Raw genomic sequence first — 63,583 nt, 5'->3', positions numbered from 1 at the left:
CTGCAGCCACTGGGAGTGCGTGTAAAACCCTCTTGTTGCCACTGACATATGGAAGCTGTGGTATAACGAGTTAAAGTGTATGTCAACCCAAAATCTATTTTTCAGAATGTTTGGCATGCCTCATTGTATCCAGTTTATCAAAACAAATCATTTTATTATGAATATGTTGCAAAGTTTCTTGCCTGAAGATCCTGCCAGAAACAGCACTTCCTGTTTCAGGATGACAATGCCAAGTCATTGCCTCACAATTTAGTAGCAGAGTTGTCAGTATTCTGTCCGCTCTCCTTTAGTTGACCATTGGCCGATCATCAGGTCTGTGCATGGTTCTTGCAGTGTGCACATACATTGGAAAGTGTTAAATAAACCTTCCTTAAAAAACAAAATGACGACTTGCAGGTATGATTTCCTGTAGTGTGCATTCTGATTAGCTTTTCATCTTAAGAAGAATATCTGACATAGCTTGTTTTTTTTTTGTTTTTTGTTTGTGGTCGTGCATGACACCTGGTTTGGTAATCTGAAAGCTACCTCAGTGTTTCTCAACCTTTTTTCAGTCAAGACACCTTTTAAGATTATAGACAGTCCTGAGGCACCCTTTTAAATAGTGGACAGTCTTGAGGCACCCCATTCTAAAATGGGGTGCCTCAAGACTGTCCATAATTTTAACAGCGTGCCCCATTCTAAAGCGTGAAAAACTATTCTAATAATTTTGTATAATGCAGCAACATCCACACATGTAGGACACCCAACATTAGAGGTGATTTATTCTTCCAAAGCAAACACACTTTTGCACACTGGTACTGACTAGTATTCCAATGTTTCTCTTCTCCCTCAGTTTTTCTCCATCACCGAGCTAATGTGACCCCAGCACTGATGGAGAGGGGCAGGGGAGGGTCAAAATAGGATGCTGTGTAGGCCACTGACATCCTCCTTATCAACTGATGATGTCATTGCTTGTCAGGATGCCAGCGGCTAGAAGGTCATAATGGTGCACAATGAAAACCTGTGACTTTATGGAACTGTTCCACCTGCTGGCTTGTATACAAAGTTTGGGCAATTTTTAGACATTTTGCCAAGGCACCCCTGAAGGAACTTCAAGGCACCCCAGGGTGCCTGGGCATCCTGGTTGAGAAAGGCTGTGCTACCTGATCTGTTTTCACTTTGACCCTTAACTGCAACTCTGTTCCACATTTAGGCATTCTAGATTTATTGGCTACAACCCCAGGTAACTCCCAGCCCTGGCTTTACATTTGACACCATCTATACCTGGCCAAATTTGACCCTGGCTTATGACTACACTATGGGGTTGGTTACTAAAGGTAAATAGACTGTTTACTCTTCAAGAGAAGTTGCATTTTGTCATAAAATTATCCCCAGAGCTTGGAGAATGAGGTTAAGCTCCGATGATTTCTATCATCCATGCAAGCAAAAATAAATCCTTTTTTTTTTCTTTCTTGTGATTACAAAGTGAAATCTCACCACATTCACCATGGTCAGGGACAAAGTACAATTTCCCTTGCAAAGTGAACAGCCTGTTTACCTTTAGTAAATAAAACCCCCAATGTGTGGTTTCCTTGACATTGCTTGACCATTTCTCAGCCTCACACAAAATCTTATGTTGGGTAATGACCACTCTTGCCAGGTTCTGTAAGGCCCCTTTCATGCAGGCGGACCTATTGGGTCCGCCTGTCCATTTTTCAGCAGACCTGATCCATTGCTCTCTATAAAGTGACAGATATAAGTGGAAATGTGCCTGTTTACACCTGCCTGCATCCAATCCGCTTAAAAAAAACAGACGGATGGGGATGCGTTCACCACCCATCTGTCGGATCAGATGACAGTCCGATGTAATCGGACAGGTGATCTATTTACATCCGACTGCCCATAGAGGAAAGTGGGCTGTGCCCATGTCTGCTCTGCATAAGTGGAATAGGCATGGCCCTGTCATTCACCTCCTCACCGGGGGTATATATATATGCCAGATGGCTTGTAATGCAGAAAGCTGATATCAGTCTACAGTCATTGAATTGACAGCAAAGCCAGTGGGAATTCCCGGCAGCACAGAGACCTGGTAATCTGCTAAAATAAAATAGTCTCTGGCTGAAATCCACAGAGTTCCACCTGTGGAGATGACATTGCTGACTTATTTTTTGGAGTGCTTGTTCCAGGGTTGGGATTCTGATCTTTGTTTCCTTACTACCGGTATTGGTGTCTGAAGGACACCTCTTTAGAAATGGGTCAGTGAAAGCAACACGCCTATTTCTGTCTTAACATCACTGAGGATCAGAGACGCCACTACTTAATTCAAAGAAATGGCTGAAAGCCTTATTTTTTCATAAATCATTATTTTATATCACAAACTGTTACTGATTCCCACCTCACGGTCCAATTTACAGCTTTCCTCTATATACAGCTGTTGAGTCTTACAGTTTTCACCAGCCTGGAGATAAATTAATTTAACCATTTCCCATCCATGAATGTTCTCCAGCAGTTATCGGCATAGTTCCCGATCAGCTAATCACTTTCAGTGAATGCATTCAAGCTGGAGGCTTCATTAAAAACAATTAATGCCTTCAGGTGACAGATGAACAATGCTATAGCCTTCATTATCACACCTGAAAATGTTTTGTTTAAACAGTGTACTAAAGATAAGGTCTATGTACTTAAAAAAAAAAAAATTAATTATGGTTTGCCAATTATCTACAAAGTAATTGTCACATTTGATACACAAGCTGGGTTTTTAAAGGTTTGGGATCCCTGGATCACATATAATGCCCAAGAGAACATTGGTTGAACCCTGCTTTCCATATGATACCCTTCTGTAGCAATTGTACGCTACAGCTAGACCGGTCCATCAAGGATCCCCCTTCCATTTCTTCTCTTCCTTTGCTCCCAGGCTAGTCCCCTCAGTCTTCTCTTACCTCTCCACTCTTCTCATGCACCCGTTTTTCCTTTCCTCTCCCTCCTTTTCTCCTTTCGTGCTGCGATGCTCCTGGCAAGGCCCATAGAATCCTTTTTTTCTTTTTTTTCTTTTGCCTAGAAGGGCAGACAGGACTTCCTGATACTCCAGCAATGCATAGTGCACTGGCCTGTAGGAATTAAGTCATTCTTACCTGTTGCGTATAGTTTGGTTACCATTGGGTGATATTGGAATTGCTGTCTCCACTGATGTGCCAAGCCATCTGCTTTAGCTTTCCACCCTTACATGTCTCAGTTCAATGTAATCATTTCACTTTGTTATTGTGCCTCACTTTTTGTATACTGCTCTTTGCACTGTTTTTATTTTTGGAAAACCTAATAAAAAACCTTTTCTAAAACATTAACCTACTCATGCGGACAGTATGGTATCTGGGCCGTGACACCAAGCAGGCGCATATTTGCGTAACAAAAGTAAACAAACATGTGCCAAGAGCATGCATCCTGCACATTTATCGGTGCCTCGCAAGTAGTGATCGGGACCTTTAAACAAACGTGCCAAGAGCGTATGCCCTGCATGCTCACAGCACATTTACCGGCAAGGTCCCAATTATTACTTGTGATCAGGACCTTTCCAATCATTTGATCTCCAATCATGGCAGTCACATGACCCTAAACCCCTCCCACGCCGGCACCAAGGGGTAAATGACAATGACCCCTCCCTGTCCTAGGGCCCATTCTCGTGGCTGTCCGCCAGAAACAATCAGTGATTGTTGCTGATTTGAACCCTGTACAAATTAATATACTTGTAACGTTACTGAAGATTTTACCTTAATTTATTATACCAACAATTAAAATTACATCTGCAATGTTCCAGTAGCGCTAGTGTCAGGAAAGGCCTGCCCATAGTGCAGGTGAAGTTCCACAGCGCACAAATATGCGCATGCGCAGAGTTCTTGCAAGCTGAACAGATGTGCAGGCACTGGGACATAGGCGCGCGCATGCGCACTCGCACATACGGGCCTGCACCTGTCACTAATGCTGGCGCCAAAAGGGCTATTTAAACTGACTGCAGTAGTTGTCCCATTGCCGTATGGTCTTTTCCCTGCTCGTGTTCCCTGATTCCTATGATTGACTCCTAATACCAAACCAGCCTTTTCCTGATCTCTGCTTGATTGCTTCCTGCCCTGACCTCTGGCTTGTCTTTGGATTGTTCTTCTGTCTCCTCTTCTGTCTGATTGATCTTCCGTTGCTGACCTGGCCTGTGACCTGACTACTCTTCCTCCTGCCGCTGTAAGCCTGATCTGCCTGACTGATTCCGAACCCGGCTTGTCTGACCCTGCAACCTCAGCACGCTGCGCTCGAGTATCCATCCTTCCTGCACGGCTACATCAGAACCCTGCTCCCTGCCTAAAACTCATCAGCTATTACTGGACTGATCACAGGCACTCATACCCCACCGTGCCCCTGTGACCGTTGTCTCACCATCAGCAGTCCTTGAGCCGGAGTTGTTCGGGAAGCCTGCCTCTTCACGTCAGGCTCACTATCTAGGTACGTGACAGTACCATACGGCCATGTCTGAGCCTGGAAGAGGACCTTCACCTCTAGATGAAATATGTCAACACCTGGCAGCACTAACTCAAGCAGTTAAGACTCTGCAGGAAGGATATGTGCACCTGGAGTAAGGCATGCAAACCCTGGCTACACCTGCTCCTGTGTCTGCGACTCCCGCTGCCCCAGCCGCAGCCGGGGCTCCCACAGAATCTCTCGCTAATGCAGTTAGCATGATGCCACCTCCTGAACCCTGTGTACCCACTCCGCAGCAGTTCAATGGAGACCGAAGTAAGTTTAGAGCGTTCCGCAACGCATGTTAACTTTACTTCAACCTCCAGCCAAGAACCTTCTCCACAGAAACTGTTAAAGTGGGGTTCATTATTTCTCTGCTTCAAGGTGAACCGCAAGCTTGGGTCCATCGTCTGCTAGAAAGTCGTCACACACATCTATATACTATGTCCACTTTCTTTGACTCAATGGCCCAGCTATTTGATGATACACAACGGACCGCCACAGCAGAAACAGCATTACATGCACTTCAACAGGGTCGCCGAGTGGCCGAGGACTAAGTTACGGACTTGAGAGGTTGGAGTGTAAACACTAATTGGAACAACGCTGCCCTGCGTCACCAGTTCCGCTTGGGTCTGGCTTAGGGCCTCAAAGACTAACTTGCCAGAGTTGGCATACCAAATTCTCTGGAGGATTTGATCACTCTATCTATTCAGATTGATCGTCGCCTATGTGAACGCAGGTTAGAAAGGTCCAACCAAGTTCCTAGGCCTACATGGATGCAACCCAAGATTCCGGCCAAGCCTAGTCTACTTTCTAGAAATTTTGATCCTGAGACATCAGACGCACCCGAGCCCATGCAGCTTGGTCTGATTCATCCATCATTAACGCCTGAGGAACGCCAACACCGCCGAGTAAACAATCTCTGCCTGTACTGTGGAGACTCTGGCCATTATGTGCGTTCCTGCCCAGCCAAGCTGCGTAAGTGCATCTCCTTCTCTTCAGCTACTCATTCACTATTACCTACCAGCTCAACTCACATGGCTGTCCCTATTTCCTTCCAGCTTCCTGGAAGAATTGTATTGGTGACCGCAATTATTGATTCTGGGGCTTGCAGCTGCTTCATTGATCTATCCTTTGCAGCCCGGCAACACATCCCTCTGCAGCTAAAGGAACAAGGGCTTAACTTAACAAGACGGGTCTTGTATCAAATCCGGACTGGTAAATAAAGAGACCCCCCCCCACTTCTGACTACCATAACTACTCACCATCAGGAACTATTAAGCCTAGACAGATACCCTTCCTCCTCATCGACCTTATGATTGCCCGATCAATCTACTTCCAGGATCCGAAATTTCCTTTGGGTGCATCTTTCCCTTATCTGAACGGAAATTAGGAGTATAGAAGGGATATATTGAGAACCTTCAAAAAGGATTCATTCGCCCCTCTACATCCCCGGCAGGGGCGGGAATATTCTTTGTGGAAAAGGACCAATCCTTGCGGCCTTGTGGATTATCGAGAACTAAACAAAATTATGGTAAAGAACCGTTACCCCCTTCCCTTGGTTCCCGAACTCTTTCAACGACTCAAAACTGCAGTCATCTTTACGAAATTAGACTTAAGAGGAGCCTATAACTTGGTTCATATCCGGGAAGGGGATGAATGGAAAACTGCTTTTCGTACCCGATTTGGCCACTTTGAGTATTTGGTCATGCCATTCGGATTGTGCAACGTACCTGCCACCTTACAGCATTTCATTAATGATATTTTCAGAGATTACCTTGACATCTTTGTCATAGTCTATCTAGATGACATCCTAATATTTTCCACATCCTTGGAGATCCATCGAGGACATGTTAACAGTGTCTTGGGACGACTTTGTCAGCACGGACTGTATGCCAAGGCCGAGAAAGGCCTTGGCATACAGACTGATCATTTCCACTGATCATTTCCACAGCTGGAATTGAAATGGATCCACAAAAAGTCTCAGCAATCCTGGACTGGCCAGTCCCCTCAGATAAAAAGGGAATCCAACGGTTCATAGGCTTCGCCAACTTTTAATGAAAATTCTTTAAAAACGTCTCAGCCCTCATCTCACCCATTACCCAGCTCACCAAACTGGGGGTCCGTTTCCACTGGACCCCTGAAGCACAGACCGCCTTCGAAACCCTGAAGGAACTATTCACAGCTGTTCCTATTCTGAGCCATCCAGACTCCACATTGCCTTATATCCTAGAGGTAGATACATCAGAAAACGCAGTTGGGGCAGTTCTTTCCCAACGGAAAGGACTCAAAGAATTGATGCACCCAGTAGCATTTTTTTCACGGAAGCTCTCTTCGGCTGAAAGGAACTACGACATAGGGGACCGTGAGCTTCTGGCAATTAAAGTAGCCCTGGAAGAATGGAGATACCTGCTAGAAGGGGCCACACATCCGATCTTAATATATACTGATCACAAAAATCTTGAGTACTTAACGAATGCTAATGCCTTAGACCACGTCAGGCCCGGTGGACACTTTTTTTTTTTCAAGATTTACTTTCCACATTACTTATAGGCCTGGGTCCAAGAACACCAAACACGATGCACTTTCACGCATGTTTGAGGATCCAAAAGATACCCCAATACCAGACACCATTTTGCCAGCAGGGAACTTTCTGTTACTACAGACCAGCCTTTTATCCCAACTACAGAAGGCATCGGCAGGAGCATCCAGCCCACCCGGAGTTGCAGTACAAAGTAAGGATGGGCTTCTATGGAGAGGAGAACAAATTTTGGTACCCGATGAAATGCGTTGAGTTAGCGCAATGCACATTCTGGTGTCCAGATATGGTAAAAGACTGTAAAGCTTATGTAAACGCATGCACCATCTGTACCCGAAATAAAAGCACCCGAAATAAAGCCTGGGGATTGCTCAGACCTCTGCCTGTAACTGATAGACCTTGGAAGATGATATCAATGCATTTTATAGTTGAACTCCCAACTTCAGAGCGATGTACCGCCATTTTCATGGTAGTAGACCGACTATCAAAGATGGCCCATTTTTTGCCCCTGAAAAATACACAATCGCATCAAGATTCTGGAGGGCACTATGTGAAACCTTGAAGATCGAACTGTCTTTTTCTTCGGCCTATCACCCACAAACCGATGGACAGACTGAACGTACTAATCAGACCCTGGAGCAGTACATCCGGTGTTATATGTCTTTTGTCCAAGATGACTGGGTATCGCTCTTGCCCCTGGCAGAGTTCGCATACAACAACTCCAGTCATTCTGCCACCAAACAATCCCCATTTTTTGCTAATTATGGGGTTCACCCTACCTTTCTACCTGACCTTGTGCCAGAAACTTCTGCCCCTGCTGCTCAAGATACACTAAGATTTTTTTGTTATTAACAATAAATTATTACAGGAGACTGCCACAAAAGCCCAGGAGGACAACAAAAGGGTCTTCGATAGGAGAAGGGGAGAACTGATTCTGCACCCAGGAGACAAGGTCTGGCTTGCCACAACCAACCTGAAAATGGGATGTCCTTCAAGGAAGCTGGCACCTAAGTATGTGGGACCATTTCCGGTAAGACGCAAAATTAACAATGTTTCTTATGAATTAGCATTACCGGAATCCCTTATGGTGCATCCAGTTTTCTTTGTGTCATTACTAAAACCTGCAGTACCAGATCCCTCTTCTGATCGAAAGTCAAGGCCGCCTGAGCCTATAATTATTGACGGAGAGGAGGAATTTGAGGTTGAGGCTGTTGTGGACTGTAGACAAAGGAAGGGCCAGACGCAATACCTAATCAAATGGAAGGGGTATGGGCCATAGGAAAATTCATGGGAACCTGCACAGAATGTGCATGCTATGAACTTAATTCGTGAGTTTTTTCTCAGTCACTCACAGAAAAGGAGCCAATTGGGCATCTGGAGGCTGCCCATAGGGAGGGGGCAATGTCAGGAAAGGCCTGCCCATAGTGCAGGTGAAGTTCCACAGAGCACAAATATGCGCATGCGTAGAGTCCTTGCGAGCCGAACAGATGTGAAGGCAATGAGACATAGGTGCGCGCATGCGCACTCGCACAAACAGGCGTGCTCCTGTCACTAATGCTGGCACCAAAAGGGCTATTTAAACTGACTGCAGTAGTTGTCCCATTGCCGTATGGTCTTTTCCCTGCTTGTGTTCCCTGATTCCTGTGATTGACTCCTGATACCAAACCAGCCTGTTCCTGATCTCTGCTTGATTGCTTCCTGCCCTGACCTCCAGCTTGTCTTTGGATTATTTTTCTGTCTCCTCTTCTGTCTGATTGATCTTCCATTGCTGACCTGGCCTGTGACCTGACTACTCTTCCTCCTGCCGCTGTAAGCCTGATCTGCCTGATTGATTCTGAACCCGGCTTGTCTGACCCTGCATCCTCAGCACGCTACGCTCGAGTATCCATCCATCCTGCATGTCTGCATCAGAACCCTGCTCCCTGCCTACAACTCATCAGCTATTACTGGACTGATCACAGGCACTCATACCCCGCCGTGCCCCTGCGACCGTTGTCTCACCATCAGCAGTCTTTGAGCCGGAGTTGTACGGGAAGCCTGCCTCTTCACGTCAGGCTCACTATCTAGGTACATGACATCTAGTGGTGGTAACATAGCACTATGTACAAAGCAGGCAAAAAAAACCATTCCTTGCCCCTTTTGTGAATTGAGATTCAAGAGATATCACCTAGATAAGGGGAGGTATAAAGAAAAAGTTGGACAAACAGCTTTGTGTTTTGAGCCTGTTATCATATAGGCTTTTCTACATCTTTGTTTCTTCTTCAAAAACCTGCAGACATTTTTTTTTTATAATTATATTGAAAACTAGTTTTTTTTTAATTGCAAAATTATGAATTATAAACCATTCAGTAATTATAATCTAATGGATTGTGTATTAGCCTGCTATTCTCCAAGATATTTTCCTGTGTGATTAACTGAAATACATCTTCCCAGCATCAGTGTCCCCAAAAACATGTTTAAATTATTAGTTTACGTTTTACTTGACTTTTGCCAAAAGCAATCCCATACATTACAGTGCAATACTCTATTGCATCGCCTTCCACTCTCTGCCCTACAGATGGCATGGCGTACTAAATGCTGGATGCGCCACTCCAGAAGCTCATGAATGAGCACTCCGCTTCGTTCCCTACCCAAGCATGCACCGTCTGCTCTCTTTGACTCCTGCAGAACCGTGAACTGCAAGAAAGAGAGCAGAATGTGCATGTGTGGGTAGAGCATGAAGCCAAGTGCTCAAATGCAGGTTTCCAGTGTAGCGCATCCAATGCTCGGTACACCATGCCATCTGCAAGACGGAGGAGAAAAATAATGAGATGACCCACTGAGAAAATAAGCATTTTTTTTACTAAATGGAACACTGCATATGTACTGAGGATGCTGTAATGCATTGGGATTTGTTTTGGCAAAGATCAATACAGGAGAAATAACCCTTTAAAGTGTAACTAAACCCCCCCCCCAAAAAAATTGTAATCTAATACAGATTGTGTGATATGCATTCAGATGTACTGTACATAACCTAAGGTACAAAGTAAGGAACCAAGTCTTTCCTCCATCCTCCACAATTGCAAGGACCAGCATGTCGAATATGATAACTCCATACACATGATATACAGTAATATGACATTATATATAATATAGGTATTTATGCAATGGATATACGTTTTTGTTTGTTTTTAGTTGAGACACATAGCACAGATGTATCTAAGGTGATTTTTCTTTTTTTCGTTTTTGGGGCTTTTCTTACGTGCTGACCAGCTTTGAAAGTTTTTACTTGGGTTCATTTTTGTATTTTTCTGTTTTGTTTTCTGTGATGTAAAACTTTATAGTACATTAAGACTTTCTAAACCTTTCAGGAAAATTCTGTATTTTTGGAAAGGATGGAAAAAAAATCAGTTTCACCCAGGGGCGGACTGACAACTCATGGGGCCCCCGGGCAATAAGGGATCATGGGGCCCGTGTCCTTGCCCAAACTCAAAAAAGCCTATGAAAAAGGTACCAGGGGCATCTCATGGGGCCCCCTACGGACCCCAGGCCCTCGGGCAGTGCCTGGGTTTCCAAATGGCCAGTCCGCCCCTAGTTTCACCTCCTCATGGCTCTGTGCTGGTGGAGGTTATCAGAGCAGGTACATGTGAGTCTGCAGTTTATCAATAGAATAGCACAAACCAAGCCTCTTTTCCCTTTCTCTCATTGCTTTTCTTCTTTCTCTCCCTCCAACCCCACCCCTCACTCCCCACTCATGCTTCTTTAAATATAGAAATTTGTGAGATACTTGCTCTCCATCTCAGTGATTGACCCACTGTCAAGGGACACTTATCATCTATCCATCACCTTCGCATTGACCTCATTATGTTATGTATAATATTTTTGTGCTGACATCTATTGGCACCCAGAGGAACTACAATTTTGTTATTGTATTTCTGAAGTTGTACAATCCAGTTGATCTGTGGGTTTAGGTTAGTTTCCAGACCTTATATTGGGTACTAGGAGTAGAAGATCATTAACCCTTTACAATTTTTGATTTGACCAGTGAACATTTACCTATTGCATTTTAACTAGCATAACTACGTTGGATTAAACTGCTGTGTTAATTCTGTTGGAGAGTTGAGCTGTCTGTGGAGGCTGCTTATTCAGCAGGTGACCATAGTGGCTGGATGGATCGAAGTGTAAAGGAGGTTTGTCAATGCGTAAAGTAGTGCTTGAAACAGAACACCTGTGTCATCAAACGTGTTGCAGAGAAGCAGCAGGGCCTGGCAAGGAGGCACTTGATGTATGTGCCTTTTCATTACAAATAAAAATAAGGTTTAATGGTCTATTCCCAACCCCATTTTCAAAAACTCTTCCTTTTTTTGTTTTTGTTTTTTACTTCCCATCATCTCTACAGTTCCCCTATTTGGAGTCCACTCATACAAAAGCATTCTACTGGTTTCTTTATGCTTTGCTTGTTTTGCCATATCATTACCTGTTACAGGGTTTGTTCATTATCCTCCTATTGAGTGTTCTGTAATGCATTTTAATTGTTTGTTCCACTGAACGTTTTGCAGGGGCACGAGAGCCTGTTAATTTGAATGGACTCCCGTACCCCGTGACACGCAGAGAAGTACCTGCACTTCTGAAAATGCAGCCCGCACGTGAACCTCGGTTCTAGTACGGTTGTGTTTTCCAGTGTGGGCGGCGTGCCATTAGAAATAATGGCACCCGCCTGCGGTCTGCATTTCTCTGTGCAGGTGGTGCTGCGGATACGCAGCGGCACCACCCGCATAGATGTGAACGTAGCCTAAGAGTTGATATGCAATCTCATTGTACATGTCTGTACTCTTGGCTTGTTTTACTGAATAAAATCCTTGAAATATAAAGTAAGGTTTAATTATAAAACAGGTGAAAGGCAAAAATCTGACAATCTGTGCTGACTTGTGTTTTCTACTGTATAAATTCACAATTAAAGTCTAATAAATTGCTGTACTAGATATTTGTGCAATAAATACATGTCATTCTCTGGATGAGCTGGGGCAGTAATATCATGAGCTCCACCTTGTCCAATAAGAGAACACTTTTGCATTCATTGAAAATATACAAGGCTTTCTCTGAATGGCGGCAGTGCCGGGCATGTAAACCCCCCGTGGTTACTATACAGAATTACAGCCATTCATCCATGAACCTGGAAGAATGCTGCTATCATTGTAGTAGTGGCGACTACTATAGTTATTTGCAGCTTACACAAGGATAGGTCCGATATGAGGTATGCACACTTACAGTACGTTGGGCAAAGCTGGACCAGTGTAACTATGCAATAAATCTGAAGCTTGGGCATGAATTTTAACTGTTTGTCAGGAGTTTAGCTTTAAAGTACCTATTCCTTCTGTGTTCATAAAAAGCAGACCCCCAATCCTGACCCAGGGTGATGTACTCTGTACTCTGTTTGGCTTGCCGGAGCATTTGTGCTTTCTGTTTGAAGAAAGGCATAGATACTTGGATTAAAACTCTGTCCTTCCTTTCATCAGACATCCTTCTTGCCAATCATTGGGTTGGTCAATGAAGAAAAACTGAAGCGTGGAGATTTGATGGTAGGTGTTTTTACATAGATGTTTTGTACTATGTCTAGGGTGAAGCCAAGCTTATTCTAACTTTTGAGTCATCTTCTTGCCCTTTTTTACCAATTAGAATTTTCCTTACCATCTCTTTGAGTATTAAAAGGAGAATCTGAATTTTGCAGGACACATGTTTTCTTTACAGACACATTAATATTAGGCTCTCAATTGTTTTTAATTTTGTATGTGTTAACATTCAGTTGATCTTGGGACCTGTTTGAGATTTGTACATTGTAACCAGTACCCTGGACTTTCATGGGTATTAGATGCCTGTAATTAAGCAGACAGTACCAGCTGTTTCAAGTAAGCCAGCAGCAATGACATAGAAGATTCTGATTTCATTTTAGTTTCATGAAGAAATACAAAAATTTAAATTTTTTTTTTAATCTGTATTTTAATTTTTTTAAATCCACTTTCTTGAATTAAATATTGTGTTAAGCTGCAATTCAATGAGATCATTTACAAAGTATTATTGTAAAACCGTACTTGCATACAGTAAGCATAAAAAATACTTGTACAAAAGAGAATCATCAGTGGGCCAGAACCTAAGGATTGAGAAGGATGTAATAGGAGTGGATAGAGCCCTTGTTGTATTGGGGTGTTATGGCAAACATATTTTAGCCCAAAAGCCTGTGCCTAATCAGGTCTGTTTTACAAAATTTGTTGAGGAGTCTTGGTGCAAATATGTATTATTTTCAAACTTAAGATTTACATTCATTTGGTTGATCCTTTGCTTGTGCGTCAGAGAAGAGAGGTCTTTCCAGTTAATCAGAATACATTCGTGAGCTTGGACTAAAGTGCTAGTAGTAAATATTTATTATTATTATTATTACTACTACTATTATACAGGATTTATATAGCACCAACAGTTTATGCAGCGCTTTACAGAAGGGCAGACTGTACAATTACAATACAAATTAATACAGGAGGATTCAGAGGGCCTTGCTCGTTTGAGCTTACAATCTAAGAGATAGTAATGTCAATCTTTAAGTTTTTCCAAGAAAATCCTCCTCCTGGGTACTTTTGGATACCATTCATAGGAGATAGTGGCATGGAATATATGTTCTGAGATTTTACAGAACTCCAGTAGCTTACAAGTGTTGAGCAATGCCACAGCATGTGCAGGAGGTCACAATGGTTCCTTTCAAATCTGTGACAGATGGGAGTGGAAATGCTTCCCATTGTATATAGCTAACCTGGTGTTAAATGGGTAATGGTTCTTGCCAGTTTAAGCATCACTGTGGATATTGCTGTTGACATTATATATCCACTGTTCATTGTCAAGGGTGACTATATCCTGTTCCCAAAGACGTCTGTGCATGTATTTGTTTTTTTTAAATGTTCTGGTACAAATATAGAGCAGTATTTAGAAGTAAAACGTTTCAAACTATAGTTTTGCTCAGTAGATCAAAAATAAGAGAAGGGTCTAGATGTCATTTTATGGTCTCCCCTTGGGAATGGATGTATGGCACAACTGTAGAAAGCAACAAAACATATTGCATAGTAAATGGCATTGTTGCTGTAGCTGTGCATAGGACCTAAGGGTATTGTCAATCAGGTGGGACATCTTGGTAATGCCATACTATATCCACACTGTGGCGCTATCCAGCTTAGGCCAATCTAGTAAGGTGTTTGTTGTTTTTCCAAAGTGGCTGTGTGTGCTGGGGGCACGGGGGGGGAGGGGCACGCGCATGTCAGGACAGGTCTGGTCATTGGAAGAGAGCAGGCTGAGTTCCCAGCACAGCTAGAAAACTGACCACGGAGTGTTCTCCTGCTTTGTGTGGTCAGTTTTTAATAGTAAAGCAAATAGATTTGCAGGAACACCAGGGATTTCACACAAAAGAAAACAATACAGAGATAACGAGATACTTTTTCATACAAGTACATGGTATAGCAGGCATATATCAGGAATATGAAATGTTGGGTTTACATATTCTTTAAGTGGCAAAGGTTGGACTCATGTACAACTAAATATATAAAGAGGTTACTGTGAGAAAGCAGTGAGGGATTATGTTGTCTAGTCCAGCAATAGCATTGTGGATTTTCCCCAACTGTTCATAAGACCTGGAAAGCTTCCAAAGTGAATCATAATTTGCTATGGAGTCACTAGTAGCTCCCAGAAACGGCAACATGTCATCGGCAAACATGATTTCCACATCATAAGGACCATAGTAGTACCAAGCAATACTTGCATAATTGGAATAATGGAGCCTATGTGTTCAAGGGCTATTGTGTAGACTGAAACTGCTAGAAGCCAGGCCATTACCCCATAATTATGGCAATGGGGTTTGTATATAGTAAATTGACCCACTGTTTAAATTTAGGACCAAGGTAAAATGTGTCACCAGTACGAATACACTCAATTCAATTAAACTCCTTAGTGGTGCTGAGGGATCTCTGCCACAGCATTGTCAACTGGTGCCATCCCATTTTTAAGAAAGCCTCCTGATATTCATGGAGTTGAAACGGGTAGGCACCAGGCCCACCTGATCCTAATAAATAAGAGTGGTGATAACTTTGAGTCATGCTGCCAGTATTTTAGCAAGTATTTTATGTCTCTTGTTAACAAAGACACAGACCTAATATGAGTCTGGGTTCCAGTGGGTGTTGGGAATAACCACTCTAATGGTCTCAGACATAGAGGATGGTAGTGTTTGTTGCTGGAACACATCAGATTACAATTCCAGCAGCCCAACATTAAAGCAGATTCCTTCATATATATTAAATGTGGTCATATATCCTTCTCCAAAAGTTTCTAATTGTTTTACCCACATAAACGGCACCACATCTACATAACATTATATATCACACCTTTTTGGTTTGGCAATCCACAAATTGTTCTGTGTGTTCTCCCATTAGGTAACATTATAGATGCCCCCTCCAAAATCCACGCACAGTAGTCACATGATCCAAAGTACCCTTTTTCCCCCAATGTTGGATGGCCTGTCCTGAAAATGACTCCAGACAAGGCAGTCCTTGAGTGATTTAGACCTTTTTTAAATGTAATTTGGGAATATTCCCTAATATACTTGTTTATAATAGGGTCATCAGTTAATAGATGCCAATGCTTCTGTATGGCATCTCTAATTTTCTGGTATTGATTAGAAAAAGTGGCAACAATCCTGACCAGATCCTGTTGAATACCTTCACATTTTCCAAACAGCAAAGTATGCCTTGTCTGTAGTTTAGCCCTATTATAGGCCTTTTTATAGACCGTCTTTGAGTATCTCCTCCTTAATAATCTCACCCTCACAACTGCTGCTTCCTTCTCAAAAAGTTCCTCTGTGGAACAGTTGCGCCTAATCCGTAGGTTTTGAGAATACGGTATACTCCTAATTAGTGGTTGTAGATGAGCACTCCCTGCATGGAGAATGGTATTCCCTGCTGTAGGCTTTCTGTACAGTGTAGGACCCATAATCCCATCCTCCTGAATAAATAACGATATATCCAATAATTAGATATTAGGGTCATGTTGTACAGTGAATTTGAGATTATAGCTATTCTGATCTAACAATTTCATAAATGCCTCCAGGGAATCTACATCAGAGTCCCAAATCAAAAAAAATCTATATACCTGTACCAGCAAAGAATGTTGGACAGATATAATGCATAGGCCTTATCAGAGAAAAGATTGTATTCCCACTTCCCCAGGTACAGGTTCGCATAAGCTGGGGCACAACATGTCCCCATCGCCACCTCCTGTACATGGGGGTAGTGGGAACCATCAAAGGTAAACATGTTTTTGCTTAAAATGTGTTTAAGTAGACACAAAATGAAGCAATTGAAGGGAAAAGCTGCCATTTCCTTTTGATTCAGAAACCGCCCCACTGCAGATACCCCCAATGAATGAGGAATAATGCAATATAAGGCCTCCATGTCAGTGGAGACCAATAGGCAGCTAGGTGGAACTACTATGTTATCCAATTTCTAAAGCAAATCTGGAGTGTCCTGTATATATGACGGAATGGTTTGTACATAAATGTGCAAATAAGCATCCACTAACTGACTTCCCTTTTCAGTCTTCGCTCCTATTCCAGAAATAATATGCCTACCAGGCGGCTTCTCAATATTCTTACGTGTCTTAGGAAGAACATAAAAGGACGGGATCCTCAGAAAAGGCACTAACAGCTCATAGAGTACCTTTATCGATTATGGTGTTAATATATGCATCCTTCAATATCTCATCAAACTCTTTATTAAAGATCAATATAGTCTCCTCAGGGATTGGCCTATACCACTTACCACTTCTTATTAGATAGAATATTGAGACACATCTGTTCATAGTTATTATCCATCACAACCACATTACCTCCTTTTTATCTGCCATTTTTATTGTAGGAGTATTATTCTGCTGCAATCCCTCAAGTGCCTGTCATTGGGCAAAGGTTAAATTTATGGTTGGAATTACAAGTCAGATCAAGCTTTTCCATTTCTCTAGTGGTTGGGTAAGAAATGTCCAGATATTGGGGTTGGTTTGTAAAGAGGGAAATTTTAGAGGATTTTTTTTCTTCAATTTACCAGTCCTATTTTCCTTTACACATTGTGTGGAAGGGATCCCAGGATTAGACTTCATATTTTCACAATCAACTGGGGTGATTTGAGAATCAACCCCCTTATCCAATAACCATGAGCAGCCCTCATTTTCCCTTAAAAGATCCATAAGATTTTTCAGAGCCAAAAAGTCCTTAACTGTATATCCCTTCCACTTTTCCTTTTCTTGCATCTCACATTCTTTCCCTTTTCTATCTTCATTAAATAAGTATTTATATGTTGACCTACAGGCAAACAAATTAAGGTCCTTGACACATTCAAATGTGTTTGACCTAGTTGTAGGGCAAAAATTCAACCAAGCTCCAGGACCTATTTACAGGGCCTAATGTCATTGGGCACAAGGGGAAGTGGCCATGTGTACAGATGTTCATATGTGACCATTTTGACCACTGTGTGGATGCTGCTGCCCTAGATTACTGCTCATGTTGACATGTGAGTCTGTGGAGAAGGTTTCTCTTCGTAAGATTTTTGTAATAATCATAATTGTATGACTAATGTTGTGTATATGTATCTTCCAGCTAGGGCATTGGACTTCTTTGCCTCCAATTCTTTTGGGGTCCTGAGGAAGCTAATAAGCGAAACGCGTCAACCTCTGGAGGACTTAGTTGTCATAATACATAATGCTGTGATTTATTGGGCTGACTAGCCAAATACTGTTTTTTTATGGTAAATGGAAGATATGTTTCAATAAACATGTTTTATACAGTAATATGAGGTTGTCCGTTTTCTGTACTAGTAAAGTCCCATTAGTTTTTTGGGGTTTTTTTGTGGTTTTTCATATAATTTGGGACCAGACATTCTGTATGGAATTCACAAGGTCTGTCATAGCTTAATTTCATAAGAGACTTTCCGGACCTTTTGGACCTCAAGCACGTGTATCTGCATGGCTCCATTTGTTGTCATGGGACAAGTCAGACCAATTCATCTGGCACCAAAGACCAGGTTGTTCTTGGCTTGCCCATTGATATATCCCAAGAAAAGGATTTTACAGTGAGTGCAACATCCCTTTTTTGAAACATTAAGGGCTTTTTCACACCAGGGACGGACTGACCATTTGGAAACTCGGGCACTGCCCGAAGGCCCAGGGTCAGTAGGGGGCCCCATGAGATGCCCCTGGTACCTTTTTTCATTGGCTTTTTTGAGTTTGGGCAAGGACACAGGGGCCCCATGATCCCCTATTGCCTGGGGACCCCATGAGTTGTCAGTCCGCCCCTGGTTCACACAGGCGTCTGAGGGGTGATAAATGCAAGCAGGTATACCTTTACACTTAAATAGGCAATGTTTGGCCATGGTACACCCTATCAAATCCAAATGGCTGCAACAAAAATTAAGTCGCATTGGAAAGGAAGTACCACCACCAAGCCATTTAGGTATATGGGGCCATGCTGCAACCATGTGCATTGATGTGGTGGTTCATGTAAGCATGGGCTTTGTCCCACATCCAACCTATGCAGCCCGCACTGGGTACCGCCATTAGCAGGCAGATTTCTTAAGTCAGCAGCACCTGGATCTGAGTTAATGGTCTCTATACCAGGAGTTATTTGAGGACCTGTGTCACAGTGGGAGGTCTGCATGTGGACCACCTGGCTTCCAAGTTTAGCAACAAACTGGACAGCTTTTATAGGTGCAGGTATCCTTTTATGGAAACAGTGCATGCTCTGGTGGCTCCATGGAATCAGTACACATTTCTTCCCTTAAAACGTCTTCCTTGTATGCTTCATGGGATTGAGAGGGCATTCTGGTAATCAATATAGCTCCAGCGTGGCCAAGGTGGATGTATGTGACCAGATATGACTACTGGCAGACACTGCATGAACTTTTTTAGATCATGAGGATCTTGTGTCTCAAGGAGACAATACTAAAAACTAGGACTCTACTTCTCTGCAAGGTTTACTACTGTGTGTTTAATGTGTACGTTTTACTTTGAGCGATGCAAGAGGCTTTCACCCCAGGAAGTTTTAAGTGGATTAATCCTCTCCTTACAGATGGGTCTGGACCAGCATTTGGCCCGTAACACCATCAAGGGTCAGGTTGCTGTGCTTGTGAGACCAGCGAAGACTCTCCAATGTGACTTGATCAGATTTAAATTTGTTTCCTGCCTCATCATTTCTTGGTGGCTCAGACAGTCCACCATTCAGGCTTACAGTCTTACGAATAGTGTGCCATCACTTTCTGTCAAGGCACGCGCCACTGTTAATGCCTATCAGGTGGAAAGTTTAGGCCTCATCTGATAAGCTTTAGGAGGTGTTTCAGACAGCATTCAAACTGTAGACATTCTTCAGTTCTGTCAGGTTTTTTTTTTTTTTTTTTCTTTTGTGGACAAGTGTTTTGTTTGTTGCCCACCCTTCATTTTTGTACATCCTGACTGTATTGTGGTCACCATACACATTACAATCTGAACGTACAATCCTTGTACAACCAATTTTAGATGTACCAAAACTATGTAATATAAGAAACTAGCTAAGCTATCCAATCCTTCTGTATCCAATCAGCAGGCCCCTGCATTACATAGTTGTTAGATCTGAAGGAATTTGTACATTGTACTGCCTATGTCCGTCAATGTACTCCAAGCAAAGAATTTTACAGTGAGTACAACCTTCCTATTTTGAAACACTAGGGGGGTTGTTCACACAGGCCTCTGGGGGTTGGAAATTGGAGGCAGGCTTTACCACTCTCAACCACCCACCTAAAAAAGGGCATGCAGCTGTTCAGGGTTATATACATTTACACTTAAATGGGTTTGGTGGTTGCACTGCCCATCAAATGTTTGTTGGCTGCAGCAAAAATTAAGCATGTCACATTCGACAGGCAGTACCACTGCCAAACGAGACCCATTTAAGTATATGGGTGGTTCAGCCTTTTTTTGGGTTAAAACAGGCAATACGAAGGGGACATATCCCCATCCCCACTGCCTGTCTAACGAATTCCCTAATGGGTACACAGACGAAAAAAAAAATCTAGCAGAGTTTTGGAACTTTGTCTGGATTTTGTTCCTGCCTGTGTGTCCATGAGTGAGATTTCTGCTTACTTCAGGTGTTGGGTGTCAGACAGAACAGGAAGTAACTGAGCCTCACTATGAAACATAGACAGAATTTTTACAGTTTTTAGAAAAGTATGGTGATTCTATTGCAGTCCTCCTACTGAAAATGGTAGATGCCTGGCTGTGTCTGACTTCAGCATGTTTTAGTCACAGTCCCAGAACTAGCACGCAGTAAATGAGTGTCAGTAACTAGGGCAGCATTAAAGTCAAAGCATCAAAATGGCAGCCAGGGCATTTGCATTCTCAAAGGCGTGTTCAGTAATTGCACCCTCCATTAATCTCTTATGACCGTGTCCCTTTAACACCGACCAAGGGTCTAACCCTTCCAAAGCAAACAAAAATCTGCCCGTAGTTGGCCTTTAACAAAGGAAAAGGTTATTCCACTTAATGTTTCTTTGGGCCTCACATAGACATGTAATCATTACTATATCCTGCCAAATATATTCCCATCAGATGAGCAGTTTTCTCTTAGTGCGAGGTGCTGAAATTTGGACCATTGCATACTTCTCAACAGTCCTGGATTGTGTGGGACTGTCCTGCATTTTCAGCCTAGTCCCACAATTCTCTGTACAGAGGCTTTGTACCTCATCCAGCACATGCAGCCCGCACTGGGTACCGCCATTCAGCAGGTGCCCGCATGGTCAGAATTTTTATTTTTGTTTTTCTGGTGGCTCTATGCACATCCACCACCTGGGGAGCACTCAGCAATGGTGGTGATAGATGGACTTCCAGGTAGACACTGACTGATAGCAGTGCTGCTGGCTCTCCAGTGCTTCCTTCAACAACCCCCCATCCCCCTTAGTTGCTGGGATGTTGGCGGACTAAATTTCCTAGCCATACAAGTGAATGACCATATGCAGCCATACTCTTGTAAACACCAATTCATTTACTTGTGCATGCATGTACAGCCCAGTTTCCAAATAAGAAACTTCTGCATTCAGGAAACCCAGTGTTATTTAGCCCTGTGTGCTTGATACTTATGAGCGTAATAAAGCCTCATTCTGAATGGAAACTAATTACATAATTGCCCAAACTCGCATTCCTACTAAGGCTGGGTTCACATCTCTCTGCTTCAGCTGCTATGCATTTTGTTTGTTCTTTAGCATGCATTTTTAGCGCATTTTCCACTCATTTTTTACATGCGTTTTTAAAAACTTTTTTTGCATTTTTTTTTTCCATAGACTTCAATTGGGCCAGAAAATGCAGTTAAATGCATAAAATATCGCACAGGCCTCATGCAGCACACAGATGTGAACGACTTCATTCGGAAAAAAATAAATTTTTATGACTCATGCATTTTTATGTGATGCAAATAAAAGCACACAGGTGTGAACCAGGCCTAAACATTTTTGCCAGGGGTTGTACTAAAAAATGTATTAAGACCAAGCAAAAAAAGTATGGAATCACCACTTTGGAAAATGTTCATTTAATTGTGTTAAAACATTTTTTTTTTTAGGTACTTGTATATCACCATGAGTTTACACAGCACTTTACATACATATATTGTACATTTACATCAGTCCCTAACCCTCAAGAAGTGTACAATCTAAGGTCCCTAACTCACATTCATACTTGCACATACTAGGGCCAATTTGGACAGTATCAGATTAGCCTTATGTCTTTGGAATGTGGGAGGAAACCAGAGTACCAGAGGAAACCTGCACAGGGAGAACAATGAAACTCCAGGAAGGTGGTGCCGTAGTTGGGATTGAAACCAGCGACCCTAGTGCTGCCAGGCGGAAGTGTTAATCATTATGCTACTGTGCTGCCCAGACATGCACAAGTTTATATTGAGATTGGACGCTTTCTTGATATGTATCTCGCCATAGGGCAAAAGCCGTGAAAACTTTCTTCATGAGAGGACATATAATGCCAATGGCATGGCCTGCAAATAGTCCGGACCTCAATCCAATTGAAAATCTATGATGGAAATTAAAGAGAATGGTCTATGACAAGGCTCCAACCTGCAAAGCCGATCTGGCAACTGCAATAAGAGAAAGTTGGAGCCAGATAGGTAAATCCACGGCTCAGAGAATCCAAGCTGCTATAAAAGCCAGAGGTGGTGCAACAAAGTACTAGTGGTGTACTGTAGTGGGTTTTTTTTTTCATGATTCCATTATATCTTCCTCTAGAATTGAGTGATTCCATTTTTCTAATCTGCAAAAACAGTTGCAACTGACTACAGTTTTCTTTTTTTATTTTATACGTGTTTCTTAAAGCCAGAAGGTTGGATTGTTAAATGAAAATAGTTTTGAAGCATGTCTGTAATTGGGGTTTTTTTTTGTTTTTTTTCTACACAAACAATTGAATGAACATTTTCCAAGAGTGGTGATTCCATACTTTTTGCCTGGAGTTGTAATCACTATTCTGATACTCAGTGTGTTTTGTAAGACTGCCACCTAGTGACACTTTAAATGGCCACTAAAAGCCAAACCATAAAAAAAATATATTGCAAACTATCATCTGATAATATCTGTTTGCTCATACCTCGATGTTCTGACTCTGCTGTTATAAAGTATTTATAAACTGCCTTGATCCCATGTCATCCTTGCCTAGGCCCAGTCAACATCAACCTCTCTTTGGTGAAGATTAAAGAAATGGGAGCAGGTGCCTGTCAAAGAAAGGTACTCGCTCCCCAATAAAAAAAGGTTTTAAAAAGCGCTGTGATTTAGATATTTCTGCTGTAAGGGAAAAAGCCATATAGATGGCGTGTAGAAGATGCATTTATAAGATAAAATAACTGTAAGTAAAAATCATTTACAAATTGTAATCACCAAATGTAGCCACAAATCCACTGCTCAAAAAATTAAAGGAACATTTTTTAATCAGAGTATAGCATCAAGTCAGTTCAACTCCTGGGACATTGATCTGGTCAATTAAGTAGCAGAGGGGGTTGTTAATCAGTTTCAGCTGCTTTGGTGTTAATGAAATGAACAGGTGCACTAGATGAGTAACAATGAGACGACCCCCAAAACAGGAATGGTTTTACAGGTGGAGGCCACTGACATTTTTTTCCCTACTTTTCTGACTGTTTTTCACTAGTTTTGGCTAAGGTCAGTGCCACTACTGGTAACATGAAGCGACACCTGGACCCTACAGAGGTTGCACAGGCAGTCTAACTCCTCCAGGATGGCACATCAATACTTGCCATTGCCAGAAGGTTTGCTGTGTCTCCAAGCACAGTCTCAAGAGCATGGAGGAGATTCCAGGAGACAGGCAGTTACTCTAGGAGAGCTGAACAGGGCCGTAGAAGGTCCTTAACCCATCAGAAGGATCAGTATCTGCTCCTTTGTGCAAGGAGGAACAGGATGAGCCCTGCCAGAGCCCTACAAAATGACCTCCAGCAGGCCACTGGTGTGAATGTCTCTGACCAAACAATCAGAAACAGACTTCATGATAGGGGTCTGAGGGCCCAGTATCCTCTAGTGGGCCCTGTGCTCATTGCCTGTCTCCATAGAGCTTGATTGGCATTTGCCATTGCACACCAGAATTGCCAGGTCCACTTCTGGCACAATGTGCTTTTCACAGATGAGAGCAGGTTCACCCTGAGCACTTGTGACAGACGTGAAAGGGTCTGGAGAAGCCCTGGAGAACATTATGCTGTCTGCAATATTGTTCAGCATGACCGTTTTGGTGGTGGGTCAGTGATGGTCTGGGAAGGCATATCCATGGAGGGACGCACAGACCTCTACAGGCTAGACAATGGCACCCTGACTGCCATTAGGTATTGGGATGAAATCCTTGGATTCATTGTCAGACCCTATGCTGGTGTAGTGGGTCCTGGGTTCCTCCTGGTGCCCAGTAATGCCTGGCCTCATGTGGTGAGAGTATGCAGGCAGTTCCTGGAGGATGAAGGAATTGATACCACTGAATGGCCCCCACCCTCACCTGACCTAAATCCAATAGAACACCTCTGGGATATCATGTTTTGGTCCATCTGACGCCGCCAGTTTGCACCTCAGACTGTCCAGGAGCTCAGTGATGCCCTGGTCCAGATCTGGGAGGAAATTCCCCAAGACACAATCCATCGTCTCATTAGGAGAATGCCCTGACATTGTCAGGCATGCATACAAGCACGTGTGGGCCATACAAACTACTGAGTACCATTTTGAGTTGCTGCAATTAAATTTCAGCAAAATGGACTAGCCTGCTGCATCATTTTTTCACTTTGATTTTCAGGGTGTCTTTAAATTCAGTCCGCTGTAATTTGATCATTTTTCATTTCCATCAAACGATGGGGCATCCTTACGTTCCCAACACATTACCCAGTCCATATCCATATAGATATCCAGCATGATATTTTTCCCTGTTGAGATCTGATGTGTTTTCAAAATGTTCCTTTAATTTTTTTGAGCATTCTACATGATGTATGAGCCACACATGGTAAGCCTCAGTTCACATATATGTGGTGCAGGAAATGCAAATCCTGTGCAGTTCTGGAATTGCATTGAAATCGTACCACGTTCATGCAATCTGCTCGTGGTGTCAATGTTAAATTAACGACACCCCAAAACAGGTCGCAAAACGCAGTGCGATTGCCTGAATCAGGTTGCATGAGTGTGCACACCCATTTGATCTGATTCTGATATGGAAAAAACAAAAAGATGCCTGCACCTTTTTTCCTGCTGGTGTAGTGCATTTTTGAGCCTATATAAAATGAATGGGCTCAAATCGCACTTCAAAGAGTCACATGTGATTAGATAGGAATTGCATCACATTCCAATTCAAAATCACATGTAGTGTCCTGCACCGCACAAGTGTGAACCCAAGCTACAGGGTCTGAGAAGATTATTGCAGTATGTAAATCTCTCACTAGTCTCTGAACACATGTAGGAGCCGCCAAAACGTGCATGTGGCCAAAAATGTGGGTGCCGCTTTACAGTTTATGTCTTGCAGTGTTGCAATATTCCCCCATTCTTTCTATGTTTTAGACATAAGGGGTACAACGAAGAGAACATGGAAGTTAAAGGCTCATTATTGATGATAGTGAGCGTAAAATAAGACCCATCAATGATGAAAAAGTAAAATATGTCCCATCATTAGTATAAGTGAAAGTAAAATGAGCCCCATCACTGTGTCATTTGGAATAATTTAGCCCCATTGTTGGTGTCATTGGAAAAAAAGTATGTCCATATGTTGTCAGTGGAAGAAAGACACTTAGTTTGCATTGGCGTTCAGTGCTTACCCACCTGATCACATGCTCCTGTACCACTGCAGTACGTTTTACAATAAAAGTTGTATTCATTTTATTTGTGCTCTGCCAGCTTCAGCTTTGGAAGTTCAGAGCTGGCAAGAGTGCAATAAAAATTAATAAACTCAAGAAAAAAAAGTCAGGAGTAGACCTGATAAGTCACATGAAAAGCTGTTCTCCCATAACTAGAGGTACGTTTTTTCATTTTGATTTGTTTTCAGATGAAAATTTCATTTTCAGAAATTCAGATGTATATGAATCTCCGAATGGACATAGTAAGGAATGTCAATGAATCCAGAAAAAATATGCATATGTTTCATTCGGGTGATGTCACATGATGCGACCCCATAGGGAAATTAATTACATTTTCAAATTTGTTCATTAATTCAGATTTGGATAATGAATGGATCCAAATTTTGTCCCATTCATGTATTCAGATGCACATGATGCCAGTTGATATTGTTCAATCAGCTCATGCCATTTCTCCTGGTGGGTTGGACTAGCAATTGAAAATATAAAATCCTTCTGATTCAAATCTATTCGATGTGATAAGATATCAAATATACTGTATAGCAAGCTTATGAAAAAACTGCAAAATTATTTTGAGTCATCCCGGACCAGAGAATATACGAAACGAATGCTGAAGATTTCGAAAAACGAATTGGGCCAACATGACGAATCAAAATTCTTCAATGAGCAAATGTATACAAAATGAAATGAAAATTTCAGTCTACCCATAACAGAGTTCTCTGTAGTGATAAGCAGAGTAAACTATCACAGGCTCCAAACGGCAGCTTACATTTTATAAATGGGCTATAAATTGCAGACTGTAGTGTGTACAGTCCTTTGGAGTATAACACAGAATGGATAACATATTCCTCTCTCTCTGTTTTTATAAATGTAATTCGGCCACATATGTTCGCAATATCCAGCAAGGCACACTGCAGAAATTGCATTCTCAACTTGTCACTTGCACTTCAGTAACTATAATAAATGTGCTCCTGTGTCTATGCTGTTTACTTTGCATTGGCCAAACTTTCCTTGAGATAAGCATCAGATTAAATGAACAGAAAAGTGTTATCTGTGGCTTTACACAAAAGAGAACAAAGTTAGTAAAAAGTAGGACAAAGGTGAAATTGATAAGACATGACAATGATACTGAGGTCCCAAATACTTCAGAGAATTGAATCAATCTGTAATAGAACCAAGCTGGCTTGTGCTAGAACAAACTGATATATCATCTAAACACACGCTGAAAACACAATTGTTGTCTGAAGGGCCTTACTATTGATTTCTTGCCAAAATGTATTCTGTAAGTGCTTATCTGTGTGTCTGTTCCTTATTTTTTTGGATGAGTATCCTTCTCTTCATCTACATTGACCCCTTGTACTATGTTCTGACTGCTTCTCTTCAGTGCAGTATTAGGACCAGCTATATCACACCTAGCTTTTCAGCATCATAGGGCACTGAGATGATCATGAGGTCTGATGAACCCCAAACTGAGTGAGAAAAGTGGGGAAGTTATAATGAACACAGTGCACCCTCATTTCTCCAAAATGCACAAGTCAGCTTCAAACAATTGTCCCATTTTATATCCCCTGGCTGTAGCATAGAAGGTGACAACTTTAAAAAGCTACAGACCAGACCAAAGCACCCTTCAAAAATGAAACCACACAGACACATTATTTCAGTTACACCACCTGTAACATAAGTCTACAAAGTAAGTCTTCCAAGAGCTATGCAGCAGGATGTCAAATGTTCCTCCCTTAAACCAGAGTATGATATTCGCTGTCATAAATAGCCAATGGTTTGTGCAAAGACTCATTCTGAGTCTGTTTTTTGTAACCTGAGCTTGGACTGCCAGAGCCAGCTCCTATGCATAACTAATAATTCCTTCTATATTAAAATGATATTCATAAAATGTGGTGGCACTAATTTACAATAAATATACAATTAGGTAGACACCAAACATACCTATATTACTAGGATCAGAAGGATAATAAATAATAACAGATCTCCTAAGCAGAATATGCAAAGGATATATATTATATTTGGTTTCTATCAAATGGTAATTTTATTTTGTTTAATAATATGTTGGTTGTTGAATTTTGAAACCTTATCATCTGAAAATATAAATGTAGTTTAAAAAGTTGACATTAAAGGAGTATCCGTTGGAGCATCATAAACACCACAACACCCCTTCAGCACATCCCTCGGACCTTTTTGATTGGTTGTATTATTTCTGTAAACGTCCTCTTCAGAGACCAAAAAAAAGATGGCTGGAGCTTAGTAGTTCTTGTCTCTCTTAAAACTATAAAGGAATTTTAGGAGTCATTCATAGGAGCCAGAGACTCTGATATATTGGACATACTCTGCCAACAAACTACTCTACTGTTAAGTGCTTTTCAATTTTTTTAAATCAGTTTATTTTACTGTTGCTTGTTGTCTGTATTGGTAATGTATTTTCTCTAAATATGTTATTGCGCTGTCTATATTTTCTTTTCATTAAAACAATATTTTAAATTAATATGTCAATATAAAAAGGTATTGCGCTAAGGGTGAACAACATAAACCGAACAATATATAGAAAGCATAATAAAAATAAAGACTCAGCGAGTGCTCAATAAAAGAAGCAGCTATTACACTAAAAGGAAAACCATATGCCTTCAAAGAAATAAATAAAATATTGTGCAGCGCTAAAAATACCAAGAATAAATAAACTGGATGAACTGTGATTACATCCACTTGAACTTTCACTTTTACTTATTGAATTATCAGAACAACTCATTAACGCACATATTTGAATCAACTATCTGATGCCCTTTTGATTCATTTAAGATATATTTATTCTTGGTATTTTTAGCGCTGCACAATATTTTATTCAATATATAGAAAGCAAAATAAAGTGTACTAATTAAATAGATAATGACAGTCCATCTGGGACCCTGAAGTGCTCAAAGTCCTCAAATGTGAAAGATAATTGCAAAACAGTCTCTGTGAATGAAGAAATTCTCTCAAAGTGCAAATAATCAAAAAATTCTTCTTCATTCCAACCAGAAATCACCAATGTGAGTGGCCACCAGTGTGTAGGGCAAACTGGAGGCTTACCAGATCACCAGACCCCTTATTACAGGAGGTCGGGTTAAGCTCAATGCGAATAAGGTTCCGTCAGTCAGATGGACTATACTGAGACCCACCGCTCCACGCCAACCATTCCAGGTTAAAGATCAGTGTTGGCTCATAAAAGATAATAAAGAGGTGCCTCTCATAGTGTATTATCTCCAGTAATTTTATTAGAACAAGACAAGATTGCACTTACAACAGCGCTGAAGTAACAGTTATCACTCGCTATGTTTGGGTGTTCCAAGATGGCGGACGATGTGATGACGACAGAACAGAGGCTCCACCAATGTGTTTCATCATAAAAAGACCTCTTCCGGGGCTAGGTAACCACCCTCCTCCATTGCGTTTTATATAGACAATAGCCAAGCCTCGATTTGGAATGAACCAATTCAGCATTATGGAAACCTGATGAAAAAATCACTTTCGGGATTAGCAAATGTTAAACAAATGAAGAGCAATGCTAACCAAACCTCCTTCTGATGGTTAGATATACAATCTCATAAACCGATTGCTAATGTGGCCAAAAACTAATATTGAAGATTAACACTGTTTCCACATCGAAGGCTTTCCTATAATTCACCAATTTGGCGGAGTAATACATTTAAACTAAACTAGTGTATATATTAATTCATGGGATATGCCAAATCGATGGTAATGGACAATTAGACCTTGTATGCACCAAGGCACCATCTAGTGATGACTAATCGCTAAACAAGTGACATGATAAATTAAAATTAATATAAAAATTACATAAAGAAATTACATTAAACAAAAACTATTTAAAAATCACAAAATAAATCAATCTGTTTAAAATGCCAAAGAGACTTACAATTAAATAAATAAAATAAATGAATAAAATACCAAAGCTGTATAATCAACCCATATTCATGTTCCCATCTGGGTATAAAACTTGGGTGGAAAGGGAGATCATATATGACAGAAACCAAATATTATAGGGGCATGGATGAACAATCAGGATTTATTAATGAAGGCATTAATGTCCCAATCAAAGTTTAATCCAAACAACACATAGCATTTAACACTATGAATCCATTTGGTCTCAAGTTTGGAAATGTCTCTCCTAAAGGCACTCTCTCACCAGTGGTGGATGAATTTATTGATCCCCAAAAAGAGAGTGCCCCTGGGATCCTTATGTTTCATAGCATAATGTCTAGAGACACTATGTCCTTTAAAGCCTCTCTTAATATTCCCTATGTGTTCTCCCAATCAAATTTGTGGTGGTGGTCCCGTACCCTATATATTAGAGACCACAAGGGCATTGTAAAAGATAAACCTTAGAGGTAGTAAAGGTGATAAAGGGTTTAATAGAATGGTTTCTAGAGGTGGCCGTGGACACAGAAGACGTAACTCTTCTATGTGCACATTTTTTAATTTGGCACACTGTGTACCTCTTTCATTTATAAAAGCCCTTGTTTCCTGGAAGAAGTGAGTGTTGCAAGGGGGAGGGGTCATAAACATTGGGAGCAACTAAATTACGCAATGGTGGTATCCCACAGAAGATGACTTGTGGTTTTTCAGGTAAAAAGGGTCCCAATATTCTATCATTACACAATGTGCCAATGCTTATTCAAAATCCTTTTTAAAGCGTGATGATGTATCGAATAGGTGGTAAATTTAACAGGTAAATTTAATATCCTCATCATGACCCAATTTTTATTTTTTATAGATCTTGTCTATTCATTCTCATAACTGATTCTATATCTGCATTAAGATTGTCCAATTCATAACCCTTCTCTAGGAATCCTATTTTTCAACGTTTTTGCATGTGATGAATAGTCCTCAAGATTAGTACAATTCCTCCTTAAATGTAAGAATTGACTTTGTGGAATCGATTTGAGCCGTGGAATCGATTTGAGCCATGGTTTATAATGGCAACTACTATCCATAGGGATGTATGCTTTTCGATCCACAGATTTGAGAAAAGTTGAAGTGGTGAAGCTGTCACACCTTCTGGATATCTTCAGACCTAAAAAATGAATTTCTGTTTGACCGGCCTCATATTCTAATCTAATGCCTCGCTCATTCATATTCAAAGAGGCCATAAAGTCACATAAAGATTCGTAAGAGCCATGCCAAAGGAGGAGGATGTCATCGATGTACCTCGCCCACAGCTTCAATTGCTGAGGGCGAGTAACACCCATGACATCCTCCTACCATCTTGTTATGAAAAGATTGGCTAAACTGGGAGCATATTGAGCTCCCATGGCTACTCCTCTCTTCTGAAGATAGTACTATTCACCAAACCAAAAATAGTTATGGGATGCTGCATATTTTAACAGATCCATTATGAAAGACTTTCGAAAGGAAGGCAAATCCGACCCATTGGTTAAGTAATGTTCAACAGCTTCCAATCCTAAATCATGTCGTATAATGGTATAAAGTGATGATACATCAGCAGTAGCCATCCAACCCTCACTATTAAAAGTCTGTTCACTTAATAAATTGATGAGCTGTTTAGTATCCTTAAGATATGAAGGAATATTCTTCACTAAGGATTACAAGAAGTTATCAATGTACTTCCCAGTCTTTGAAGTGCTAGAATGAATACCACTCACTATGGGACGTCCTGGAGGGTTAACAATATCTTTATGTATCTTAGGTAAGTAGTATATAACTGGAGTACGTTGTGCCAATGGGCTTTTTTGTCCAATATAACTTGTCCATGCCCCCTATTCACACTTTACTCCAACTCCCGTTTAAATCTTCCTACTGGGTTTTTTTTCAGCAGTGTATAAGTATCCCTATCGCTAAAAATCTTATCCATTCCTTTAATATAAGAACTCTTATCCAAAACAATAATCCCTCCACCCTTGTCAGCTGGTCTCACTACAAGATCCTTATCTTCACATAATTGTTGTATCCCTGTCAAGGTCCTACCTTATCTCTGAGGTTTTGTTACTCCATGTGCTGGCGTCCATCTTGGATTCTGCTGTGCATGGTGGGAATCCTTTTATGCCTTCAGGTCTCTGAGGTCCATCCCCCAGAGGGGTGTGGCTGATGACATATAAGCCTGTGGCCCGCACATGCTCTTTGCACTTGTGTCTTTGTCTTCCTACAGCTCTGTGTATACGCTCGTGACTCTTCTGGTATCTGACTCGGTTTGTGATTAAGACCATTCTCTGTGTTTTCCTTCGATCTGACCTTCCGTTGCTGAACCTGGCCCGTGACCTGTGATTCTTTGTCTACTGTTCTGTACCGTTTAGTCCCAGCTTGCCTGACTACGCTATTGTCATTCTCACCAGCTACACGCCATTGGCGGCGGCCATTACCGCAGCCGGGGTGTCTCGGGGGCCACGACCTGGTCCCTGACTGCATCAAGTCCATCCCCACCATCAGGGGCCCTGGTGAAGGGCAGCCTGGGACTTAGACTCCGCGCCCTGAGGGACTTCGGTCTGTTGGTGGTGGTTGTCGTCAGCCAGTGCGTTACCCTGCCACTAGGCCTACCTGTCCGTTCCACAGCCCCGCCCTGACAATCCCTCTCTCAAGTTTCAATTGGGGCCTGGGTTTTTTTACCTTTAATTCCTCAAGGTCTTTGGAGGACCACATCCCTAAATACTTTAATGGAAGAAGCAGTCCCACCTGGAGGGTTAAGGAAGGAAGCATTACTCAGACCCGTATGCTGAAAAACAGTATGAACATTTGAGTTGGAGATATAGGGATTATTAATAAAATACCTCTTAATGTTAATTTTATATATAAATGTATGTACGTCAATAAAGGCATGATATTTAGTCAAGCCTTTATTTGGGACATAATTGAGACCCCTATCCAAAATCAAAATGTCTGAATCTGTCAATTGTTTAGAACTCAAATGGAAAATACCTTCACTTTTTATACTCTTGTTTTTTTAGGGTACTGTTTCCTCCCCCCTCTGACACCTCTCCTCATTCTGTTTGTCTTATGATGCCTTGGTTGCTCTGATGAAAACTCCTTTGAGTCCAGGGGGTTCAGTGTATACATAGCCCCTCTCATTAGGATTTCTATTTGTCGGGGGGTAAGTTATCCTCTCCCGTCCTCCCACTCTTGGAGAAAAAAAAATGTGATGTGATTTTTAAATTGTTTTTTTTTGTTTAATGTAATTTCTTTTTTATGTATTTTTTATACTAATTTTAATTTATCATGTCACTTGTTTAGCGATTAGACATCACTAGATGGCGCCTTGGTGCATATAAGGTCTAATTGTCCATTACCATTGATTTGGAATATCACATGAATTAATATATACACTAGTATAGTTTAAATTTATTAATCTGCCAAATTGGTGAATTATAGGAAAGCATTCTTCAATGTGGAAACAGTGTTAATCTTCATTATTAGTTTTTGGCCACTGTAAGTGAATTCCCGTTAGACGACTGGTGAATAGACGTGCGCATGTGCACAGAAATTCACGATCACGCACGTGCACATGCACGGTGAAGATTGGTGCCAGACGGACTATTTAAGAGCTGCCTCTGCCTGTGCGGAGTGCTGACTGGTCTTCAGCTGTTCCCTGTTTCCTGCTCGTTCCTATGTGATTTCCTTGTTGCTGACCCAGCTTGTTCCTTACCTGACTCTGTTTACTCTCCTGCTTGATACTGGTTCCTGACTTTGGCTCTGCTCCTGACTTTGGCTTGTTTATGATTTGGTACCTCGCTGTCCGCCCGTTGATGACCCCGGCTATTCCTATGACATTGCTCCTGTCTCCCATCCCAGCTTCCTGCCTTGCTCTGGTGCACACCTGGCGACCTACCATACCAGCGCTGCATAACACTACTGCTCCTGAATCGGAGGTTCATCAGTCTTCCAAAGTCTCCAACTGCAAGAGCTGCAAACAACATCTGCTGGCGCTCTTGTCCCCCTGGTCCCTAGACACCCTCTGTTCCACTTCCAGTGGGGTCAGGGCTAGTGACACGAGTGAGGCCGACCTCGTCATTTCAGTCTCCAATCAGATACGTGGCAGCCACATTAGCAATTGGTTTATGAGATTGTATATCTAACCATCAGAAGGAGGCTTGGTTAGCATTGCTCTTCATTTAACATTTGCTAATCCCGGAAGTGATATTTCATCTGGTTTCCATAATGCTGAATTGGTTAATTTCACATCAAGGCTTGGCTGTTGTCTGTATAAACTCAGTGGTGGAGAGTGGTCTCCTAGCAACGCATCGGTGGAGCCTCCGTTCTCATATTGCGTTGTCCGCCATCTTGGAACACCCAAACATAGCGATGGATAACTGTTACTTCAGCGCTGTTATAAGTGCAATCTTGTCTTGTTCTAATAAAATTACTGGAGATAATACACTATGAGAGGCACCTCTTTGTTATCTTTTATGAGTCAATACTGATCTCCAACCCAGAATGGTTGGAGTGGAGCGGTGGGTCTCAGTATAGTCCATCTGCCTGAGGGAGCCTTATTCGCATTGAGCCTAATCCAACCTCCTGTAATAAGGGGTCTGGTGATCTGGTAAGCCTCCAATTTGCCCTACATGGTGATGGGCACTCACATGGGTGACTTCTGGTTGGAATGAAGAATACATTTTTTTTTATTTGCACTTTGAGAGAATTTCTTCATTCACAGAGACTGTTTTGCAATTATCTTTCACATTTGAGCACTTCAGGGTCCCGTATGGACTGTCATTATCTATTTATTTAGTACACTTTATATATTGTTTGGTTTATGTTGTTCACCCTTAGCGCAATACCTGTATATAGTTACTCCCTTTTTTTGGGTGAGTTTTTGCTGCTTTGTGGGGTTGTGGATGTGTGACATTTGCACAAGTTTTACTTTAATTTTCATTTTAAATTAATATGTTGAATGTCTTAATGCTCTAAATCATAAATTAAATAATCACTGCCTCTTTCAAGAAAGCCACCATACTTTAGATTCATTTACATTCCTATCTGGGTGGGGCAGAGAGTGTCAGACATTTCACAAAGGTAAGAATTGCTACAGCTGTGAACAATGTATGTAAACACATGGTTGGTAGTCATTGATGTATGTAAAGGGTTCAAAATAAAAAGGTTTTCCTTTAATTCTATTTTAGGGCACTGTGTGTAAAAGAGAGGCATATGAAGCTCTGTGTGTAAAAAAAAAACAAAAAAACAGAGGCATGAGGCACTATGGGTAAAATTGAGCCATATGGGGTATGGTTTGTAAAAGAGTACACTGTGTTACATGCAAAGTCTCATACCTCTATGTGTAAAACAGAAGGAAAGGCACAGATAGGTATGAGGTCCTGAACTGATTGTAAGAGAGAAGCATGAAGGAGGGGCATGAGGCACTGTGTATAACAAAGAGGAATGAGGTACAGCAAGTAATAGGCTAGGGGCACTGTCAGGAATGGACTGGCCAGCAATAGTGGGACTCACCTGCCTTGTGAGCTGCAGTACCAGGGCTGGCCAGCGGGTGCTCCCAGCAATCAGAGACTCAACCTTGCAGCCAGTCAAACACCTAGAACTAATTATACTGGTGTATTTAAGGGACATTCAGACCTGCAGACTCTGCCTTGGTGTTGTGTTTTTCCTGGGCCCTGTATCTTGTTCCTGCATCCTGCTCCTGTTCCTGACCCGGCTTGATTCTGACCTCTGCTGACTTCTCCTGTTCTGATCCCTGGCTTGTGACCCCGACCATTCTCTGCCTGACCCCCTGTACCTACTTTCCTGTTAGTTGCTGTACCCTGCTCGTGACCTGACTATTCTCCGCTTGCTCCCCCTGTACCTACCTGCCCGATTGATATTGACCCGGCCTGCCTGACGACGCTTGCACTGTATGTACTGTTATCTGTGGGTGGTTTGGTTTGGTTCGTTTGCACTGTGTTATGTTTTAGTATTGCACTGCGTTTATGTTTGTATTGTTAGCGTTAATAAATTGTTTATAACTTAACTTAAGTCTGCGTTTCCCTGCGTCAGTCACACACCTCTGGTCATACCCGGGAGCTCTGACATTACACCAAGGCCAATCCTGACCAGAAGTGGCTGCACAGGGAAGCCATCTTGGTTTGTTGATGGGAAGGATGGATCTGGATGAGGTTGCGTATTTATATCTGCTAGTGTTTGATGACAGGGAGTATGCTTATCAAACTCTGAAGGAGTATACCCGGGATGAACTGCTAGAATGTATACGGCTCGCTCATGTTCTAGTAGATCAGGGCACAGAGTTCTCTGAGGTGCAGCCATTGATTGAGGTTTGTGCTGAGTTGGTTTCATCTGGTACCCCCGAATGCAGGGATGAATTTTTGCCACCATTTAGTGCAGACCAGGTAGAGTCCCTGGTATGGTTATTAGAGGATGATGTGGGTTACTTTCTGGAGCGTTATTCCACATGTTCACCACAGGTACTAAGAGATTGTATAAACGCAGTGCAGTCTTTGGTCAGACAGGCTTTGTGTAAGCTCAGCTTTGTTCAACCCATACTGCAGACATGGACAGATTTGTTACACCCAGCCTCAGTCAGCTTACAAAGACCCAGTCCTGCTTCTAATCTATCTCCTCAAAGCTCTACTCCTGTATTCCCAACAGCTCCTCCAGTTACAGCCCAGTATACTTGGCTATCTACCGCATGTCAGTACCCTGTTCCCACTCGCTGCACCTATCCTGCCTTTAACCCTGTAAAGAAGCCCTCTGTAGCGACTGTTCCTTCCCCTGTTCCATCCTCCAGCTCTTCTCTGTCTCCAGCTGCTCCATTCATTTGCAGACCTGCGTTTACTTGTAGTGCCCCAGTAGTTAAAACCAGAAAAAAGCGAAAATTCTTTCCAACCAGTACCATCCTGCCAGTATCCAAACCGGTGAGCCTACCGTCTGAGAACCTGCCTTCCGTGGTTCAGCCTGATGCCTCTCTTCAGCCTGATGCCTCTACTCAGCCTGAAGCCTCTACTCAGCCTGAAGCCTCTACTCAGCCTGAAGCCTCTACTCAGCCTGATGCCTCTACTCAGCCTGATGCCTCTACTCAGCCTGATGCCTCTACTCAGCCTGAAGCCTCTACTCAGCCTAAAGCCTCTACTCAGCCTAAAGCCTCTACTCAGCCTGAAGCCTCTACTCAGCCGGATGCCTCTATTTAGCCGGATGCTTCTACCCAGCATAATGAACTGATCCAGTCTGATGATCCTATTAGGCCAGTTGACTCGATGCCCACTGTTGATCCAGATGATCCGGTACCTGATCCGGTGCCCGCTGTCGTGCCAATTGACTCAGAGCCCGCTGTCGTACATGGTGACTCGGTGCCCACTGCCTTGCCAGATGACGCGGTGCCCGCTGGTGAGCCAAATGACCTGATGCCTGGTGACCCAGTGCCCGCTGTCATACCTGGTGACCCGATGCCCGCTGTCAAGCCAGACGATCCAATGCCAGACGACTCGGTGCCCGCAGTCTTGCCAGACGACTCGGTGTCCGCAGTCTTGCCAGACGACTCGGTGCCCGCAGTCTTGCCAGACGACTCGCTGCCCGCAGTTCCGCCAGTTGACTCGATGCCCGCTGTTCTGCCAGACGACTCGGTGCCCGCAGTCTTGCCAGACGACTCGGTGCCCGCAGTCTTGCCAGACGACTCGGTGCCCGCAGTCTTGCCAGACGACTCGGTGCCCGCAGTCTTGCCAGACGACTCGGTGCCCGCTGTTCCGCCAGTTGACTCGATGCCCGCTGTTCCGCCAGACGACTCGGTGCCCGCAGTCTTGCCAGACGACTCGGTGCCCGCAGTCTTGCCAGACGACTCGGTGCCCGCAGTCTTGCCAGACGACTCGGTGCCCGCTGTTCCGCCAGTTGACTCGATGCCCGCTGTTCCGCCAGACGACTCGATGCCCGCTGTTCCGCCAGACGACTCGGTGCCCGCAGTCTTGCCAGACGACTCGGTGCCCGCAGTCTTGCCAGACGACTCGGTGCCCGCAGTCTTGCCAGACGACTCGGTGCCCGCAGTCTTGCCAGACGACTCGGTGCCCGCTGTTCCGCCAGTTGACTCGATGCCCGCTGTTCCGCCAGACGACTCAGTGCCTGCAGTCTTGCCAGACGACTCGGTGCCCGCAGTCTTGCCAGACGACTCGGTGCCCGCAGTCTTGCCAGGCAACTCGGTGCCCGCTGTTCCGCCAGTTGACTCGATGCCCGCTGTTCTGCCAGACGACTCGGTGCCCGCAGTCTTGCCAGACGACTCGGTGCCCGCAGTCTTGCCAGACGACTCGGTGCCCGCAGTCTTGCCAGACGACTCGGTGCCCGCAGTCTTGCCAGACGACTCGGTGCCCGCAGTCTTGCCAGACGACTCGGTGCCCGCTGTTCCGCCAGTTGACTCGGTGCCCGCTGTTCCGCCAGACGACTCGATGCCCGCTGTTCCGCCAGACGACTCGATGCCCGCAGTCTTGCCAGACGACTCGGTGCCCGCAGTCTTGCCAGACGACTTGGTGCCCGCAGTCTTGCCAGACGACTCGGTGCCCGCTGTTCCGCCAGTTGACTCGATGCCCGCTGTTCCGCCAGACGACTCGGTGCCTGCAGTCTTGCCAGACGACTCGGTGCCCGCAGTCTTGCCAGACGACTCGGTGCCCGCAGTCTTGCCAGACGACTCGGTGCCCACAGTCTTGCCAGACGACTCGGTGCCCACAGTCTTGCCAGACGACTCGGTGCCCGCTGTTCCGCCAGTTGACTCGATGCCCGCTGTTCCGCCAGACGACTCGGTGCCCGCAGTCTTGCCAGACGACTCGGTGCCCGCAGTCTTGCCAGACGACTCGGTGCCCGCAGTCTTGCCAGACGACTCGGTGCCCGCTGTTCCGCCAGACGACTCGATGCCCGCTGTTCCGCCAGACGACTCGGTGCCCGCAGTCTTGCCAGACGACTCGGTGCCCGCTGTTCCGCCAGACGACTCGGTGCCCGCAGTCTTGCCAGACGACTCGGTGCCCGCAGTCTTGCCAGACGACTCGGTGCCCGCTGTTCCGCCAGTTGACTCGATGCCCGCTGTTCTGCCAGACGACTCGGTGCCCGCAGTCTTGCCAGACGACTCGGTGCCCGCAGTCTTGCCAGACGACTCGGTGCCCGCAGTCTTGCCAGATGACTCGGTGCCCGCAGTCTTGCCAGACGACTCGGTGCCCGCAGTTCCGCCAGTTGACTCGATGCCTGCTGTTCCGCCAATTGACTCGGTGCCCGCAGTCTTGCCAGATGACTCGGTGCCCGCAGTCTTGCCAGACGACTCGGTGCCCGCAGTCTTGCCAGACGACTCGGTGCCCGCAGTTCCGCCAGTTGACTCGATGCCCGCTGTTCCGCCAGTTGACTCGGTGCCCACAGTCTTGCCAGACGACTCGGTGCCCGCAGTCTTGCCAGACGACTCGGTGCCCACTGTCGTGCCTGGTGACTCGGTGCCCGCCGCTCCGCCTGGGGGCCCAAGACCTGTCGCTCCGCCTGGGGGTCCGGCGCCCGCCGCTCCGCCTGGGGGTCCGGCGCCCGCCGCTCCGCCTGGGGGTACGGCGCCCGCCGCTCCGCCTGGGGGCCTGAGACCTGTCGCTCCGCCTGGGGGCCTGAGACCTGTCGCTCCGCCTGGGGGTCCGGCGCCCGCCGCTCTGCCTGGGGGCCCGAGACCTGTCGCTCCGCCTGGGGGTCCGGCGCCCGCCGCTCCGCCTGGGGGCCCGAGACCTGTCGCTCCGCCTAAGGGTCCGGCGCCCGCCGCTCCGCCTGGGGGCCCGGCGCCCGCCGCTCCGCCTGGGGGCCCGATGCCTGTCGCCCCGCCTGGGGGCCCGGTGCCTGCTGCTTCACCTGGTAATCTCCCGATGTGCCTCTGCCCGGAGTCCAGCCCGATGTGCCTCTGCCCGGAGTCCAGCCCGATGTGCCTCTGCCCGGAGTCCAGCCCGATGTGCCTCTGCCCGGAGTCCAGCCCGATGTGCCTCTGCCCGGAGTCCAGCCCGATGTGCCTCTGCCCGGAGTCCAGCCCGATGTGCCTCTGCCCGGTGTGCCGCTGCCCAATGTGAGGGAGGGTACTGTCAGGAATGGACTGGCCAGCAATAGTGGGACTCACCTGCCTTGTGAGCTGCAGTACCAGGGCTGGCCAGCGGGTGCTCCCAGCAATCAGAAACTCAACCTTGCAGCCAGTCAAACACCTGGAACTAATTATACTGGTGTATTTAAGGGACATTCAGACCTGCAGACTCTGCCTTGGTGTTGTGTTTTTCCTGGGCCCTGTATCTTGTTCCTGCATCCTGCTCCTGTTCCTGTTCCTGACCCGGCTTTATTATGACCTCTGCTGACTTCTCCTGTTCTGATCCCTGGCTTGTGACCCCGACCATTCTCTGCCTGACCCCCTGTACCTACCTTCCTGTTAGTTGCTGTACCCTGCTCGTGACCTGTCTATTCTCCGCTTGCTCCCCCTGTACCTACCTGCCCGATTGATATTGACCCGGCCTGCCTGACGACGCTTGCACTGTATGTACTGTTATCTGTGGGTGGTTTGGTTTGGTTCGTTTGCACTGTGTTATGTTTTAGTGTTGCACTGCGTTTATGTTTGTATTGTTAGCGTTAATAAATTGTTTATAACTTAACTTAAGTCTGCGTTTCCCTGCGTCAGTCACACACCTCTGGTCATACCCGGGAGCTCTGACAGGCACTCTGTGCAGAAGTGAAACGTGAGGCCATACTGTATGTGACCAAGAAGAGTAAGGCCCTGTGCAAGAAAAATCAGGCACTAAAGGCAGTATCGAATAAAAGAAGCCTAAAGCATTCTGTTGAACATGGAAGAGTGAGATTCTGATGGTAGCAGAGGCATATAAGGCACATGAAACTAAGACTGTAAGACAGAGGGATGAAGCACTCCATGCAGCAGAGCGCTAAAAAGGGTTGCATATGACAGAGAGGTATGAGGCATCATGTATAACAGAATATAACAAGGCAATGCTTATGATACAAATGCCACGTAACAGTGTATTGGATTGTGGAAAGTGCACTCTCTGCACAGAGGACAGATCTCATTGGTGTCATAGATAGAGGGGAGTGGCCTGTGTGTGCAAAGGGCATATGTCAATTGTGCCACAGTGGCCCTCTGTGCATGTGCCATCACCCCACAAGGGGCGGGGTCGCACTGCTCACCAGAAGGGTAGGGGAACCTCCACATGGATGCTATCTGGCCACCCTTTGGCTTGGGGTGGCCTGATTTGGTGACCTGACTGCTGCTCATGGGGAAATCTTATTGGTTGGAGGGGTGATGTCCTGCCACTACTTAAAGCAGAGGTCCAGTCAAAATTAAAAAAAGAAAAAAAGTAAGAAGCTACAAAAACTGTAGCTGCTGACTTAAAAAAAAACACACTCACCTGTCCCTCAATCCCTCTGTGTCTTCACACCGGCCAACTTCACCGGCTATCCTGTGTCCCCGACATCTTCAGTGTGGTCACCCGGCTGTTACACCTTGCGTTGCCCACTGCGCATGTGCGAGTAGCACTGCACTCTGTGAGTGGTCCCATAGTCTTCTGGGATCTGTCACCTGTCCCAGAAGACTACAGGGAGGGGGGTGAACAACTTCCGCTCCTGATCGCCCAGGTGATCACAGCAGAAGTGGGAGTGGGTACCTGTCATGTTTGGGTACAGGGTAATCTTTGAAGAAAACCTGTTAGTCTGCACAAGTCTTCAGACTGGGGTAGAGATTCACTTTCCAGCAGGACAACAACCCTAAACATACAGCCAGAGCTACAATGGAATGGTTTAGATCAAAGCAATATTCATGTGTTAGAATGGCCCAGTCAAAGTCCAGACCTAAGTCCAATCGAAAATCTGTGGCAAGACTTGAAAATTGCTGTTCAGACGTTCTCCATCCAAACTGACAGAGCTTGAGCTATTGTGCAAAGAAGAATGGGCAAAAATGTCACTCTCTAAATGGTAGAGACATACCCAAAAATACTTGCAGCTGTAATTGCAGCAAAATGTGGTTCTACAAAGTATTGACTTAGGGGGGTTGAATACAAATGCACAAACATTTTTAAAGACATTTATCATTTTCCTTCCACTTCACAATTATGTGCCACTTTGTGTTGGTCTATCAGAAAAAAAAAATCCCAATAAAATAAATTTACCTTTTCGGTTGTAACATGACAAAATGTGGTAAATTTCAAGGGGAATCATTTTTCAAGGCACTGTATAGGGTCCTTTTTGCTTAGACTGTTTAGCTGAGTCTATATATTTTCTCTTTTGTATTTTCAAAATTTGACTATATTTAACCAATTATTATTTCAGAACCTTTTTACTTCATGGCCATTTGTTCATTTTTGTGCAGCACCTGTGGATGCGTGGTGTGCTGAGGTGTATCTCCCTTAGAGGCAACACCTAGGAGGCAACAAAAGATAGCCCTATGTGATCATTCTTTGAGTCTTACCTGCTTTGTATTCTACAATGTAAGTGCTATTTGGTACCAGCATTGTTTTTGCTTTCTGTTTTTGATATATTTTATGTATGGGATATATAGTTTGTTTATGTTTTTTTGTTATACATTGTTATGATTGTATTAGAGACCTGAAATATATCTCTATAATACCCTGAAAAAGAAAACACTGGTTCTGTAACATGTCGGGATTCATCTGCTGACCTCCGACACTGACCAAGCTTGACTTTTCTGGCAGTTTTTTCTTTTTTTTTGGTGTACTGCAGAATGTCAGGGTATTTGTATTTGATATACTGTATAATGTATGCTTTGCCATAGGTTATTTAACTTAAACACTGTTTTTTACTGACCTAATTTTGGTCTTATCAAGTTTTCGAATAAAGATTGATATTTTATATAGTTGTACTTTTGATTCTGATGTAGAAGGTCCAGTGGGGGTTATTTTCTCTCTTGTTCCAAATTGTTGTATTGGGATGTTGGCCGATCCGTATCCTTTGGGCACTTCACCGTGCCCAAGTCTTTTGTGTCATGGAGAGAGGGGAATGAGCTATGTGTGCAGAGGACAATTCTCATTGGTGCCATGGATAGAGAGGAATGGGCAGTGTGTGCTGGGGGCAGAAATCTCTGGTGCCATGGATAGAGGGGAATGGACTGTGTATGCTGGGCGACGATGTTACTGGTGCTGTTGTTATAAGGAAATAAGCTGTGTATGCTGGGGGCAGACATCACTGGTGCCATAGATAGAGCGGAACGGGCTGTGTGTACTGGGAGCAGATATCACTGGTGCCATGGTGAGAAGGGAAAGAACTGTGTATGCTGGGGCTAATCTAAAAGGTGCAATGTAGAGAGGGAGAGTGACTCCGTTTGTGTTGTCTGAAAGTAACAATCCATGCTGTTGTGTTGTCTGAAAGTAACAGTCTGTGCCTATGTCAGTTCTTAATAAGAAATTAACCTGAGTGCTCTGACATAAGAATTGGGCCCCAGCGAGCTGACCAGCAGAAGAAGGGGGGATTATATGATAGCCTGCTGGACTGTTGCAGTGGTGGTATAGTACTCCCTAGTTGGGATTGCCCCTGTAGAGGGTTTATTAGGAGTTGTTCTCTACACTAGTTCAGGGTTTCCACTACAGTGTATTTTTTTCTGCTGTTCACTTATTGCCAGATTGTCAGAAATCATGAACCAGGTGGAGACAAAGTGCAGTTAAAATCACACCTTAATGAAATAGCAAATATAACATAGATCAGGAATGTAGTCAAAACAGAAGCCAGGAATTGGATACCAGAGCGAGGAAATCAGATGAGCCAGAGTCAAGAAACCAGAAGTCAGTATAGTCAGGAGCCAAAAATCAGGAACATGGACCGGGAGAGATGTCAGCCAGACTGAGTTATACACAGGAACACAGTAAGGAACACACTGGAGATCATAGACCATGCAAAGGCAGGGAGGAAATGAGCTAAGCTGCTAAAATAGCAGAAAGAACTGACTGTAGGCTGGATTAATGGGGCAGGTGATGGTATCCAAGTGAGTCACTGTGTAGACGAGTGGCTGGTAATTAACCAACAGCTGAGCTGTTTCTGAGCACTGAAAGAAAAGAGCTGCTGGTTACGTAGCAGGAGCCCAGCCCTGACACATACTGTATATACAGTATGTACATATTTCTTGCTGTGTTATTGCTATTCTTATTTATCTTTTACTAGAGGGGCATTGCACTAAATATATCCCACCCAGCCAGGTGTGTCAGAGTGTGTGGTGCTATTTTCAGAATCATGGGCACAGCAACAGGGGACCTCAACCCATCATAAAGCTCCTTCAGGGGTGAGTACTACATATGGATAGAGCAGAGTGAGATGTGTGTCCTGGGGGAGATCTCACTGTTGCTTTGACTAAATGCTAAGATTTCCAGAAAGACAGCAATAGTACATTTGGTTGCCCAGATGTTGCTGTTTTTGATATCCCTTGTTTATGATCCGAACTTGAAGAAACAGCATATGCCCTCTGTCATAATCTGACTTTACAAGTGCTCTTCTCATATGACCTACTATGTCCACTATTCAGTCTTGCTACAGCACTAGGAACCTAAACCTACGAGTCATTGACTGTACCATAATCTGTGCCTTGGCTCAGTTTCAAGTTTCACCTCCTACCACTTTCATAGCTTCTTCCCAAATCAAGCACACTCTGGCTGAAGCCTAATATGCAAAAGTCCAAAGCAAAGCACTTGTTGGGGTTTATAGATACACATTCGGAGTTTCATTAACCACTGAATACTTGTCAATGCAAGAAACTTGTATAGTGGGAAACTGGCAGTGTGCACACTGGAATCAATAGTTTTTTTTCATAGGGTAGCACAAATGATGTTCCAAGGTGCAGGAACCTATAGAAACCTAACAAATGTTTAAGTCCATCAGATCAGGGAACACTTTTACAGGAAAAAAACAGTTTCTGTTATAATATCATGGCAGACTGTGTTGACATATTCCTTATTCATTCACTTCTGCATGACTTCCATGAACAATACTTAAAATGGTAGTAAAGGCTGAAGGTTTTTAACCTTCATGCATTCTATGCATGGAAGTAAAAAACCTGTGTGCAGCAGTGCCCCCAGCCCCCTTAATACTTACCTGAGCCTCATCGCGATCCTGCGATGTGAATACCAGCCTCAGCTGTCCCAGGTCTCTGCCTCTTCATTGGTTGAGACAGCAAGCGGGAGCCATTGGTGAATGGACACGCAGAGCAGTGGGTGCCCCCATAGCAAGTTGCTTTCTGTGGGGGCACCTGACAGAAAGGAGGAGCCAAGAGAGCTTGCGGGGGACCCAAGAAGAGGAGGATCCAGGCTTCTCTCTGCAAAACCACTGCACACACTAGGTAAGTATAGCATGTTTGTTATTTTACAAAAAAAATTAATCTTTAGAATCGCTTTAAAGTGTTAGCAAAGGCCTTTTAATGATTTATACCTATAGGTAAGCCTATAATAAGGCTTACCTGTAGGTGCAGTAAATATCTCCTAAACATGCCCGGTTTAGGAGATATTTACTTTAGCAGTATCAGTGTCACCAGCTCATGCGCACTGCACTCTCAATGAACGGCATGCTGTCCATTGAAAGAGATGTGCGCCGGCTGAGAATTCCACGTAGATGCGCTGGAGGGATGTCATCGCAGCTCAGCCAGTCAAATGGACACAGTCTGCGAACCCAGAATGAAGACCAGGTGAAGATGGAAGCCCTGTCAGTGGTGGCAGTGCACTGCTGGAGGGCTTTGTTTTCAGGTAAGTATTTCATAATGAGATAGTTTGCTATGCAGAGAGAAGATTTTTTTTGTTTTCTTTTTGCAGTTTACTACCGCTTTAAAAGAGAAGTTCGTGAATTAAAAAAAAAAAAAAGACAGTCATACTCACCTAAGTGGATGTAGCATCTATTCATGCTTCATCTGTCCTCCGCTGGCTCTAAGACCAAGAACTGAGTGACCAAACACAGTTGATCGCTCAGCTCTTGGTCTTCAGTCAGCCGAGAGAGCTGGTGGCTGTTAGTCACTCTGTACTCTGCTCTGCCTCTCCATCCCAACTGTAAAGTTGTGATCTTTCATGAACTTAGACTGGCTGAGTGACATTGAACATGCCTACACACTGAAGCCAACAGTTTAGTGGAGGACAGGACCAGAGCATCTGAAGAAGGGGTAAGTATAGCAATTTCTTCTATAACCCCTTGCCCTCCTGAAGATTTACCCCCCCCCATTATGGAGCTGCGTTACTTTAACTGACAATTGCGCGGTCATGCAACATTGCACCCAAATAAAAATTGTCCTTTTTTTCCCCCCACAGATAGAGCTTTCTTTCAGTGGTATTTGATTGCCTTTGTGTTTTTTGTTTTTTTTTGCAATATAAAAACAAAACAAAAAAAAACAACAATTTTGAGAGAGAACCCAATATTTTTGACTTTTTGCTATTAACTTCTTGCCGACCGCGCATAGCCGAATGACGGCTTCACTACGGCCGGCCAGTTCTGAGTGGACGTCATATGACGTCCTCCCAGAACGCGCTCTCCTGCGCGCCCCAGGGGGCGCGCACCCGGCGATCTCCGTGATCGCTGTGTCCTACGGACACAGCTGATCACGTGATGTGGTGAAAGGCCGATCCCACCGGCCTTTTACCACGTGATCAGCGGTGTCTAATGACACGCTGATCACAGGGAAATGCAAGTGCCGGTTCTCGGCTGCACTTTCCTCACGCTGTCAGATCGTGAGGAAAGTACTGCCGAGAACCGGCAGTTGTCAGAGCGGGGATCGGCACCGCATGTTCCGCCCAGCAGTGCGCCCACTAGCCCCGCCCACCCGTTCCCAGCAGTGCCCCCACCTGTGCCCAGCAGTGCCCCCACCTGTGCCACTCTGCAGTGCCACCTACCTGTGCCCAGAAGTGCCACCTACATGTGCCCAGCAGTGCCACCCACCTGTGCCCACCCACCAGTGCCACCCACCTGTGCCCACCAGTGCCACCCACCTGTGCCCACCCACCAGTGCTGCCCACCAGTGCCACCCACCAGTGCAGCCCAGCAGTGCTGCCAGTCAGTGCCACCAGTCAGTGCCCAGGGGTTGTGCCAGTCAGTGCCGCCAGTCAGTGCCCAGAAGTGATGCCAGTCAGTGCCGTCTATCAGTACCCATCATCAGTGTCACCTATCAGTGCTGCATATCAGTGCCGCCTATCCGTGACCCCTAATTAGTGCTGTCTATCAGTGCCGCCTATCCGTGCCACCTCATTAGTACTGCCTATCAGTGCCCTTTAGTGCTGCCTATCAGTGCCCATCAGTGCCGCCTATCAGTGCCCATCAGTGCCGCCTCATCAACGCAAATCAGTGAAGGAGAAAAAATACCTGTTTGAAAAATTTTATAAAAGAAACAAACTTTTTTTTTTTTTTCAAATTTTTTGCACATTTTTAATTTATAGCGCAAAAAGTAAAGCGCCCAGTGGCGATTAAATACCACCAAAAGAAAGCTCTATTTGTGAGAAAAAAATGATCAAAATTTCATATGGGTACAATGTTGCATGACCGCGCAATTGTCAATCAAAGTGCGGCAGCGCTGAAAGCTGAAAATTGGCCTGGTAAGGAAGGGGGTATAAGTGCCTGGTAGGCAAGTGGTTAAACATGTCCAGTAAAAAATTTTTTAAAATCAAATTTCATCATAAATTTGCAACACAATCTATTCTGCTACATGTCTTTGCGAAAAAAAAAATTCCCAAATACGTGTAAATTAAATGGTTTACGTGAAAGTTATAGTTTTTACAAATGGCGGTATATATACTGAAATTTTATTTTTTTTTACTAGCAATGGCAGCGATCAGCAACATATAGCAGGACTGTGGTGGACATTCTGACACTGGGGGGGAACTGACTTGGTGTCACTGACATCCCTAGTGACATCAATACAGTGATCTGTGCTAAAAAAAAAAAGCACTGACACTGTACTAATGGCACTGGGCAGAAAGGGGTTAATATGAGGGGCGATCAAAGGGTTAACTGTGTGCAGGGAGTGTTTTACTAGGCGGCGGTGTCTGTGTGCTTCACTGTAATCACACTGCTCTGGATGGCTGTGCTGTGCACAGCCATCCAAAGCAGTGTGCACGAGCCGACAGGGAGGAGGACTGTTAGTAAAAAAAGCAGTCCTCCTCCCCGTCGGAGATCCTCGGTAATCACCAGGCGCTGGTGGGTAATCACCGGCCAGGACCCGGTGATTGACAGCCGCAGCTGCGAATGGCGGCGAGGGAAGGGCAGGCGCCCCCTACCCGTAAACACAAAATCACATGGATCCTTTCAGATGAAGTCCGGAAGTGACGAAACGCGTTAAAGGAGTGACGTCAAGACGCACGTACGCAGACCGGAAGTGTCGCCGCGGCCATTTTTAAGGCTATCAACACATGGTGGAGGAAATGTTTGGTGGAAACAGATAGAAACCATGTTTGGAGCTGATAATCTGGTTTTAATATGTGAGTTACTAATAAATGTTATCCCTATGCTTTGAATATTGCTCCTAAGACCATTTTATATCTTTCTGAGGACCTTGGAAAAAATATTCTTAAAGAAGAATTTGGAGGATTACTGATCCATAATGTTTGTAGAGCTCTCATAATACTCACAGAGGGTAATAGTATTTAGTACTATTGTGTGGTGGTTGATCGTATTCACTGAGTTGCAGTGATCACAGAGTGTGTACACTTTGGATTGATGTGTTTAAATGCACTATATAAAAAAATTAATTAAGATTGGAATAATTTAATTATATATATATATATATATATATATATATATATAATTTCTTTTTTCTTTCACAAATATTTAGAAGTGAAGTGTGAAGTTGCACGGGGTGATTTCTTTTAATTAATTGAATTGCACTAGATTATTTACATTTATTTTTTTTGAGGTACGTTTTTGGATGAAATAGAGGTCAACTTTCGTATTTGGAGGAAAAAGATTGGAATTTTGGACACTGTTTTTGGACTTATTTTGGGATTTATCTTTGGATTTATTATTGGACATTTTGGATTTGGGGAATTTTTGTATTCTTTATTTTATTTATATTTTATATTTATTGGTATATATTTATGATTTTTAATTTATTTTGTGAATTTATTATATCACAAAAAGGTTTTATATATTTCTCTGTGTGGCTAGCTTTTGGATTTTAATCTTGATATCTTGATTCTGGCCCTGAACGCAGTCACTCCTCTTCACTAAATGACAGATCAGGTCTGAACCAGGCAAAAAAGAAAAAAAGCTCAGCTTGCTTGATGCATGTTTGGTGGAGTGTCAATCATCAGTAGACAGTGAGGTGGTCGACATAAACCATGAGAAAGTGCCAGGTCTTGCATCACACATTAACTGCTTCTCCAAAGATACCAGATCTCGTATTCCGCAAGTTTTGTTTTTTTTGTGTTTTATTTTTTTCCGATTTTTAAATAGACTGAGGTTGCTCTGTGAGGCTCATCAAGTAAACTGAATTAATCATATTAGTGACATAGTATATTTATTTTTCCTCAAAATGTTTCAATTCAAATTTTACAAAACTTTTACATATAAGGTACTGCCGTTTTCAATCTACTGCTTAAAATCATAGCTGTTAGTATTATTAATTGTAATCTGCTATTAGGCAAGAACGGTCTCTATTTAACCCTTACTTTACCATGACACGAAAAACTGTATTTAACATTTTAAGAGAGTAATGATGTGCAGCAACCAATCACAAATCAGCTTCTGGACATCTGGTATAATCAGACATGTGAAAGGTAACTTCTAATTGGTTGTTAAAGTTTACTACACTTTGAACATTAAAACCTGATCTGATGACGCCAACTTTTATTAAAGAAAATATTATGTTTAAATCCCAGCTGAACTTTTAGTATAAATCAGTAAAAACACATTTCCGGCCCATCAAAACAAAAGGTGTTATTACAGTTGGTTTTTTTTTTAGAGAGTAGCCACAGCCTGAGTAGAAGAGCCTGTCCCTTGCCAACATTCTTCTGAAAAGAACCCCTGCTCTCTGCGTGAAAGCAGTGGTCACTTTGCAGAAGTCTAACACACTCCCTGCTGATTGGAGAAGTCTAGTTCTGACTCAGCAGAGAGACCACTGCTTCCACACAGAGAGCAGTGGTCCGTTGCTGCAGCTTGCTGGCAGAGGACAGGCTTTCCTACTCAGACTCTGGCTGCTTTCTAAATAAAATAAACTGTAAGTCTTTGTACACCTTTTGCTTTGAAGCACCAGGTATGTGTTGAACTGATTTAAATTAAATGTTCAGTTGGGCTTCAATTAATAGGGTTTTCCTCTTCCATTCTTTATACATAACACTTTACTATAATGTGCATCATTTGTAACATTCTCTTTTTTGAATATCAGAATATTACTTCCTCGTTTTTATGGCTTTTGTGTCTGCTACAGTCACTTCATCTGATAATGTACAGTACCTACCAGGGGCGGACTGACCATTTGAGCACTTGGGCACTGCCTGAGGGCCAGGGCTCAGTAGGGGGCCCCATGAGATGCCCCTGATACCTTTCATTGGCTTTTTCCTAGGCTTTTTTGGGTTTGGGCGAGGACACAGAGGCCCCATGATCCCCCATTGCCCGGGGGCCCCATGAGTTGTCAGTCCGCCCCTGGTACCTACCATTGTCGTGAAGCTTACAAAAAGTGTAGCAAAAGAAAATTGTGTGATCTACTGCTTTCATTTAACATACCATTACAGCTGGGATCTGATTGGCTGCTGCATCTCTGTTCATAAAGAAGCCACAGTGTAGGTCACAAAGAATGCTAATTTACTACAGAATTTGACACTTTATATCCCACCCACAAAATGATACTTGCTGTCCAGTTTCATATGGATTAACTTAATACTACTACTACAGAATGAATAAGTGGATAAGGTTCAACCCTCACATGTAATGTTCAGTGAGATCACTATTAAACAAGCTGCTGTCACCTTTCGCAAAGTCAATTCAGCTAACTCTTTGATCATGAATTACCTATGTCAGGGTATCAGATGGGTTTGTATCACTGAAGTGTTTGGATCAGCTTTTCTCAACCTACTTAACCCATGTTGAAAACAGTTCCTTGGGTGTCAGTGGGAAAAATTACCCTTACATTGGTGGGCAGTGGAAAGCATGTTGTCCTTACAGTGTTGACCAGAATGCTACCCTTAGATAGAGGACCATTGGTGTCCTAGAGCTGGCTCTGACAATAGGAGCTGGCCCCAGAAGGAGTCAGGCACCATCAAATGGGAGGTCAATCAGCCACAGCTCAAGGAACCTCTAGCAAACTATTGAGGAACTCCACAGAACCATGGTTGAGAAGGGCTGGTTTAGGCAAATGACCCTCTGGTGTTAAGGACCCTGTCCCCTTTTGCTTTACCCCATAACCTTTTGACAAAATATATTCTTTCCTTGGAGGTCCACCAAAGGGTACAATAGTGAGGCACTTTCTTAAGAAGCTCATGTAAATATATCCATTATACATTTTCCATTGGTGATGGTATATGAGAAGGTACAAGCTACCATTTTATTCAGGTCTTCCTTAGATCCAGGCCTGTGGTACTTCAGCAGGTCACAAAACTAAGGATTTTCTTTCCCATATATTTTGGTAAATTATTTTAAGATTATTATGTCACATATTGCTTAATATGTAAATGTACAATATGAACCCAAAGGGCTCTGGCAAGAAGTTGTTAGTACAATGACCTACTCAGATCTTATTCTGCCACTTTTCATAATAGACACACTCTTGTAAAAAACATTAGTCCTTTATTGGAGGGGATATGACCAGTTGCCACAGAGATGCTCTAAATTCACACACTGGGCTGTTTTTGAAGAGGCACGTGAGTGGAGGAGCGTAGACCAGTCCAGCCTCCCATTAGGACGTTCCTCCCCCTGTGGTTTAAGGAGAATGTCTGCAGTTAATTTTTGCATATTAGCTGTCATCAGCCAATTGGAGGCTACCTTATGGCGAGGTGCTGATGACATCACAGTGAGATCCGGAGAATTATGGGTGGATGTTTTTAAAGAATAAGGGGAGGTTACTGAGGCTTACCGCTATGTCTAACTACACTGCACAGAGCTGACTGTTCAGTATAGGATAAAGAACTTTCTCTTGCTCTGAGAAGAATATGACTCACAGTCTATATAGACAACCATTTCTCTAGTAGTCAGGAGCTGGGGAACGCAGGTACAAAAGCACAATAATGATGGTGAGAGTTGCAAGTGCTGAGCTGGTTATATTAAAGAGTCGCGCTGTCTTAGCATCTTCTACAGCTCCACTGAGGTCATTCAACAGTTTCTTGTCCCTGACCTGAAGGATGCAAAAATAAAATCAGTTAGCAGCATATAATGATACATTTGCCTAGTATGAGAACATGTTTGCCTTTAAAAGCGAAGTTCATCTTGTAAATCAGCAATCAGCGAACCGTGGGTGCAATATCAGGCTCCTGCAAACTCTCCCTCCAGCTTTTGGCATACACCTCTGTAATGGCTTTCAGTTACAAAGCTTGAGGAAAAGTGAATGGACTATGAGGGCACTCATAGTCCATTGAGAACTATAAGCAGTCTGCCGATTTGGCAGATGGGACTTGTAGTTTCTTCATTCAGAGTTTTCTGTGAATGAACGAGGTAGCTGTGCAGGCACAGCACCAAACGACTGCACCAATATTGAAATGTGACAGCGGTTACGAATTTAGGATTCCCTGCCCGCTGTCACATGGGGGTGAGGGAGGGGTGCTTAATAGTAACATGTTATACCCTAAATACAGTATTAAACCCAAAACATTTATAATATTGCTTTCTTTTACTTGCTTGGTTATCTGGCAAGTAATTCTGTTGTTTTTCAAAAGAACAAGCTCTGTTGCAGATGTAGCAGGGATGAGACAAACCATTTACCACTGATGGGTGCTTACAATAATCCACTTTTATTTATGTAAAACCTTTTTCCCCAAAAGGGAAAAAAACCTGTTGCTGTAACTGCTTAAAAGGTGTGAGCTGGAGTTTGGCTTCAATTTGTTAGTGTATCTAAATTGGCTAGTACATATAACATACCCCTCCCCCCAGACTAATAATGCTGCTGTCCACAGGAGCCCCTGTACTCTGTCATCCAGAATGGGGGCACTCTAATACAGGAGGTATGTCACTGGTCAGATCACCAGGTGAAAACATAGGGAAAAAAGTCTACGAAAATGAAAACTAATGAAGCCACCACATCTAATGATTGGTAAGCTGCAATATATTACATTTTTGGGTTTGATACCGCTTTAATATTTTGTGTATAGTGGTTGATATAGTTATTCAGGAATGCAGTTATCTCTTGACTTCTCATCTACTATTTGAACGGCCCGTTGCCTCGAACAACATTAGATGTTGGTTGACTCATGAAATCACAATAAAGTTTGATGTTAAACTTCAGGCAAGCAGACAAATACACAGTTGAGTACATTTATGAAATCTTCAGTGCAGACACTTCTACAGCATTGCCAGGTCCTCAACCACTACTGCAGAAGTGGTGCAACTTGATCAGAAGAACTGGGTTCAAGTAGAACAAAGAGACATACTGTATATGATATAATCCGTCACAAGCATTAACACTTTGTTTTCCTAAGCCCCCATGTAACACAATTTTATTATCTGTTGATCCTGCTATCAGAACCATTATTTTCCACTTCATGTAATAGGATGACAACATTATTTGTTAAGCAGTGACAATGCGCAGCAGCACTATCACCCCGTGGAATAGGGTAGTCTTGGGGTAACAGGTAGTTTTTTAAATTGCACCTTTCATACCATGCTTCATTTTTAAATAATTTATTGTAGCTGTACATGGCTTTGACACTCCAGCTACACCATCCTTTCATGGGGATCTGTGAATGAGAAGGCCCCCCACTGCAGAGGGATGCAAAGATTGTGCCCAATGCAGGGCAGTGATATCAGCCTAGTTGTAGTTCATTGTTTACTTCCTCCAACCCAATAATAGTTGGCCTCCATGTGGACCTGGGGCTGGGGTAAACAATGAAGGAGTCTGTGCATTGTACCCACAAAAGTGTGGGGGGCCACAGGAGAAAGAAAGGTCAGGAAGGTGGCCATGGGCAAAAAAAAAAGAAGCACAGTATTAGAGGACATATTTGGGAACTGCAGTGGAAAAAACTGTTTTACCAATTCTAGCTTATGTGATACAAAATAAGAACTCGCAGCGCTATGAAACCTTTTCTAACTCCAGTCATATCATCCATATTAAAACCATACACATATTTCTATCGAAACAAATAAAAACAGCAACAAAGCAATATAAAGTCCAAAATCTTTAACCATGAAACTCTGAACAAAATGTGTTATGCCACCTGCTAATGAATCACTGTTCAGAAATCCCATTTTTATTGTGTTTTTTCAAATATAATGGCATTGTGTTTCACCATCGTTTTTCAACTAGGATGCCTTCTGGATTTTCCAGGGGTGCCTTGACTAAATGCCTAAAAATTGCCCATATTTGTCAACGAGTCAGGATCAAGCCTACCTTTTTGTTACACAAAGCCAAGTGTTTTTATTGTGCAGCATTACAACCTTGGGCACCATGCGGGTCAGCCACCGGCATCCTCACAACTGAGGCCATCATCAGTTGATAAGGAGGACATCAGACATCCTAACAGCATGCTTTTTTGCCCCTCCCCTGCCCCTCTCTATCAGCACTGGGGGTCACATTAGCATAGAGAAGTAGAGTCAATGAGGGGGAAGAGAAAAGCTAGAGTACTAGTCAGTACCAGTGTGCTAAGGTGGAGGAATAATCCAGCCCTAATGTTGGGTGGCCCATGTGTGTGGATGCTGCTGCAATATGTAAAACTATTAGAGTCGTTTTTTACATTTTAGACTGGGGTGCTTCAAGATTGTTCAGATTTTTTAAAGAATGCCTTGATTGAAAAAAAGATTTTGAAACAATGCTGCACACTAGTGGTCTCCTAACTGGCCTGGGGGCCAGATGCGGCCCTTCACTTGCCTTTGTACAGCCCTTGGGGCACTATTCCTCCCACTGACAATAAAAATGGGGCACTATTCCTGCCGCTGACACCAACAATGGGGCTTTATTAATCTCACTGACACCAATGATGGGACGCTTTTCCACCCATTGACAAAAACGATGGGGCACTATTCCTCCCACTGATACCAATGATGGGGCACTACTCCTCCCACTGATACCAATGATGGAGCACTACTCCTCCCACTAATACCAATGATGGGGCACTACTCCTCCCACTGACATCAATGATGGGGCACTATTCCTCCCACTGACACCAATGATGGGGCATTATTCTATACTGCACTCTGAATTCTGGTTTAAGTATGTGAACTAAGTGCACTAGAAATTTGATCCAATCCAGACTGAACAGCGGAGATTAGCATCGCATATTCATCATTACTATAGGATGCTCCTTTTTAAAATTGAGAGGTCATTCATAGGGTAAGTGTTTTTCTGATTTGTAAATCAAAGGGGATAGAAAATAGTTGTTTGAGAGGCACAACACAGTTTTCTATGAAAAAAAGTATAAAAAATGGACAACCAAATAATGAAAAGTAAATTTTGTTTGAAGTATCACAGTTGGAGAACACAAATCTTTATATTATTCTGGGTTATTATATTGTTTTGTGTTTATATATTGGCTTAAAAAATAATATATATATATATATATATATATATATATATATATATATATATATATATATATATAAATAATGTTTTTGGATTTTTTTTATATAGGAATAAGTGTATTGTTTTAATGTGGATGGCATCACAGGGTTTCATGGTACTATACATGTTTGTTTGGTTTTGTTTATCACATCAGTTGGATGATCGCTGACATTCAAAGTGTAGCAGCTATATTGTTAGGAGAGAGAGGAGATTATTTATTGTCACTCTTTGAAAATTCAGAAATAATATTGATTATATAGTTTAAACTGTTCAGTTTATTTCAAGGCTTCTATATACTTCCTAATCATTATTGACATTTACTGTCAGAAAGGAATTACATGTTAGATTGTGTTATTAGCCCATGAAAGTCCATTTAAAATGACTGATTTCTATTTGATTATTCAACAAAATTAATTTTAGTATTAGATTTAAACAGATTTTAGTTCCTTAGCATTTAAAATGATCTTGTGCTTTACCCTTTGGAGGGCAGAACAAAAGATTCACTTACTTTCCCCTCCCCCCTTTCCATTTGGTTCGCTGCTGCTCTGTTGGCTGCAGGTTGTGAGAAATCCCAGTAGCTCTTAGTATAGGACAACATGTGATTCAATTTCTGGCTCCTTTTTCTCGCTCCTGGCAGAGGAACTGAGTGGAGAAAGAGCAAAGGATGAGCTTGTGATGGTGCAGAAGTGGGAATAATTGAACCTCTTGCTTGGGGCAAAGCACAGATTCACTTTAACACAGTGGGCACTCTGCACCATTTCCCCCATGATTGATATGACATTCTAATATCTTTTACCTATATTTATTTAATTTAGTGCTACAAAAAATCTGTCATTACAGGTACCTGGTGATCATTTGCAGAACAGAAATTTGTGAGGCCAGCTTTACTCCAACCCAAGGATTTCCTTTCCAGAGCCTCGCAATTATGTAAGCACCTGTTGGCTTGGATTTACTAAAACCAGCTGTACATGATACCCAATCGGCTTCTAACGTCAGCTTGTTCAATTAAGCTTTGGAAATAAAAGCTGGAAGCTATGCAGAGTTGCACCCAATTTTGCAGTCTCCAGGTTTAGTAAGTGACCCCCAGTGTGTTTGACATTCATTTGAACCTGTATTGGGTACTGACTGAAAATGTAAACATACTCGCCTTCAGAGAATAGGCCAATGCAATAAAGCCCAGGCAGCAGAAGTTCAGGTAGACAAAATTGAAGATGGACCATAAGTAATAGTCGTTCACTTCGGTGGTTTCAGGGGAAATTTCTATGACTGTAATAGGATGCCCACTTTTCACTGTGGCCACAGACACTGTGCCGGGGGCATACTTGCACTTCTTCTTTTCACGCTCCAGTGTGTGCTTACACTGTGGTGGAGGCCATGTTCCTTCAGTTTTGTAGGACTTATTATCCATATCTTTTCAAAGGAGGGGATAACTTTTTGTGTGTTAGGTACACCAAGCAGACGAGGAGGCCTAACCCAAAGCCAAAGATCCACAATGAGGAGCAGAGAGGCTAAAGACAGAGAATGAAAGGTAGAAAGAGAAAATAAGACAGGAAACAACTGCTCTGAACTAAATGTAAACATGAAAAATATGCAATTTTTTCATTAATTTAGTACAATATTTCCCACCTCTACCACTCATTATGTTGGCAGTCGACATAGAGGAATGCACAGAATTAAATGAACAATGGCCAACTGCTTGGTGGCCCTCTTTGTTTCACTATAGTTATAGTTGTGGATGAAAATGGTGTACTCAGGTAAGATGGTAATTTCTGTGTAGTAGATCTTAATGGATGGAATTTTGCTTTTCTTATCTACAAGCTGAATGTTATCTGATACTGGATGTTTAATATTTGATTTGAAGATGGCCTCTGTTGGTCACAGTAATCTTAAAAATACTGTCAACTGAGCTGACCAGTGGCAAGTGTTTCCCCCCAAATAAAGCTGCATTAATTGCTGGAGGTAGGTCATATAAACAAACATACATAAACTAAAAAGATTAGAGGTAATCAAGTCTCTGAAATATTTACTTGCAGTGTATTTCCTTTCCATAAACTACTGAAGGAAGGGTCAATTACCCCTCCTTTCTTGTATGTCGCAGCCCTCATCTCCTCTGGGAGGGGGAAGAAGTATAAAATGTGATACATGCACTTAGGGTAAGCTTTCATTAAAATTAATGGTCTGCTGATAGGGTCTCTTTAAAGAATGCGAGAGAAGTTGTTAATGTACCAGTGAGAGAAAAAAAAACTATTTCAGCAGTTGCAATTATTAATAGTGAATGACTATCCCATGTCTGTGGTCAAGGTCAGCTTGCCAGGACCAGTGTTTCTCAATGATTTCTGCAGAAATTGATACGGGTTCCTTGAAAAGTGACCGGTGGTGCATTAATTTCCCATCAGCTAATGCCTACATAGTTCTAGTGCCAGTATCACTTGGAAAAGCCCATGATGTGGGACCAGTAAAGCCTCTAGTCTCTTCTGCCACCAAGGAAATGGGGTTCCCACTGACCACCAACATGAGGCACTAGGCTGATCATCACTGTAATTTTTATTCTTTCCACTGCTCACAAATGTAATGGGTGTTTTCTCACACTGAGCAGGAATATAAGTAGGCACTTTTTCACTGAGCACCAATATGTGGGGACATTTCTCCTATGACCATGAATATAAGGGGGCACGACACTGACCATATCAACATAAATAGGTTCTACATTGGCCTCCAATCTAAGACGTAATTTCTGCAAAATGTAGGAGGCATATCTTCGTTCACCATCAATGCAAAGAGACATTTATTCACTGACCACCAATGTATTTTAATAATACACTTTTCACTCTCTGTGCCTCTTATTGGGCCATTAAATTTATTTGTTTTATTATTACTGTAAGCAGTTTTCTGCTCTGTGTGTCAAACATGTCAGATACACTACACTGCTTCCTGAGTTATTTATGATTTTATCTACATCTTACTAATCTAATCAATATTATATTTAAAAAATAATGGCTGTGTGTATACACACACATGGATGTGGACTCCATGTAAATTCAAAAACCTATTTTACTTGTAATCCAAATGCGATACAATTCGCATCACATATTATCTCCACCTACATACACATACTCTATATTGCCAAAAGTATTGGGACACCTCTCCAAATCACTGGATTCAGTTGTGCCAAATATCTCCATGGCCACAGGTGTATAAAATCAAGCACTTAAGCATGCAGACTGCTTCTACAAACATTTGTGAAAGAATGGGTCGCTCTCAGGAGCTCAGTGAATTCAAGTGTGGTACCGTGATAGGTTGCCACCTGTGCAATAGATTCATCTGTGAAATTTCCTTGCTACTAAATATTCCACGGTCAACTGTTAGTGGTATTATAACAAAGTGGAAACAACTGTAAACAACAGCAACTCAGCCACCAAGTGGCAGGCCACGTAAAAAAACAGATCAGGGTCAGTGCATGCTGAAGCACACAGTGCACAGAAGTCGCCAACTGTGTGCAGAGTCAATAGCTAAAGACCTCCAAACTTCATGTGACCTTCAGAGTAGCACAACAACAGTGCATAGAGTTTCATGGAATGGGTTTCCATGGCCGAGCAGCTTCATCTAAGCCTTGCATCACGAAGTACAATGCAAAGCGTTGGATGCCGTCGTGTAACGCACGCCACCACTGGACTCTATAGCAGTGGAGATGTGCTCTCTGGAATGACCAATCAGGCTTCTTTGTCTGGCAATTCGATGGACGTGTCTGGGTCTGGCGGTTGCCAGAAGAATGGTACTTGCCTGACTGCATTGTGCCAAGTGTAAAGTTTGGTGGAGGGGGGATTATGGTGTGGGGTTGTTTTTCAGGGGTTGGGCTTGGCCCCTTAGTTCCAGTGAAGAGACCTCTTAAGCAGTCAGCATACCAAGACATTTTGGACAATTTCATGCTCCCAACGTTGTGGGAACAGTTAGGGGATGACTGCTTCCTGTGCCAAAAGCAAGGTCCATAAAGTGAGTTTGAAGTGGAGGAACTTGACTGGCCTGCACAGAGTTCTGACCTCAACCCTTTGGGATGAATTAGAGCAAAAACTGCGAACCAGGCCTTCTTGTCCGACCTCACAAATGTGCTTATGGAAGAATGGTCAAACATTCCCATAGACACCCTCCTAAAACCTTGTGGACAGCCTTCCCAGAAGAGTTGAAGCTGTTATAGCTGCAAAGGGTGGGCCAACTCACTATTGAACCCTACGGACGAAGACTGGGATGCCGTTAAAATTCATGTGCGTGTAAAGGCAGGCGTCCCAATACTTTTGGCAATATGGTGTATATACATATTTGTCAGGGGTTCCATGTGATCATTTAAAGGTATTTATAGATTTATGGTGAGTAGTGCAAAATGATTTAACATTTTCTAGAAAACCTTTGCTGTCTTGAGGTGCCCTGTTGCAAATATTTGTATCACATTATAATTGGTGAAGTCATTAGGATCAAAGTTCTGTTTGATTGGGCTTGCCTCACAAATGAATGCACCAGGGCACATTGCAATATGTCCAAGGAAAATTGTCAGAGACTTATGGGAGGCTGCCCTTTTTCCAAAAATGCGAGTTGCCTGGATGTCATATTGATTCCTTGCTTCAACACTTTGAGTCACTGGACCGGAACAAGTTCGTGGATAAGGACTTCTGACTTTTGCGATCTCTATGTTTATCCAGATCGGTATTGAAGGCAGTGAGTCAGGATAATTCTGGCCAGATGGTTATTTTCAGAAGATACACAGTCCCTGTATTTCCTTTATCACAGGATTTCAAACTTGTTATTCAATTAATTTAAATGGCAATGTTCAGGTCAATGCAACATAATGCAAAACTAAGGACTTTTTGACAATGCACTGCATAGTAAGGCATTGGTGTGAACATGTTCTGTTAAACACAGTTGGGGGAATTTATCAAAACTGGAGCAGCCAAAATCTAGAACACCTGTGCATGGCAACCAATCAGCTTCTATCTTTAACTTGTTCAGTTAAGCTTTGGAAATGAAAGCTGGAAACTGATTGGTTGCCGTGCAAAGCTCCAGAATCTGTCACTCTAGTTCTGATAAATTCCCTTTAATATATTTTCTCCTGTCAATGTACTTTCCCAATTTGAAACTGCAGCACAATGCATGTCCATGCATCCAATGTGGACAAGCCTTGATTGTGTATGCACACCTTATGTGAGACAGATGGACAAGGTTACATGAGATAAACAAGGTCAAGGAGCAAGGCAGTAAGAGCTAAAACGTGGCCGAATAAATGGTTATTAGCGGATGACATGACATGAATATTAATCCTTACATAAAAGCAAATTAATAGTGGGTGAAGAGACATCACAGGAGTAGACCTCATCGCAAGCAGATAGAGGGGAAATAGACACCTGTTTCTGCTTTGGAACTGCTTTTTGACCATCTTTACTTGCTCTGATCTCCTGCTTTTCCTTTATTAATTTTTCACACCCCTGAATGCCCCCATCTCCCTGTTCTGCAGTGTGATTCTGCAGCAAACATCCATTCATTGTTTTGCTCCGGGCACTGCAGGCGAGATCAGAACTTGTCAATAAGCTGCAGGCTATTGCACTGCGCCCAACACCTTTCAGATCATTGATCCGTAGCATAGAGAGAAACCAACAGCAGTAGGCACCTTCTCACATCCTACTGCATTCAACAGAGTGACACCAGAGCACCTTCCAGCACCTCCCACTGTACTCTAGTCTGTCACTGCATCAACACATCAGAGTATAGGAGACACAAGCATCGCATCACAGCATCATACAGCCTGCTGCATTGCATTGGCTGCTCTCAGCTATAATGACATCCCAGGCTGCCCCGTATACAACACGTCTCACACGGTGTCATTGCAATTAAAGCGTTGTAAACATCAGAGTGACTCACTGTACCAGCCAGCGTGAAGAGCCCCGCCGTTGGCGTAGAAGACTGAAGCAAAAGAGGGGCTGATTAATAACTCTGGATGATGAATGAAAGTCAGGACAGGGCACCACCGCCTGTATTCCAGCTCCAATTTCTGCACAATCCCAGTGACCCCTGCAGAGTATCACACTGCATCCGTATCATCTTACCTGCTCCTGCAGAGCATCACCAACCAGCCCTTTCAGGCTCTCTACTCACCCCACAGTGCTCTTGTTAGGACCACTCTGAGCTCCTATCTGTGACAAGTGGGTATCCCCAGGGATGGAGTGCAGAGAAGAACAGCTGCATGACTTAAAACAAGAGACTGTCTGTATCAGTCAGACAGACTACAGAGGAGGAGGCAGAGGGAGGAGGAGAAGAGGGTGTCCAAGGATGCTGGATTGAGAGGAAGAAAAGGAGGAGGAGCGGTAAGGGAGGAATCGTAGAGGGGGCAACTATAGCTGAGCTACAGTCCACATGATTCATGTAAACATCATTAAAAAGAGCATTGTCCTTGGGACAGTGCATGGAATGGAGGGACAGAGGGCTCTTAGAGCAGAAGAGAACTTGGGACCCCGAACAGTTCAATTTTAGTTACGCATACAATTAAACACAAAACCAGACCAAAGCTTACAAATATGTATTATTAATAAATAAAACCACAAGGAAAAATATCATGCAATGTATTTACAATTTGAAGACATGGTCATCTCTTGGAAAAGACTTGAGTATCCAGGTTTATGGAAAATGGCTATTTGAAGGACTTTAAAACTGACCACACACACTGTACAATCTTCTGCAGATCTACTAACAGGGCCTGCCTGATTGTAAACAACTGAATAGGCTTTTTAAAGTCCAACTAGGGGCAACAAATGGAACCCCTTCTTATCTCTTCCTTCCACCCCCTCCAACTAATCAAAGGTGTGAAATCATTTTCTAAATGCCCTTGTTACTTACCTGAAGCTGAAGTCAAGCGATGCTCCAATCTTCTCTCCTGATCTGTTTATAGGTGGTTCAGTCTTTCTCCAGATGTCTAAGTCACTGCCTGCATAATGTGGACATTTCCTATTGGCTATCTAGTGGCAATGTTCTCTCAGGATCCAGAAGAGGAGCACATCACTGAAAGGGGATTGTTAGAACCGGTTCTGCAAGAGGTGGATGAGCAATCTCTGCACCTAGAAATGGCAAGGGGCACATATAGCGAACTTAGGTGAGTATACCTTGATTTACATGGTAATGGAAAAAGAGTATAGCAGGATGAGAAGGGGGAAACATACTGTATGTTGCCCAAAGTTGGGCTGTTTGTAAAGATTTTATAAATTAAAATAATAAACATTTTATACTTACCTGCTCTGTGTAATACTAATATACAGATATATATAAAATATAGTATTGCACAGAGCAAGCCCAAACCTCCTCCTCTGGAGTCCCTCGCCGGCACTGTCTGCCCCCATGGCAAACCACTTGCTATGGGGGCAGATGCACAGGCCTGATCCTGAGCCGGGCTGTGTGCGTCCACCGAAACACACAGTGTGGCTCAGCCCTGCCTCCCTCCCCCTCTCACAGCATTTGATTGACAGCAGTGGGAGCCAATGGCTCAGTGCTGCCTCGGTCCCTGTGAGTAGAGGGATTGAGGAGGGAAGAAGAGAGAGAGGAGATGCATCCTTGCACAGTGTTGGATCAATTGTAAACTCAGGTAAGCATTTAGGGAGATGGGGGAGCACAGCAAGTTCTAAAACGTATCTTACCTTAACCGCTCCCACACCGCCCTATAGCAGAAATACTGCTACAGGGTGACACGAGTGTGCAAAATCATGTGTATATATACATGATTCTGCAGTTCTGGGTAGGAGGCACGTGCACGCACCCTACTCACGCCATTTGTGGCCTCAGCTGTCAATCACCGGGTCTCGGCCGGTGATTACTTGCTGGCAGCTGGCGATCTGAGTGTTACCGACAGGGGAGAGACCTGTATGTAAACACAGATCTCTCCCCTGTCAGCTCCTGCACACTACTTTGTATGGTTCTGCATAGCAGAGCTAAACAAAGCAGTGTGCTTACAGTGTAAAGGACACACAGAGCACACAGTGAAACAGCACACAGCTAACCCTTTGATCACCCCACATGTTAACGCCTTTCTGCCCAGTGCCATTAGTACAGTGTCAGTGCTTTTTATTAGCACTGATCAGTGTATTATTGTCGCTGGGGATGTCAGTGACAGTTCCCCCCAATGTCAGAATGCCTACCACAGTTCCACTAAAAGTCGCTGATTGCCACCATTACTAGTATAAAAAAAAAATCCCAGTATATATACTGCCATTTATAGACACTATAATTTTCACGTAAACCAATTAATTTACACAAATGTAGCAAAGACATGTAGCAGAATACATTTTGGCCTAGATTTATGACGAAATTTGATTTATTTTACATTTTTTTACTGGACTTGTTTAATAGCAAAATGTCCACAATATTGTTTTTTTTTTCAAAATTGTTGTTCTTTTTCTACGTTTATAGTGCAAAAAATAAAAAATGCACAGACGATCAAATGCCGAAAGAAAGCTCAATTTGTGGGGAAAAAAAAGGACAAATTTAATTTGGGCGCAGCATTGCATGTCAGCTAAAGTAACAGCGCCGTATCACAAAA

General features: G+C 43.3%; 1 protein-coding gene across 2 annotated transcripts; it reads right to left on the bottom strand.

Annotated features, from left to right (window-relative positions):
• Positions 1-51,081: 51,081 nt before the first annotated feature.
• Positions 51,082-61,332, bottom strand: LOC149445608 (interferon-induced transmembrane protein 10-like). 2 transcript variants are annotated; one of them, XM_089653524.1, is made up of 3 exons: positions 61,107-61,332; positions 56,165-56,525; positions 51,082-51,645 (listed from the first exon to the last, which is right to left on the bottom strand). In XM_089653524.1, exons 2-3 carry the CDS (start codon positions 56,423-56,425, stop codon positions 51,496-51,498), a joined length of 411 nt encoding a protein of 136 aa, XP_089509650.1. In that variant the 5' UTR covers positions 56,426-56,525; positions 61,107-61,332; the 3' UTR covers positions 51,082-51,495. The 2 variants fall into 2 exon arrangements, with proteins under 2 accessions (XP_089509650.1, XP_089509649.1); XM_089653523.1 differs by having other exon boundaries at positions 61,156-61,331.
• Between the last annotated feature and the right edge of the window lie 2,251 nt (positions 61,333-63,583).

This window comes from Staurois parvus, unplaced genomic scaffold, assembly GCF_062004578.1.
Source record: "Staurois parvus isolate SC_StPar_1 unplaced genomic scaffold, SC_StPar_1.0 ptg000715l, whole genome shotgun sequence".
Classification (NCBI taxonomy): domain Eukaryota; kingdom Metazoa; phylum Chordata; class Amphibia; order Anura; family Ranidae; genus Staurois; species Staurois parvus.
Note: the sequence above shows the minus strand (reverse complement) of the source record. Positions and strands in the feature narration are given on the sequence as shown.

What these genes read in the sequence shown, in the direction of transcription:
- LOC149445608 (XM_089653524.1), bottom strand. Translation starts at nt 56,425, where the DNA reads ATGGATAATAAGTCCTACAAAACTGAAGGAACATGGCCTCCACCACAG. An exon ending in CATTGGCCTATTCTCTGAAG is followed by an intron (nt 51,646 to 56,164) that starts GCGAGTATGTTT and finishes TGCATCCTTCAG; the next exon opens with GTCAGGGACAAGAAACTGTT.